At 55.9% G+C, this 60,948-nt stretch overlaps 2 protein-coding genes across 6 annotated transcripts in view; both read left to right on the top strand.

Moving 5' to 3' along the window:
- The first annotated feature begins 556 nt into the window (after positions 1-556).
- Positions 557-31,683, top strand: MGAT3 (beta-1,4-mannosyl-glycoprotein 4-beta-N-acetylglucosaminyltransferase). Of its 4 annotated transcripts, none has more exons than XM_032882965.1 (2): positions 557-675; positions 29,501-31,683. In XM_032882965.1, the coding sequence occupies exons 1-2, from the start codon at positions 599-601 to the stop codon at positions 31,110-31,112; spliced, it is 1,689 nt and encodes a 562-aa protein (XP_032738856.1). In that variant the 5' UTR covers positions 557-598; the 3' UTR covers positions 31,113-31,683. The 4 variants fall into 4 exon arrangements, with proteins under 4 accessions (XP_032738856.1, XP_032738857.1, XP_032738858.1 ...); XM_032882966.1 differs by lacking the exon at positions 557-675 and adding an exon at positions 1,775-1,939; XM_032882967.1 differs by lacking the exon at positions 557-675 and adding an exon at positions 11,726-11,754.
- A 20,383-nt stretch (positions 31,684-52,066) lies between these two features.
- MIEF1 (mitochondrial elongation factor 1) overlaps positions 52,067-60,948 on the top strand; it is a 9,851-nt gene continuing 969 nt past the window's right edge. The window contains exons 1-5 of one of the 2 annotated variants that reach the window (XM_032882963.1): positions 52,067-52,169; positions 57,985-58,135; positions 59,059-59,236; positions 59,449-59,711; positions 60,299-60,948. The exon at positions 60,299-60,948 is cut by the window's right edge and continues 969 nt beyond it. In XM_032882963.1, the coding sequence (XP_032738854.1) occupies positions 57,992-58,135; positions 59,059-59,236; positions 59,449-59,711; positions 60,299-60,948 (1,235 nt within the window). In that variant the 5' untranslated portion in view covers positions 52,067-52,169; positions 57,985-57,991. Of the gene's footprint in view, positions 52,170-52,271; positions 52,389-57,984; positions 58,136-59,058; positions 59,237-59,448; positions 59,712-60,298 lie in introns of those variants that run through there. The other variant, XM_032882962.1, reaches the window with a different exon arrangement.

The raw sequence follows: 60,948 nt of genomic DNA, 5'->3' as shown, positions 1-60,948 counted from the left end.
TGGCAGAATTGAGTAGTTGAGACGTAAACCGTACAGGCAGCAAAGCCTAAAATACTGACTAGCTGGCCCTTACGCAAAATAATTTGCCTACTCTTGGCTTAGAGGGAGTCTCCATGGACAGGAGGGGTGTGGATGAGGCTGGAGAAGAGACAGAGCCAAGCCACCAGGGCCTCCTGCTCTGCGTAGTCACTGAGCTTAAGCTGAGGGCAAGTGGGAGCTACTGAGGAGTCAGGGGGGAGAGTGACCAGCTCAGATCAACGTTGGAGAAGGGTCACTAACTGCTTTTCAAAGATAGATGAAGGTGGGCAGGGGACATCTGGAGCTAGAAGCCCAGCCAGAGGCAGCTCCAAAGGCCTAGCAAAGGCCAATGGGACACCTCCCCCTCCCCCGTTGAGGTCATCTGCGGGGACCTAGCCTTGAGGTGTTTTCTGCCCTTCCCACGCACCTTCGTCTGTAGTTTAGAGCCGTGCTCGCTGTATACCCAGGGTACCCCGCGCACGGGGCGGAAGCGACTGCCTCACCCAGGAGTCCCGGTGCGGAAGGAACTGCCAGAAGGGCGGGAAGCACGTGAAGGCCACCTCGAGCCCAAAGCAGGACCATGAAGAGCCAGGGTATACAGTGGTGGGCACTCGGAGAGCCGCTGGTGGCCCGATGGCAGGAGAGGAGGCTCAAGAGGTAGGCAGGGCGTGGACCTTGGGGCCTTGAGTGCCTGCTTAATTGTGTGGGGGAAGGGAGGCCTACGCCCAGGAGCCCCAGGGGTAGAGTCACGGAGCCGGGCCTGGGGACAGCGCTCGCTCCGTGGCTCCGGCATACGTGTACAGGGACCAGTCCAGGAGAGGGTCGGAAGGATACAGGCAGACAAAGGCCCGTGGACCCCTGGTCGGTATACATGGGCCACCCAGGCAGACACACAGACCTGTGTAGACTCGGTCTAAGGCCTAACGCTGTGCACGCACCACAACGGAAGAGCAGGCCTCTGCAGCCCATCCGAGATGGTGTACACATAAGCAGAGCTCCCCGGAGTCATGCCCGCACACGGGCTCTAGAGGCCCCTCCGCACGGTCACAGATCTGTGCACACAATCACGGTCCAGGTCCACGGAGGAAGGGCCACGGATCCACGCGCACACCGTAACGCAGATGTGCACGCCCAGGCACTCCCGGGAACTGTAGGTCACCCAGTCCCATATGCACACTGCAAAACACAGACGCACACATCCGCGCACGCACAGAACCGGACACGCAGACCCGTGCGCACACGAGACAGACACGCTCTCTGACCCGCCCCGCCTCCCATCGCACACACAACCGCCCAGGACGCACCGGGCCGTGGGCCGGCGCACGCACGGTCACAGGCAGGGGCGCGCGCGCACACACACGCACACACACACACACACACACACACATACACACACACTTGATCGCACGCGCGGGAGGCGCAGAGCGGCGGCGGCGGCGGGAGACTGCGGCCCGAGGCGCCCCGGCCCAGCCCGGCGAGGCGAGCGGAGCGCGGCCGGAGGCGGAGGGGAGGGGGCTCCGGTGGGGGCGGGGCGGGGGCCGGAGCCGCCGAGCCGGGCGGGAGCGGGCACCTCTGCGCGCCGCGCTCGGGCCTCGCCTCCGCACCCCCTACCCGCGCTCCTCCCGGGGGGCCCTCCCCCGCGCCCGTCCGCTCGCCGGCCCCCAGCCGCGGCCCCGGGGTGCAGCCAGGCGGCCGCGCCGGGCCCGCGGGACAGGGTGGAGGTGGGGGCGGGGGGCGGGGATCGGGGCTGGGCTGGGGCCGCGACGCCCGCGATGCCGGGCGCCCGCCGCAGCCGCCGCCGGAGCCCGGGATGGGGCGAGAGGCTGCGGCGGACGCCAGCATCTCCCCGCCGGGGGCCCCGGGGGCCGCGGAGCCGCCGCCGCCGCTGCTGCCGCCGCTGCTGAGACCCAGCGGGCGATGGGTGAGTTGACCCTGGCGTCCTGGGGACCCGCGCCGCAGCCCCGCCATCCCCGCACTCCCGGCCCCCCGCCTCCATCTCCGCGCCGCCGCCTCCGCGCTCGCGGCACCCCCCAGTCACGGCTCCCACGGCCCCCTCCCTGAGCGTGACCCTAGGGGCGGGGGCGGGAGCAACGGGCCGGGGGGCTGGAGGGGGGGCCCGAGATAGGGGGCGGGATGCCGGGCAGGCTACTAGGCTCCGGCTCCCCCTCCCCCAACCCGGCTGCTTCGCGGAGCTTTCCCCGGCCCCGGAGGGCAAAGCCTCATCTCTCTGATCCCCTCCCCCGGCCTGGGCGGGGGGCGTCCCAGAGGCGCCGGGCTCGAGCAGCGCTTTGTGCGCCGTGCCCCCCCCCCCAAACCTCCCGCGCCACACGGGGCTGGGGGCGGGAGGCCTCAGCGTCCGCCTCCCCCACCCCCAGACCCTGGGCTGCGGCGGCTGAGGCCGAGGCGCGGTCCCGGAGCAGGGCGGGTGCGGGGGCTGGGACTGGCTGCTCGTGGCGACCAGGCTGAGTGGGGAGAGCACCCCCGGTTCTTTTGTCGGGCGGGGGGGGGGGCTCCCGCTCTTTGCACGGCACTGCCCAGGGCGGGGGAGGGAACCTGGCTGGGGGAGGGCGCTATAAATATCTGCAAATAGTGAGTTCTGGAACCGGGGGTGGGGAGGGGAGCGCGCTTGGGTGTAAGTGGGAATGGCGGTGCCAGAGCCAGGGTGCAATGAGAAGCAGAGAATCAGAGATGGGTCTCGGCCAGCCCTGGTGGCCTGAGGTCAGGTGACTCTCCCAGCTCTGGAAGACTCCCTAGAAGGGATGTCGGCAGGAATACTACCCTAGAGAGATCCCTCCGTGGCCCCCCAGCACTGGCACTGCCCCCATTCCGATGGTACTCCTCCTGGCTCCTGGGACCCCCATCCAGAGCTGCGGATGGGGAGTTGTGGGATCCCGGTGCCCCATCTCCCAGAGCAGTGACTAAAGACCCAGGCAGGGGTGTCTCCGAGGGCTAAGGAGAGAGGCACAGGGTCCTCTGAAAGTTTGAAAGAGGTGCTGCGAGCCCAAGGAGGAGAGAGAACTTGCTGGAAGAGTTGGCTTGCTCAGGAGAGGAGGGAAGGGCACTTGAGGTAGAGGGAATGGCAGAAGCAGGCTCTGAGCTGTGAGTGCCTGGTATGTGTGGAGAGTTGGAAGGGGCTGGAGGGGGCTTCGGGTCAAGCAGGGCCAGGAAGGAGACCCAGGTGGGGGGTGAGACTTCGGGCCCTCCCAGGGAGCTGGTACTAGCTCCTGAGGATGGTGGGGACCGGCTGGGGCTGGGAGTGCTGCCATCTGGCTGGGCACCCCCTCTGGAGTCTGCCCTGTGCCCCTGTTGCGGTCAGGGCTGCCTGACCCACATCTGGGATCCCTCTTACTGTGGTGGCTGCACCACCACGAGCAAGTCTGCTTTCTGAGGCTCAGTTTCCATATCTGTCAAATGGGGAGAGTCTGCCACAGGGTCGCGGAGAGGTCTGGATGAGATGACGGGTTTAGGGTGCCCGGCACCTGAGAAATAGTCGGGAAATCTCTGTCTGCTGTGTCAGGATGATTACCTAGAACACTGATGTCACCTGGTGGGCCAGGCTCCCTTCACTGGCTCACCTCATCCCAGTGTTATGAGGCTCATGTGGGGCTGGAGGTGACTGGGGAAAGCCAAGAGCTGGGGGAGTTACATGTCCAGGTCCTCACGTTATTCTGGGAGAAGAAAGGAGCAGTGGGCAGTGGTTGGGGCGGGGTGGTCTGCATTGACAGCCTGTTTGTCCCCACGGGCACCTTAGCCATGGCATCCAGCAGACCCTGCTGTGTTCCCCAAGGCCAAAGCCTCTTTGTTCTCTGTGCTGCAGCCCTTCTGCTAGCCGGCTCTAGCCCTGCACGGGGGACCAGGGCTCCCTTCTAGAAGGTTCTCCAGACATTGAGACCAGCAAACACAGTGACCTCCTGTGAGGGGCACTGTCGTGGGCAGCCAGGTGGAGACCTTAGCCCCAGGAGAATGGACTCTAGTTGAGCAGCAAATATTCTTGGGTGTCCATGATCTTGCCTAGCCCTGTGCTGGCTGCTTAGGGGCAGAGGGAGGATGACAGTAACTGCACTGTGGGACGGTCAGGTGCAGCAGTTAAAAGCACGGATTTCAGATCCAGTGGTCCAGGTTCAAATCTCAACTCTGTCGCTTCTTACTGGGCAACTGGGGACTAGTGAACTTGGCCTCTGGGCCTTAGTTTCCTTGCCTCTAAAATGGGAATGATGCGTAGTATTGCTGTTTGAACTGCTTGGTTCTGTTTCTAGTGAGCATTCATGCCCCCTCTTTCAGAATAAGTCTCCTGGTTCACCCCTGCCTCCTTGGAGACGACGCAGCCTGCCTCACTACTAGATCAGGGGTCTGCACCGCTGTTGTCTTCCTTTGCTGTCTGTGAGTCCGTGTAGGCAGAGGCCTGCCTTTCCTTGTCCATTGCTGGGGCCAGGGGACAGTGGTGTGCTGGCAGCGAGTCTCTGAGAGAAGAAGGTCCTTGATGAACACTGATGGCAGGTTTCTGTGGTGTCAGTCTTCCAGCGAGGCCACTTTGAAGCTGTACCAAAAGCTTACTCATGTCACAGTGGGTGCTGGTACATGTCAGCTTCAGCACCCAGGCATTCAGTGGGTGCTTAATAAATGACAGTTGAATGAGGAGACTGTTGGTCAGGTAGACTTGGGGAGCTGCTGGGCCATAATTTAGCTGGGAGGAGAGGAGGACGTTGGATAGGATGAGGCAGGAGCATAAGTTCAAATAAGTGAGATGCAGGGCAGGGGGATGGAGGGCTGGCGCCTCCCTTCCTGGGAGCCTCCACTCCTCTGACCCTGTCTCACTCTTTCTCTAGCCGTCCCTTGACCTTGGCCTGGTTTGGGCTGTCTGCACAGAATGACCCAGCTAGATCCCAAGTTTCAGCCTGGCCGAGCTCTGAGATATGGTCCAGATAGGCCACAAATGTCCAGTTCTATTCCCTTGCTTATGCTTTTTCCTCTGCCTGAATGTCTGTTTCCCCCACCTCTTCCAATGTCCCCTGAAACACTGTCACCCTTCAAAAGCTTTCTCCGTGGTGTCAGCCCTCCCCAGATCAGTCCCTTCTTCCCCTTCTGCCGTCACCCCCAGCCTTACAGCCCCTCTCAGGCACGCTGCCTGCCCATCAGAATACCAGTACCTCTCATTTATTGCATCTTTACTGCAGCCCATGACGGAGGTACCGTGATCATCCCCTTTGCCAGTGGGGATACTGAGGCACAGGGTCTTGTTAGGGATGATCCATCCTCTCCATCCGAGCTGAGCATCCGTTGTGCAGGGAAACTCCTTGCTGCGGGCTGGCGGAGAACCACATCTGTCTTGCTCATGTGTGTGCTATTTCGTGTCGGGCTAGGCTGTGAATTCCGAGTGGTATAGGAGCTCGAATGAATGAATGATTAAGTGAATTAAGGATTGTCAGCCCCAGGGAGTGCCCCTGTTCTTCTCCCCATCCTTCCTTCCTTCGTCGTCCCCATTAGGGGAGACCAGCCCTCAGGAGGGCGGTCTCAGACCACAGAGGGATGGTCCCAGGGACCTCCTTATCCACAACGCTTGGAAGGGGAAGTGAGGCCCTGGGTGGGGCCGGAAGTAGGCGCGGTGGAAGGCTAGCAGACCATCCTGCTGTGGTCTAGAACAGGGGCACATGGGGACCCCATGGCCCTGCCGGGAATTCAGGAAGTGAACAGGGTCCCAAAATAGTTTTTCTTACACCGCCTCAAGTGGAAAGTACCCTGTGGGCTCACTTTATTTTCATCTTTTCTGTACAAATAAAATTGGAACAATGGGAGTCATTCACGGACCTTATCACTCCGTTGTTTTACGAATTTAGAACTTATTTGGCTCAAGACTATGGTTCCCACTGAAGTAGGTATCCCCAGGGAGGGCCAGGGTGAGGGCCAGGACAGGAGGCCAGAGCCCTGCTGCCACTGGGACCGCCTCCGGGTCTGCCTCCCAGCTGCCCTCTCCAGGCAGGCTGGGAACTTCCCAGAAGGAGCAGCACAGATGGGGGTCTGAGCAAGGGAGGGCCTCCAGAGGCAGGCTCCAGGATTCTGGTTGACAGAGACCCATGATGGATGACTTCCCAGGCTGTTCCACCCCACCTTGACCTCTGAGTCATGATCATTTGCTGCTATTTCTCGAGCACTTACTATGTGCTGGGCATGGGGCCAAGCCCTTTGCATTCTCCCAGCGACGCCTCCTAACTTCCCTCGAAGTAGGTACTATTATTATCCCCATTTGGCAGTTTGAGGGTGCCTGGGGCCCGGGGCTCAGGGCCAGGCCAGGGCAGGGCTGGGATCGTATCCAGCCTGTAGGACCCCAGCCCCTGATGGGGCCCCGAGTCTAGGCCCCTCATTCACTCCTCTGAGAATGGCTTCTGCAGTGACTTCTAGCCTAGACCCCCTGGCCCTCAACCTGGATCCTGGGACCCTGCCCCGCCCCCCAACCTGTGTTCTCTACCTCTGCTCTCTTCTACCCTGACCCAACTCCGCACCCACCACACTGACCCCCAACACCCTTTTTTCCAGACACCTACTGCTGCCGTTTCCTTCTGGAAACGGGTCCCAGCTGGCCGTGGACCCCACGTAGCTTGCTTAACACCCTGGAGAAATCACTCATGGCCCCACTCTGGCTACCCCGGGCCTGGCACACAGCCTGGGTGAATCATGGTGGGGAGTGACGGTGGCCAGGGGAGGGGGAGCAGGGAGAGCTGCCGATGGCTGGGCAGAGCTGGGCTTCCAGGCTGGGCTGCACAGGCAGCTGTGTCGCTGGGGGCTGGCCCCTTGCCTGACATGGAAAAGGCATTTGATACATATTTCTTAAGTATTTGTTGAATGGTGATAGTGAGAGAGGCGGGTGCAGGCCCCTTCCGGAAGCTGCACAGATTGGTGGGTTTGGGAGAAAGACTGAGGGCGGGGGCGCCTTCCCAACCATCTCCTTGGGCTGTGATCATGAGTGGTTGGGGTTTGGGGCTCATTGACGGCTCGAACGGGAGTGAGATGCTGGTGCTTTCTGGCATGATTTCATTGCAGTTATCACAGGAGCCGTGGGCCGTGGGGCTCAAGTAATCCTCATTGCATTCTAGGGAAACTGAGGCCTAGACAGGGCGGGCAGCTTGCTGGGCTCATGGCCGGGAGGTGGTTCTGCCGTTCGGAGCCTTGGCCCTTGGCTGGAAGAAGCAGTGACTGTGCCGCTCTCTGTACTGTCCAAAGCACCCAGCACGTCATCCCAGTTGGTTCCAGCAGGAGTCGGAGGCTTAGCGCTAGGTTTTCAACTGTACCCATATCCGGGAGTCAGAAAACCTGCCCCCAGGGGCCTTCTGCGTCTCTAAGGGGTAGTGGTGGGAAGAGAGCCCTGCTCCCGGCCAGCGGCAGAGAGAAACAAACAGGTGAGTTGGGGGCTCTGGCACAGAGTAGGTGCTCAGGAGCCCTTTGGGTCAGAGGAAGCGGAGCCAAGCCTTTGGTCCCATCTGGTGCTTGGAACAGCCCACCACGGGCTTCAGTCTTTGAGCCGAGACCCACAGAGCGTGGTTGACTGGCTCAAGGTCACACTTGTCACACCCAAGGTGAAGAGCAGAATGTTGAGGTTCCACCAGGGGTGGGAGGTCTGGGAGCTGGGCAGGTGGAGTCTGGCTGTGCAGGAGGAACTGGCCTCAAAGGGCCCGCAGGCAAACCCCTCACAGGGGTGTCGAGGGCAGCCACTGGGGCCCTGGCATGTCACTGCTTTCAGAAATGTTTGGAGCCACACCTGGGTATGGGCAGTGGCCCTGTACCTGCCGCTGGGGGACAGGTAATGGCATCTGTAGTGCCTCCGCCTCCAGGCACTGGCCCACGCATGCAGACTGGAAATCCAGGTGCTGGCTTTCATGGCCTTTGCAGACGCTGTCCCTCCGGAAGGGCTCTCCCCCCCTTCTCCTGGCAGGTGCTGGCTCATCCTTGAGACTAACCCCCTGCCACACCAGGAAGCCTTGCTTGACCCCCCACCTCAAGGCCGAGGCTGAGCCTCACTGCCTGGACTTCCCTCTGTCTGCTCCACGGGATGCCGAGAAGCCCGAGGGCTGGGCAGGTCTGCCAAGGGCCTGGTTCCAGTGCAGGCGTCAGAGACGCCCATGGAGTAGACAGAGAAAGAAGGTGCAGAGCTCAGGGGACTGTCAATTCAGCCCAGACAGGGGACCAGGCTGGGGAACCTTGAGGCCATGTAGCCAGCCAAACACGCCCATTTCACAGAGGGAACATTGGAGGCCCTGAGGTGCTTGGGGCTGACCTGGAATACCACGGAGAGCGGCTAAGAGTCACTTTGTGGCTCGTAAGAGGAGAGCCCGGGGCTGTGTGGCGGCATCCCATCCCCTCTCCTTTCCCAAGCTGCAGCGTCTCTCTACAGGTTCCAGGTCAGGTCTTGCAGGGGGACTGCTGGGAAGAAGCCCAGGAGAGCACAGTCCCCAGGGGCTTAGGTCTGCACTCGGCCCTCCCATGTGGAGGGCAAAGCTCCTTAGAGAAAATGCTTGGTGTCTAAAAGCTGGCGGGAAATCCACATGGATGGTTCATTCCAGCAAAAAGATGTGCAGAAAAAAAAGTCTGGGAGAACTTAGGCCAAGGGGATAGCTCAGGGGATGGTGGGACAGTGGCCGATAGAGTCCTGTTGCTTTCGCTGTGATTTTCCAATTCTCTAGGACGCGTGCGACAGCTTTATCATCAGAAAGAAACGCAGCTATAATCTAAAGGAGAGCAGTCTAAGAAAAGGTGCCCTGAGAACAGCCCAGTTCCCCATTTGTTTGACTGTGGGGTCACTACCCGTGAGTGGCTTCCAGGGGGACCAGTGGGAGCTGCCTGGCCCCAGGCCCATCCCCGGAACAGGTGCATCTGTGGCTGACAGCTTGTGTTTCTCTGATCCTTGCAAATGGGGTCAGTGAGAGTCCTGGCGTGGGGCTGCTGGCATGTGGCACCCCGAAAATCCTGTTCAAACCTCTGACCTTCCTGCGGTGCCTCAGGGCCCTGGCCTTCCCACCTCCATCGGGAAAGCCTGCTCACCACCCCCCCACCAGGTGCTGCCACCCGCCTCTCCCAGCCAGAGATGGCCCCGGGGCTGTTTGCGTCACCTCCGTCCCAGGTGCCCAGTGGGGGTGTTGACAACTGTTGGCCGGAGTCCTTACTGTCTCCTGCCCGGAAGTGCCTTTCCAGGGGTCCTCCTGCAACAGTCAAGTTCTGCTTAGTGGAAATGGTATTTGTTCTCACAGCCTAGCCCTGATCCTGGGTGAGGATGCAGTCTCGGTCTCCCCCAGGCCCCCCTGCTCCTGTGCTTGGTACAGAGCTCTCATTCATTCCTTCGGCTGCTGTCCAGCAAGTGCCCCGGCCCAGGCTAGGTGCCGGGGGCACGGATCTGCAGACTTCGGGGTGTGACCGTGTGTGTGTGTCTTTGTGCGTGGGTTTTGTGCACGTCCCCTGCCCCTCCCCACAGTAAGAGCAGCTCCCTCGTTCATGATCTCTCATCCTGGCCGCCCTGCTAATTTATTCAGCAATGAAGTAGACCCGCTAAGGAGGTTCCAGGCCCTGACCCCAAAGAAACGTGACCCAAAGTCTCTGTCCTTGGGAAGTGCCATCTTGGGGGCCATTGCAGTGTGGACTGGTGAGGGCCCAGGCCAGCACTAGGGGTGGTCGGAAGCGTCGTCCTGGAGAGACGGGAAGGCACAATGGGGAAGGGCATTCCCGCCCGCCTGCGGGCGTGCAGTCCGATCCCCGCAGCCCTGGGATCCTGGGCCTGGGAGCACCGTGCTGGCCCTCCTTGCTGCTCTCATGGCTCTAAAGCAGGCCTAAGGGGCAACAGAGCTGGAGCACATGCTCCGGGGCTGTGAGTCCTCCTGCAGGGTGGCTGGGAGGGAATACAGGGCCCTGGAAAGGAAGCACATTGACTAGAAGATAAAAGACAGAGCCCGCTGACAGGCAGGAGGACCTGGGCTGCAGAACTTTCTGAAGGAGAACCTGGGGACAAGACCCTAGAATATAGCATCGAGAAAGCACCCCTCGATTCAGCCCAGAGAAGCTGGGTCATGGAGCTCAGACGGAGCAGCAGACCTAGAATGCGGCCCTGCCCACGGGTGTCAGCAGGCAGCTGGAGGATCCAATCCCCCAGTGGTCAGTGGGGAAACTGAGGTGGTCCAGGGATCAGGAGGTTCTGGAGCCTGGGGGAGCATCGGTGCACATGCTCGTGGACTCTGCTGAGCTGGGTCCTCCCCTCAGCTTGCTGCTGCCTGACCTCGGGCAAGTCCTGTCTCTTCTCCAAGCCTCAGTTTCCCCATCTGTGAGATGGCTGTGTGACAGTGAGATGAGATGGAACACGTCACTTGGGAAGGGGGTGCTGCTCTTGGTGCACAGGCTCTCCTGGGTGGTTCATGGCATGGTGTGGCTGAGGCCAGGACCCTGGCCACCTGCCTCCTGGAATCACCTGTCCCTTATGGCGATGGTCTGCTCATGGCCATTGTTCCTTGTCCTTCCCCACACTCAGTGGGACCTTTGGGAACTTGCTGCCTTTCTTGGGATGGTCTCTGGATCTAGCAGGTGGGAAGGACTGAGTGATTAAAGGAGCAAGAACAGATTGGTGGCTCCATATTAAGGAGCAGACGCCTGGTGCCTGCAGCCCTGCATGGTGTCCCCTACCATTTGGTGGGGGCCTCCTGAGTGTCCCCGGTGGATACGGTCAGGCCCTGACCCGAGGGAGCTGTGGCCCCTCCTAGGCAGGGATGGGCTGAGATTAATTGGGGAGGAAAAAGAGAAAAGGCTTATTGTTCCAGTTTCATGGGGGCTCCCCAGGGGGCTCCCCAGGTGTCCAGAACAGCAGAGTGAACCAGCTGTGCACCTGCTCCGGGCCCGCCACTACCGCAGGAGGGGGCTTGGGCTGCTCGGGTTCCCGAGCGCTGGAGCTGTGGGCCCTGGGCCAGGAGCAGCCACGTCACCTCCCCTGATCCCTAAAAGGACCCTGCAGGCGGGTGTGACCAGCCTCCCCTTTCATGCCTCTGTGCCAGTAGGGTCCCAGAGCCGTGGGGGGCAGAGCTGGGGTTCCAACCCGTTCTTCTACTCCGCAGCAGCTCGTCGAGCCCCTACTGCATGCGAGGCAGGGCGCTAGGCGCTAAGCTCCCCAGGGTGAACCGCAGTCACTTCGTTTTTCACCTTCTTCCTTCCTGTGTCTCCTCTGGCCTGTCAGCCATGGTGTTGCTCTGGGGTCCTTTCCCGTGTCCCCCTTTTCCTCCATCGCCCTCCTGTGGCAGGGGACCCTGTCCCATTCATGTAGATGAGCCACATCCGGGTATGCCATGCCCAGGCTGATCTGGACTTTTCCAAGCCCCAGCCCAGGGCTCAGAGCCCAGTAGCACCAACTGCAGGTGCGGTGTGTGGGTTTGGGGGGAGGGTCATGTATTCATCTAGCAAGCCAAGGTCAGCACCTCCTTTGCATCAGGCGGGGAGCTGAGGCCCCAGGGGAGCCCGACTGCCCCGTCCAGTGTGGGGTGAGGAGCCCTGGGGGCAGGCCAGGGGCCTCTGGGGGAAGTGCGGCTCCATAGAGCCCACCTGGAGACAGAAAGTGAAAGATTACCCAGGAACTCCTTGGAGCCTCCTACAGGATCTGGACTTTATCCCCAGCGTAGGAGTTCCCAGCTGGGAGGGGGCAGCATTGGATGTGGCTTTTGCTTGGTTCATGGGGACCAGCCGGGGGGGGCCCCTGGGAAGACCGCTGCTCTTGTGCAGGTGAGTGCTGGCCGTGGTGCAGCCAGCGTGGGACAGTGGCACCAGGGGACAGGTGGGATGGAGAATGTTGGGGCATGGAATAGACGTGCCTGGTGATGGATGTGTGGAGTCCGCAAGGGGGAGGATGGAGGATGGCTCCTGGGCTCCTGGGCTGGGCAGCTGGGTGGACGGTCCCATCGTGTCGAGGCCCAGGAGGAGGAATGTTGGGAATGCCGTAAATCGTCCCGGTGTCCCTGGGTGCCATGCTCAGGTCACAGGTGATCAGCTCCAGTTGTTGGGACAACTGTTTGAGTGAGTTCTTTGTGCCTGGTTTTGCAGCCAGGGGTCCCAGGCAGGATGGGAGCCAGCTCTAAGCCCAGGCTGCTGCCCCCTGCCCTCGGCCGGGCCCCGATTCTAAGGGATCTCCTTCTCTCTGTCCTTTAACCCCACGGCACCGTAGCTTCGCATCCCTCACCTGTGCCCTGTACCCAGGGGGAGGCCGCCCTGGGAGCACCTCCACTCCTGCCTGGGTACACGGACTGACCTCTGCATGGGCACCCCTCCCCGGCTGTGCAGGGGCATCCTCCCCCCACCCCCCAAGGTGCAGCTCATGGAACAGAGCCTGTCTACACTGTGGCTTGAATCTGTGGCCCTCCCGGCCCCGCAGAGAAGGCCGCATGAAGACAGGCAAGGCATAGGGCGCATCCTCCCCTCCCTTCCCCCACCCGCGGGCCTTGGGGCTGGAGACGGAGCTGAAGCTGCGCACTGAAGTGGCCCTTTGTACATTGTCCCCCTGGAGGCTGGGGGAGCCTGGTGGCAGGGTTGAGCGAGGTGGAGCGTGAAGAGGGTGGTGCTTTCTCGGCCTGGGAGCAGGACGGAGCACCCCGCTAGGTCTGGGTATGCACTGGCCTGACCTGCTGCCCCAGGCCTCCCAAACTAGATGATACTTGTCGCTCAGAGTCTGTCATCACTTGCCTTGAGAGTTCGGTCGTCACGCACAGCGGTTTCTGGAGCGCCTGCTCTGGGTCAGGCTTTGTCCTGGCGGGTGGGGAGCCGCGGAGACGGGTGACTGAGGCTCAGCGTGACCCTGCTGTCCTGTGCTGACGTTCTGAGCACTGCGGTGTGGGTGGGGGAGACAGACCACTAACGTGTAAACAAGGAGACAGCTAGCTTCCGCCGTGGTTGTGGGGGAGCAGATGACCCGGGGAGGGGACAGCTGCTCTAGCCGCCGGGGCAGGAAGGCCCCTCTGAGCAGGCAGCCGCATTCCAGACAGACAAGACAGGCCCTGAGGATGAAAGGTGGGCACTGTGGCCAGAGCCCAGTGGATGAGGGAGGTGAGGGCAGCAAAGATCCAGGGACCAGAGTGGCAGGGCCTTTGGGCCCAGAGAGGAGTTTGGGTTTCATTCTGAGCCAGACTGGGGGGTGGATTGGGCTGCGCATAGGGTCTTGTGGGAGGCTGTTGAGCTGGGGGTTGGGGGTTGGTGGTCATGTGGCTTGATGGGGACTTTGTAGTGACAGAATTTGCAGAGCCTAATGCCAAAGGAAAAGGTAGTGCCCCTTGTTCAAAGGAAGAATGTCAAGACAGAAAGAGGAAAAAAAAACAGGAAAGAGGCCAGTGGGGAGGAGGAGGAAGCCGCGTGCGGTTGGGTCCTGGGCGCGATTTGGAAGGAGGCACGGACAGGCCCCGCCAGGCACGTGGCTAGGCTTTCTGGAGCAGCAGGGGATGAACTTTATAGCTCAGGAGTGGTCTGTGTCGAGGCTTCTTGGATGTGACCCTGTTCAGTCCTCATGGGGTGAGGGGCTGGGATGGTCCGGAAGTGCAGATGGTGACTCTGAAGCCCAGGGATAGGAAGTGACCCAGAAAGCCCTCAGCCCAGCCGCAGGCCTTGCTTTCCTCAAGGTGCTCCGTTCCACAGCTGTGACAGCTGCCTCTGCCCCGCCCCCTGGGCTTGTCTCCTCTCACTTCCTGCTCTGCTCCTGTTCGGAGTGGGACCGATGGTTTATTTGGAAGTACAGGAATCTCTGGGGAGCCGCAGGGGGCTCCATGGGGGGGTGGTGTATGAGCGATAAGCCTGCATGGGGTCTGGGTCAGTTAATTTTGTGGAAGGACTGGTGGCATATTTTATGAGTTAGAAGAAGCTAGGTTTTTCTCTTTCCTCTCCATTGGCTGCACTGTTAAGATTAATAATCTGCCCGGTTGATGGTCACGGGCTCCTGCTGCCCCTCCTGCTTCCTCGGCCCCATCTGGCTGGACCCTGCCTGCCTCTTTCTCCTTCCTTCACCCAGCCCTGTCCGCCTCCCAGCCATAGACCCCAGTGTGCACCCCTGCAGAGATGAGGGGGGGTGGGAGATCCCCCCCATGCCCTTAGGAAGTCCTTTGATCCCTGCTCCCTGGGCCTTCAGCAGCCCTACTGGCTGGGGTCCATCCCACCTGACCAATGCAGACACTTAGGCATTCGCGCCGTCACTGCACTGACTTTCATTGTCCTGTACCAGGAATAGGACCCAGGGGCTCACAGCCTGTAGGGCAGGCTGACTGGCCACTGGGATGTTTCTGTCCAGGCTGGGGTGGAGGGCAGCTCCCCAGGGGAGGCAAGGGCTAAGCTGAATGCGAGAGAGGAGTCCCCCAGAGACCCCACATGCATCCCCCAACCCAGCAGTACAGATGCTGGAAGTTCTGCCCCCCGTCCCCCTTCTCTGCCAGGGTCTGATTTACGTCTTCACCCTCTAAAAAAGATGCTCAGAGAGGGTAATCCTCACCACAAGGAATGAACGTGTTCGTTGCTTGTGGTGGACTGGGGCATGGAGCCAGGCAGTGCAGTAACTGCTTGGGGGGGGTGGTCTCTTCTGGGCCCCCAATTTCTCATCTGTGGCCAGCCACCCAGACTGCAGCCTCTGCTCCCACCACTGCAGAAAACCCCCCGCCAACACCCCCCCTTTCCCGGGCTGTTGAGTATGGAGCCCACTTGCAGTGAACAGCGCAGGGTCTCTGAGGGGCAGTCAGGATTCAGGCTCCTCTCGGGGCCCGCCAAGCCCCCAGTTTGTGTGAGACACCGGGTCCCGTTCCGTCCCACCTTTTTCCGCCGGTACCGCACTCCTCCGTTTCCCATCCGCAACCCACCAAAAATGCCCCGTGGTCCCTTTGGGAGTCCGGGAACAGTTCAGGGTGACCTCCCACCCAGTGAGGGAAGAGGCCCCAAGAGGAGAAGGGCACATGGTTTACCGAGCGCCAGGCACTGACAGGCCCCTGAGGCGGAAACTGCGGGGACACGCACACCCACATCACCAGCACCTGCCACCGGGACCCTCACCTGGAGACTGCACACGCGTGCACACCCACATCACCAGCATCCGGCTTCAGGCCCCTCACTTGGAAACTGCACACACACGCACACCCACATTCCCAGCACCAGGCCTCGGGGAGCAGCTTCTGCAGGATGGGGCTGCCCTCGCCGTGTTCCTTGTTTCTACCTGGGGCAGATGAGGAGACCGAGGAGACCGCAGCCCCTGGGAGGTGAGGTGACTCAGCCAGGTAGAGGTGGGGCCCAGGACCCCAGCAGGTGAAAGGCCAGAGCTGGCGCCGGGCCAGGCTGCCTGTGTAGCCAGGTGACTGCCACCGGTTGTCGGCCTGGGGGTGCATGAGACAGTCATCAAGTCCTGAAGGCCAGACACAGGGCTGCTGCAGCTGGGAGGGGACGCTGTGGGTGCTACTGCAGGGACCCAGGGCAGGTACTAGGTCAGGTGAGGGGAAGGGGGGCCTGTGGAGGTCCAGGCATGGAAGAGGCACGGTGGAGGGGGAGGGAGCAGGAGGCCCTAGGATTGGGTCAGGCACCACTTACAAGATGATCCAGGCGGGCTACTCAGATCCCCTGAACTGTTTCCTTATCCATAACAATGAAGGGGGCCAACATGGGGCTGGAATTAGAGAAGGGGGCCGAGGCAGTTAGCACCCTGCCAGAGGGCTGCTGTGGGTCCGGCCTCTGGCATGCCCTCCTCATTCACCCATGTGGACAGGCTGACCAGGGGCAGCTGTGGGTGGGGGCGTTTGGCGTCTCTAGGCCATGCAGCTGGGCCCACCTGGCTGGAGGCCAGGGTCAGGCTGACAGCAAGTACGCAGAACCCCCTGGGCGGTGGGTGCAGTTGGCATGGGACCCTGCCTTGCTCAGCTCAGAGTTCGGGGGCAGTGGGGCCAGGGAAGAGAGAATGCGCCCACGGGGGGCAACACAGGCACTAGCCAGGTTCCCTGGTGGACTGCCTGCCCCCCAGAGCCTCGCCAGAGAGGGTTCCTGACTTCTTAGAGCACCAGACCCTGAACCTTCAGGGTTCTGAGATTCCACACTGGCCCCCATCCAGGGTGATCTGTGCCCACTGGTGTCCGGGGGGGAGGGACTCTGGGGTTCCTGTGGCCTTTCAGGAATCCAGGGCTTTGTGAAACGTGGTTTCGCCTCACCTCCCTGTCGTCTGGCCTCACAGAGAGCTGCCCTGGTGGTGGTGGGGGGGGGGCGTGGCTTACACCATTACAGGTGGAGGGGAGCCTCAGGTAGGGGGTCTGGGCCATGCAGCCCTCCTGGGCACAGAGCTCTGGTGACTGGTCACCTGCTGGAACCAGGGAGGTGGTGACCCACAAATAGCAAGGCGGCGGGCTCCTGCTGGGGGCCAGGGTGACAATGGGCAGGGCCCTTGCCCTGGGCAAGGCTGAAGGCAGCACCCCAGAGCTTGATCCCGAAGGAGGACCCCTAGGAGCGGTGAGTGCGTGTCAGTGCCAGGCAGGCCCTTCAGCAACCTCAGGCCATCTCCACCACCCGATGGCTGGGAGGGAAAGTGGAGTTAGGCACACAAGACAGCCTCTGGCAGCCGGGCCATTCAGTAAGTGCCCGGTGCCGTGAAGAAGGTGATGATGATGGAGGAGCCGCCTTCTGGGAGGAATGTTCCAGACCCACGGCTCCCCAGACTGGTCCAGCCCTGCCTGTCCAGTTAGAGTGTTTAGCTGCGTCCAGATTACTGCCTCAGGAGGGCAGCCACTGAGATGGGGGCCCAGGCTTCTGCCCAAGCAGCCCCTGAGGTGTGGGTTGTCCTTGCCAGCCCCGCTAGGCTCCGCAGGCCTTTCACAGACTCAGACGCTCCTACCACCCTCCTACTTGGCTGTCCCTACACTGGGGGTTTCCTCCTCTGGGAGGTGGCTCCGTCTCGGGTCTCAGCAGAAATGTCCTCTCTTCGGGATACCCTGACACGTGGCGTCCTCTGTTGGCCCATTTTCTTGTTTGTCCTCTGTCCCTCCCCTGGACTGAGCTCTCGCGGGGGCGGGGGGGGCCCATCTACGCCTCTTGTTCCCTGCTGCACCCCCAGCTCCAAACCAGGACTGATCCTGCTCTCTCTCTCCACCCTAGGCAGAGCTGAAGCACCGCTGCCTGTGAGCCTCACATCCCCCTCCCAGGCCCAGCCCCCAGCAGGGCAGCTCTGCCTCTTGATTCTGACTACGGGTCCCTGCTGATGGGGACACAGGCATATCCTGGGCCTGAAATTCCACCTTAGTGCCCATCCCTTTGGCTTGTCGCAGACATTCATAGAATGTCTGAGCCCAGCCTCATGCTGGGTGCCGGGAACACAGGGTCAGCCTGACTCGGAGAATCGCAGTGTGGGAATGGAATGATGGGGCCGGGGACAAGGCCAGTCGCTGCGGAGGTTTCCTGTGACAGGGCAGAAGCAGGGGCTGGAGGAGATGCGATCTCTGGCTCAGTGGCTGCTGTCACGCTTGGGTGGCCGCCACCCACTCCTCCCACCTGTGCCCAGGTGGCCCGGCACCCCTGCTGGGACGCGTCCACATTCCCTCTCTGGACCACTGCAGGGACACAGGCCAGAGCCGTGGCCCGCCCCTGGCATGGCATCCCCCCAAGCCCCGCTGTGTGTGTGAGGCCATCAGAGCCTTGGCGGCCCTTCCTTAATGCACGTCCACCTCCGCCCCGCTGGGTTTTTGGATCTTTTTTCAGTATAGAAATTTTTCCACAAACAAAATCTTAGGAGAAACTCTACTGTATGAAATCGAAAAGCTGAGAGCACCTCTTTTTGATTGTTTGTGGGGGGCTGACCCAGGCTTCGCGACCTCTCCCCGTCGTCATCTGTCTGGTCCCAGGAGCATCCTGGGGATTCCCCAGAACTTGGTTTGGGGACACCTGTTCTGAGTTCGCACAGTGCCCTTTCCATGGTGCGTTGGTCTGTCTGCATCTTCCCCTCTTTCCCTCCCCAGAGCCGCCCACCAGAGCCCCCGCTTCCTCCGCAGATGCCTCAGTGTCTCTCCTGTGGCCGACATTTGTCCTGCCCCTCAGCAGATCCTGTTTGATTCCTGCCGGGTGGTCAGGTCGTTACTCTTCCAGGCAGCGTAACAGACCCTTTAAACACATGAGATCCTCGCTGCAGCTCTGGGACCTAAACACCTGCCTCCACCTTGTTTCCTCCCGCTGCCTCTGCACACGGAGGCCCAGGCGCCTGCCCCCTCAGGTCGTGTCCAGCACCCCCCAGCACCGCCAACCCCACCCCCCATCCCTGGCTTGGGCTCAGCTCCTCTGTGGCTCTGCTCCTCCCTTTCCTCCTTCCCAGACTCTCCCCACATCCCACCTCCAGCCCACCTCTAGCCCCTGAGGCTGGGTCCCTCCAGCCACTCCCTCCCTCTGTCACCCAGTGTTTAAGGAGCCTCTGCACCACAGCTCACCGCTGCTCCCCACCCAGGCCCTAGGTCCCAGGCTGGATGCCCCAGGCCGCCACCTCGCCTCCCGTACCACTGCTGTCTGGATGAGCACCGTCCCCTCTGCTCCCGCTGTCTCCTCCCGAGCCCAGCCCCACTTTTCCTGCAGCTCCCTGCCCCCTCCTCCCCAGTCCTGTCTAAACCCACGTGTTCCAGTTCAGTAGCAGCTAGCACGTGTGCCTATTAAACTAAAATGTATAATTTTTTTTTTAAGATTTCATTTATTTATTTGACAGACGGAGATCACAAGTAGGCAGAGAGGCAGGCAGAGGGAGAGAGGAGGAAGCAGGCTCCCTTGCCAAGCAGAGAGCCCGATGCGGGGCTCGATCCCAGGACCCTGAGATTATGACCTGAGCCGAAGGCAGGGGCTTTAACCCACTGAGCCACTCAGGCCCTCCCTAAACTAAAATTGAAATCAAGTGAAATGTAAATTAGTTGCTTCGTCTCCCAGTCAATTTTAAGGGCTCAGTAACCACATGGGGCTAGCGGCTGGGGTGCTGGACAGCGCAGCCAGAGTGTGCTGCTGCGGGGGCTCTGGACGCTGCTCCTGGCCACCCTCGGGCACGGGCTGATGGTGTTGTTGTACTCAGAGCCTGCAGGGTCTGGGGCTCAAGCCCGTGCTACCCCCTCCCCCAGCCCCCGAAGTGGAGTCCGCATGGGTGTGCACAGGTGAGCAGAGTAATGCTCGGAGCTTCGGTTTCCTCATCTGTAAAGTGAGGATCGTAGGTCCCCAGTCCAAGGACGGCTGGGAGGGTCAAGTGTATGTAAAACAGATGCTGCCAGCTGGTGCATAGCTGAGCTCGTGGTGAGCGGCGGCCGTGACGTTAACGTGAATAATGCAAGGTAGGGGCCCATCTCAGGAGGCAGGGGTCACAACGGCAGTGAGCCTCAGTGCAGGACAGTGGGAGCTGCTGCAGGCTTCAGGGCACACCCGCCCCACTGGCTGAGGTCTGAGCAGGACCAATCTGTTCAGCCTCCAGCACTGTCCACTGGGACATTCTGAGCTGGTGGCAGTGTTCTATGTCTTCACTACCTGTGGGCTTCTGGGGACCAGACACTGATGTCCTCAGTGGGCCCATGACCAGTGGGGAAAGAGGAGGAGGCCCCAGCGAGCCGAGGGCAGGTCCCAGCCTTGGGAACCAACTTTCTCAGGCACATGCTAACCGCTCTGTGGGCAAGTTCTCAGGTGACTGGCAGGCGGCTGGCAGCTGGCGACTGGCGGGGGCTGGCATCAGGCAGAGTGGGGAGGGGTTTGGAGGAAGGAGAGTGGGCCAGGGCACATGAGTTGGTTGGTGAGGGGGTGGGGTTCGCCATGGAAAGAGCTCCAGAGCATGGGCATTGGGCTGAAGCTTTAGCCAGCCCTCTGCCTTGCAGCTAAGCCAGCAGAAGGAGTAGGGCCCAGATCCTAGTGCCCAAGGCAATGGCGTGGGCACCCCATCTGGCTGGTCCAAGAGCTGGCTCCCAGTGTAGCTGTGCCTCTCCTTTGGGCCTTGGTGTCCTTTATCTGTGGATGGGAGCAGCAGCAGCTCCCATCTGCCCCACGGTGAACAGGGTTTGCCAGGATTTCGCAGTTCCTGGGCAGCTGGGGTTCTTGGCCAGGGCTGGCCCTTTGGGCCGACTTCTCTCTGGGAAGTGCTGGGGAGTAGAAGTTCTGGGGACTGGGGGTCAGGGTACAGCAGATCTCCCTCAGCCAAGCTGTTCGTGTTTAGCCTGGGGCAGAACCCCTAAATTCAGAGGCCCGTTGGGCCTCATGTCTGCCGGTCGCCAGGTGCAGGGTGCTTGGGGAATCTCGGTTTGCATCTGCTTCATTACCCCAAGCCCTGTGTGGCTGAGTGAGTAGCTTAACCTCGAAGCGTCCATGTCCTCATTTACAAGATGGAGACTCACATACCTTCCTCTGGGGAGGCCCCAGGAATGGGCCCCTGATTTCTCCAGCTGGTGCAGGTGCAGCACCTGGCACACTGCGTGTTCTTGGGGAATGTCTACCAGGAGCCTGGACGATACGCTGGCAGTGGGATGACCCCCGCATATGGCTTGACCCTTATGGAGCTCTGCCTGATGGACAGCAGCTGAGGGAAATGATGAGAGCTAAAGACATAAACATAGCATCGTTGTTTGTCTTGCATCTTTCCGGAACTCGGGAATTTGTCAGACTCTGTAGCTGCCGCCTCTGCCGGTCTCTCCGTGTGGGATCGTGGATCCTCACATGAGAAGGACTCTGACCTAGCCTCAGAGTCTTCTGATTCCTCAGGCGCTGACTTGTTCTGCCTGACCCCAAGAGGGGACCTGGAAGCAGTAGCAGAAGCTCCAGGGAGGCTGATGTAGGTCAACAGAAGGAAGAATTTCTACCAGCCCAGCGTGCTTGGAATGGGTGGCCCTAAGATTTGGTCAGCAGAGGCCAGATGGGCACTTGGCAGGGGCACCAGCCTGGGGTGAGGATTTGGACAATGCTCTTACTCTGTGGCCTTTCAGACCCCAGGAAAGGAGTCTGGACCCTCTGTGGGCCTCCAGATTCCCTGGGCTCTGAAAGCCAGATGAGTCACTGAGAATGCCCCATAGGGTGATGGGGGCCAGTCAGTAGTAAGCAGCCTTCCAATTGGCTCAGTCCTTTAACAAAGCTGGCCAGGAGCAAGGCCTGGCATGTTCAGTCATGTCGTCTGCATTTGGTTGCCTGGCAGGAAGGGCAAATGGAAAGAAACAGGAATTTTTAGAGCATCTGCCAAGTGCTGGGCTCCATTCAGGATGCTTTGAAACCGTGGCTCATCCATCTCTCCCACAGTACTGCAAGGGAGAGAGCGTATCTTCCTTTTGCATCTAAGACTGAGGCTCAGAGAGGCTAAGTAATTTGCCTGAGGGCACACAGTAGATTACAGGTCTGAGCTTCAAACCAAATCTTCCTGATTTCCAGTGACAGTGAAGGCCAGTGTTCATTGAGCACCTACTGTGTGCGTAGGCACAGTTACTGGTCCTTTGTGTGGATTAATTCATTTGTTATATCTCCATTTTACAGAGAAGGTACTGAGGCTGAGAAAGGTAGGATAGCTTGCCAATGTCAGAGGCAGTGTTCAGAACTGACACTGCAGCTACTGTGCCTTCCCTGTGTGATGGGCAGAGTCTTTGGGTCACATAGGGTAAGACTAGAATGGGGTAGAGATGAGCACAGGGAGGCAGACTTCAGCTCAAAAATCAAGATCCCCTTTCAAGCAGATGAACTAGTTGGTGGAGAGAGAGGTGGAGGGGGGTGCATTCAGAGGTGCCCCTAGGCTGGGGTTTGTAGATGGACCATTTCCTGCCCAAGAGTGGAGATAAGGTGAGCTGTGCACCTCCAGGATTTCCCCCAAGGCATTTTCAGAGCATTCTGAGCACCTGCTAGGTGTCACACCCCTTTGCTGCTGGACACAGACCACAGCTGATCCCTTCTCTCTCTCAGTGGAGGAGTTGAGTGCCCCATGGCTGTTAAAGAACTGAGGACACCAGGGATCAGGTGTCATGAGGCAGGCTAGGAAGGGGGCCAGAGTATGGTGGGCAGGGAAAGTGGCCATTAGGACATGAGCCACTGAACCATGGAGGAGGCTGGCAGGGGGCAGTGAGAGGCTGGTGGAGGGTATTCCCAGGGCTGAGCTAGGACCCTGGTTAGCGCAGGATAGCTCAGGACCATGGAGAGCTCCACGGGAGCCAGCCGTCTCTCTGATGACAGCTGTCAGGGTGTGTCTGAGGCTACTGCCATCCACGAGACTACTGCCAGCCTGGCCAGGCCCACAGTCATAACCTGTGATCTCCAGGGACCACCTGTCCTCTCTGGCCAAGAGCCGCACCCCTGGACTCAGCCTGTGCCCTGACCCTGAGATCATGGATGGGTTGTGGGGTTCGGGCTCATCTGCTTTCCTCCCTCACCCAATCAGCCTTCTAAGTAGAGCCCAAAGGAAGACTGCACCAGCAGGAGAAGGAAGAAGTAGGAAGAGGGAGGGAAGGAGGGGCACCTTCGAGGGTGTGGTGACAGCCACAAGTCAGCACAAGAAGAGGAGGCCCAGGGTGGGCTGATCCTGCCACCATCCTGGGTCAGGTTCCGCCGTAGCCTTCCCCATCCCTGATTATCTGCTACCAGGAAGCACCAAGCCCATCCCTCCCAAACTTCATGTAGGAGACCCAGGCCCCTGGGATGGTTATAACTCACGGAGTATGTGTGAGGGGTTGGGACAGGCTCCTAGAGGCCCTGAAATTTCTCCCTCCTTTCCCTGGCACCCCCAGAAGCAGGGTGGCCTGCCCCAGCCCCTCCACCATCAGGCTCAGGTTCTGCCTAGGCCTCACTTGATGAGTCCCCACCGTGCTCCTTGCTCCTCTGAGATAGGACAGCACCCACCACCACCAAGGCCCTGGCTTTGCCAGGAGCTCACCTCCAAGCCTTTACTCCTACCACACCCCCACCCGAAGGTTCTCTGCCAGGCTGGGATCTAGCAATAAGAGTAAGAAGAGTTAAAATTTATTTTGTAGTCACCTATGCACCAGGCACTTTACATGGATTTTATTAAACCCTTGTTTTATAGATGAAGAAAAGGAGGAAAGTTGTGAACTTGTCCGAGGTTACACAGGTAGGAGATGGCAGAGCCAGGATTTGTGGTCTCATTCCAGAGTCTGTGTGCGCAGCAGTGATGGTGAGCACACGGAGGAGGCCCACGGCAAAGCGGGGTGCTTTTGTGGAGCACCTGCTGTGTACAGCTCCCTGCGGCAGGGAGCTGGTAGTCCAGCTGGGAAGACAGGGGTCAGGGGACGTGAGCTTAGCATGGCGAGTTCACAAGTAGGGTGGAGGCAGGCTCCCTGTGGAGCAGAGAGCCCGATGTAGGGCTCGATCCCAGGACTCTGGGATCATGACCTGAGCTGAAGGCAGAGGCTTAACCCACCGAGCCACCCAGGTGCCCCGAGGCCAAGTATCTTGAGGTCCAGGTTGACAGTGGTGATATAAACCCAGAGGCTGATGGCGGCGGGCTTCAGGAAGGGTGTTGGCAGAGCTCAGTATGGTTCTTCCAGGTCCTAATCCAGGGCAGAAGCCTCTTGGTTTCAAGAGAGGCCAGCCCTGACACAAAGCAGGCACTGGAGAAATAGTGAATTTTACCGAGATGAGTAAGGGCCTAAGTATGGCCTCTGAGCTGCCCAAGGTCATCCTCAGCAGCAGGAGGGACCTGGACAGGGGTTTCGTCCTCAGGGAGCTGCCTGCCTACGCCTTGGAGGGCAGTGGGCGAGCCCATTAGAGACCCTAAGTCCTTCCTCAGCTAGACTTGCTTCTCCAGGCAGGTCCTGGCCACCACACCGGACCTGGGGTCCTGAGTTTGGGCGTGGGTACAGGGGGCTAGCTAATGCATGCTAGCAAGCAGGAGTGGCAGGGAGAGAATGGTGAGCTGGAGAGTGGCCCCCCAAGCCAGCTCCTCCTCCCAGAGCCCACAGGGGCATGCCCGATCCAAAGCATTGCTCACCCCATCTCCATCCATCCTGTGACGCTTCTAGACCAAGCATACTATAGAAAGGACATGAGATTTGGATCCAGAGACCAAAGTCAACAGCCAGGCTCTGCTCTGCCTTTAGCTGCGAGATGACTGGCCACACCCCTCACTCAGCCTCAGTGTTCGCATCTGCTGGGAGGGTTGCCGCCTGAGGGTGAGAGCGAGGACCTGCAGACCCCGCCTGACTCCAAGCCCAGCTCCCCTGTTCACCATTTCCGTGAAGGCTGCTGAGGGGTGGCTCCACCGCAGTCCGAGGCTTCTCTGTCCTTCAGGGTCCTGACTCCTTGCTCACACTTCACGTCCAGGTCTTCAGCAAATCCAACAGAACCTGATCACTTTCCGCACCCCCCCCACCCCACACCGTGGTTCAAGCCTCCCCCGGCACACCTGGACAGTACTGGGTCCTCCTCGCAGCGCTCCCTGTTCCACCCTGCAGGCAACCGCGTACTCGCAACAGAGCAGCCCAAGTGTGTGTGTGTGGACCAAAGTTGGGTCATGTTCCTCCGCTGCTCAGAATCATCCTGAAAGCCACATTTCCTGCCGTGGCCCCAGCCTCTGCGTGATCTGGGCCCACCCTGCCTGTCTCCCTCCTGAGCACTGGCTGTCCCTTCTGCCCAGAACCTTCTTCCCCTGCCCCCTGGTCTTCATCAAGTCTCTGTCTTCTCAGGGAGGCCTGTGCTGAGCACCCTGTTTGCCACTGACCCCCAATCTACCTCCTAGCCCTTCCCCAGCTCTTTTTCTGGAGCACGACTCTTTCTCATGTATGGTATTTCTTGACTCCTTTCTTTCTTTCTTTTTTTTTTTTTTTAAAGATTTTATTTATTTATTTGACAGACAGAGATCACAAGCAGGCACAGAGGCAGGCAGAGAGAGAGGAGGAAGCAGGCTCCCTGCTGAGCAGAGAGCCTGATGCGGGGCTCGATCCCAGGACCCTGGGATCATGACCTGAGCCGAAGGCAGAGGCTTAACCCACTAAGCCACCCAGGCACCCCATTGACTCCTTTATTTCTAGTTGATCGCAGGCTCTGGTCCCGCTCACCGCCGTGTATGCTGTGTGGAGGTGGGGGTCCTCATCTGCCTTGTCTCCTGGGCTACCCAGGCCTAGCACGGTGTCTGGCATACATCGGGCTCTTGATAGGTAGTGCTGTGTGAGTGGATGATAAGGGTCAGCTGACACCCTCTGGGGGTATTGTGTGGGTCAGGTGTGATGGTGGTTGTTCCATCTACTGGTCTGTCTTTACTGGCCGCCGGTAGACTCTCTGTGGGTATTGGGTTGAGCGTGGCAGATGGAAGGGGCTCAGGGCAGGTTTGCCACTGGATGAAAGCTCTCTGGGGACCCCACAGAGTCTGACATTTACTACTTACATGACACTGGGCAAGTTATGTCACCTTTCTGGACTCGGTGTCCCTAGCTGTGAGATGGGGATGACAGCAGTACCCGCTTCGTGTTGAGGATTCAGTGAGGTCTAGTGTGGAATGTGTTCGGGACAGTCATTGGCTTGTAAACATCAGTGACCGTCAGCTTTGTTGTTAACACCTGATGGGTTCTCGAGGAAGCTTTACAGTGGAGGTAGAAAGTCTGCCAGCTGGGCCTAATTGGGCTCCACGGATTTATTTAGCCACAGCTGGGCCACCTGGAGGGCTACATCGCAGCTGTAAGCGGGGAGGGAGGAGCAGACACAGGAACAGAACTGTCCAGGTGGCCTTTCAGAAAAGCCTTGTCATCTTTCTGAGTCTCCATTTTCCCTATCTGTAAAATGGGTGGTTACGTAGCCTCCCGGCGGGGATGGGAGTTGCATGAGACCTCAGGAACCGGTGCCTCACTTGTTCAGTTTCCTACTTAGATGCTGCTCAGTCCAAAAAAAAGTATTTCAAGCACTTACTGAAATATATGAAGATAAGGGATCGGGCCCAGAGGAGTAAGACTGAAGCTGAAAGTGAAGGTGCCCCAGAAAATCTGGTCTGTGAGGCAGTGACTGGCTCCTGGCCAACCACCAGGTGCTTCGGCGTCTTCTAAACAGCCCGAGCAGTGAGGGAGGCGCACACACTTCCGTGATTCTCTGCAGCAAGCCAGGCTGGGGCCTTATCCAAAGCCCGAGTGAAAGGGAGATCCCAGGCACTGGTGAGTCTGTCCTCCGAAGGGCACATCCGGCCAGGTGTAACCAGATCCTGAAAGCCAGCCTGGCCAGGAAGCCAAGGGACAGCTGGGTCAGGGTGACCCCCCATGGGGCTGTGGGGGCCCTTCCCGCACAGCAGGGCCACTGCTGCTGGGGGAGTGAGTGGGAGCGGCAGCCTGGCCCCACCCTCCAAGGTCAGGGCCAGTTCAGCCCCACGGATTGGGGTGTGCTCGGCAGCCTGGCCCCACCCTCCAAGGTCAGGGCCAGTTCAGCCCCACGGATTGGGGTGTGCTCCGTAGAGGCAGGTTCCAGGTGGGAAGAAAGGGGCTGCCAGAAGGATCAGGGTTGCCTTTACTAGGTCCTCGGGGCCCTCTGGTGGGTCAGTCTGGAGGCTTCTGCTGTGCTGACCTCCGTCTGCAGTGTTGCCTGATGCCTGGTCTCTGCCACAGCAAGAAGTCCCGTCTACCCATCTTTATCGGGCTTCTTGCCCCTCCACTCTCCCCGCTGGCCTGGTCTGCCTGGTCTCACTTTGCCAGAGGAGGGCTGGGATCCATTATAGGGAGAGGAGGCCGGAAGACCTACTTGCAAATGTGGCCGAGGAGAGCCCCTCCGTCCTGCCTTCCCAAAAGCCAGTGGAGGCTACTGGTGCCCTCCACCCCGCCTGCCCTGGGACAGCTGACATTAGACCCCACTCCGGATTGTGCTGCCTGACTGCTGGCAGTCAGTTGGAGGGCTGGGCATTCACACTGGAGGAGGTGGGTCCCTTCGGATCTGATAGCCCAAGTACCCTGGCCTCCGGACTTGGTGGCCACTCCACTGTTCCTCACCACCTTACTCAGGACTCCTCACCGACATGAGGCTGGGAAGGGGATGGAACACAGGAGTCCACCCAGGTTCTTGCCCCAGTTTTGTAATATCAAGTGGGTCCCTAAAGCCCTGTAGGTCTTGGTTTCGTCCTCTGTAAAATTAAAAGAGCAGAAAAGGTGGTTCTTAAAATTTGTTCTAGATCAAACATTTCATGATTCTGTGCCTTAGGACCATATAGCTTAAAGAAAATGATGTTGGAATCTTCTAGCCTTGAAAATATGGAAGTTTATTGAGCACCTGCTGCCCACTGGGAACGCTGTACCCATTTCACAGGTGTAGACGCTGAGGTTTAGAATGGCGAGGAGCCTTGGGGCACCTGGGTGGTTCAGTGGGTTAAGCCTCTGCCTTTGGCTCAGGTCATGATCTCAGAGTCCTGGGATTGAGCCCCACGTCGAGCTCTCTGCTCAGCAGGGAGCCTGCTTTCCCCCTCTCTCTGCCTCTCTACTTGTGATCTCTCTCTCTCTCTGTCAAGTAAAAAAGAATGGCGAGGAGCCTTGCTGAGGGTCACAGAAGTTTGAAGCCAAGTGTTCATGTTTCTACTCTCCCCTGCTGTCCTGAGTTAGGAAGTGGAGGGGAGAGTATGGTAGCAAGGCACCCAAACGACCCAAAGAGAAGTCAAGAGAAGCCACAGAAAGGAACATTTGAAGGGAAAAAATGTTCTATGTGGAAGGATATTGCCTCACTCATGGGGATCTATGGAAGGGAAGATGAAAACACCAGATGCCAACGGCCAGGGTCTGTCCTAGTCCCTCCCGAGACTCAATAGATCATCCAACCAAGTCAGTGGTCCTACCTGGGCCAGTGGGTGTAGCCTCCCAGGCCGCCGGCCCATCTGCCTAGGCTCTAGGCAAAACGCGCTGGACGATAGCAGTCAGAAGTGCGTCCTTGCTCCCCATGTTCATTCATGAGATAAACAGCGCATCTGAATGAAGTAGAGACTTTAGTTAATAGTAACGTGGCCATTTCGGTTTTCAAGTTCTGACAAATGTACTATCGTGGTATAAGATATTAACCGTGGGGGAGACGAGGAGTGTAGAAGAACCCTCTGTACCATCTCTGCCACTTTCCCGATACACTACGAATATTCTACAATAGAAAGTTTACTTAAACTGTAAAAAAACAATATACAAAGCTTTCCACTCCACAGCCATAAGCTAATTGATAAATCAAACTGTGTAAGTGAATAGAATGGTTATACTTATGAGTCACTCATGAATAGAGAGTGATTCGTTCAAAAGAATTGTGGATTACGGTGTGGGATTTAAAAGGAAGTGGTGGATTTATTACTACTGATATGAAAATCTCTTTAATCTGTCCTTGATTGAGGAAAACAACTTGATTGTACTTAGTGTCCAATATGATAATATTTATGAAAAATAGGAAATCAAGAACAGAAATATTGCATATGAAACCAGCAACACACCTCAAAGAGATCAAACTGTTTATGCCTGGAGATCAATCTAGAAAGGGATAACGAAGGGGAGCTTTTACTTACTCTTTTATTTATTTATTTATTTTTAAAGACTTTATTTAGGCAGGCAGAGAGAGAGAGGAGGAAGCAGGCTTCCGGCTAAGCAGAGAGCCCGATTCGGGGCTCGATCCCAGGACCCTGGGATCAGGACTTGAGCCAAAGGCAGAGGCTTAACCCACTGAGCCACCCAGGTGCCCCTACTTATTCTTTTAAATATGTCGGAATTAAATGTGTTTCCTTGAGGCCTATGAACTTTTTCAGTGAAAAGGAATTAAAAAGATTTGTTAAGGGCGCTTGGGTGGCTCAGTCAGTTGGGCATCTACCTTTGGCTCAGGTCAGGAACCCCGGGATCTGGGGTCGAGCCCTGCATTGGGCTCCCTGCACAGCGGGGAGTCTGCTTCTCCCTCTGCCTTTCCCCTGCTCAGGAGCTCTCGCTCACTCTCAAATAAATAAAATCTTAAAAAAAAAAAAAAAAAAAAGATTAGTCAACACTTGCACAAAAGAAAGAAAGAAAAGGAGAGAAAAAGAGAGGAAAGCACCGTGGGCAGGGCAGGGAGGGGAACCACACAGGGCGCCTGCAGCCCACTCTGCTCCTCCCTTGGGGCGGGTTCTGGGCTGCAGAGTTGGGCTTTTCCCAGGCTGCATTGTTCCTGGTGCAAAGTCTAGCCATGAAACTGGTCTGGTCAGGGTAAGCAGGCCAGGTGGGGAGGATCAGGCTGCAGATGGCCGGGTGGGTGTGGTGACCTGGTACTGAGGGGAAGGGCTGTGGAACAGGTGGTCCTGAGCGGGGAGGGAAATTTCCTTGATGCCTCACCACCGCAGGGTACTTGGTACAGCAAGTTGGACTCACAGGCTGGCCTCCTGGGGACCAGGAGGTGACTTCCTGAAGGGGCAGCAGGCACCAGCCAGGACATTCACAGACACGGTGACAGCAAAGGCCAGGGAAAAATGTTCTATGTGGAAGGATATTGCCTCACTCATGGGGATCTATGGAAGGGAAGATGGAGAGGGGCCTCAGGCTCTCCTCACCCAGATCTGCAGACCCCTGACCTGTGTGCTTTATCCTTCTTCCTGCAGGATGAAGATGAGACGCTACAAGCTCTTTCTCATGTTCTGTATGGCCGGCCTGTGCCTCATCTCCTTCCTGCACTTCTTTAAGACCCTGTCCTATGTCACCTTCCCCCGAGAACTGGCCTCCCTCAGCCCGAACCTTGTGTCCAGCTTCTTCTGGAACAATGCCCCTGTCACGCCCCAGGCCAGCCCGGAGCCGGGCAGCTCCGACCTGCTGCGAACGCCGCTCTACTCCCACTCGCCCCTGCTCCAGCCGCTGTCCCCAAGCAAGGCCAGCGAGGAACTCCACCGGATGGACTTCGTGCTGCCTGAGGACACCACCGAGTATTTCGTCCGCACCAAGGCGGGAGGCGTCTGCTTCAAACCAGGCACCAAAATGCTGGAGAAGCCCTCCTCGGGGCGGCCCGAGGAGAAGGCCGAGGGGGCCGAGGGGGCCGACGGCTCCTCCGCCCGGGGCCCGGCCCGGCACCTGCTGAGCGCCCGTGAGCGCCCGGGGGCCCGCGGCCCGCGGCGCAAGTGGGTGGAGTGCGTGTGCCTCCCGGGCTGGCACGGGCCGAGCTGCGGCGTGCCCACCGTGGTGCAGTACTCCAACCTGCCCACCAAGGAGCGCCTGGTGCCCCGCGAGGTGCCGCGGCGGGTCATCAACGCCATCAACATCAACCACGAGTTCGACCTGCTGGACGTGCGCTTCCACGAGCTGGGCGACGTGGTGGACGCCTTCGTGGTGTGCGAGTCCAACTTCACGGCCTACGGGGAGCCGCGGCCGCTCAAGTTCCGCGAGATGCTCACCAACGGCACGTTCGAGTACATCCGGCACAAGGTGCTCTACGTCTTCCTGGACCACTTCCCGCTGGGCGGGCGGCAGGACGGCTGGATCGCCGACGACTACCTGCGCACCTTCCTGACGCAGGACGGCGTGTCGCGCCTGCGCAACCTGCGGCCCGACGACGTCTTCATCATCGATGACGCCGACGAGATCCCCGCGCGCGACGGCGTGCTCTTCCTCAAGCTGTACGACGGCTGGACGGAGCCGTTCGCCTTCCACATGCGCAAGTCGCTGTACGGCTTCTTCTGGAAGCAGCCGGGCACCCTGGAGGTGGTGTCGGGCTGCACGGTGGACATGCTGCAGACGGTGTACGGGCTGGACGGCATCCGCCTGCGCCGCCGCCAGTACTACACCATGCCCAACTTCCGGCAGTACGAGAACCGCACGGGCCACATCCTGGTGCAGTGGTCGCTCGGCAGCCCCCTGCACTTCGCCGGCTGGCACTGCTCCTGGTGCTTCACGCCCGAGGGCATCTACTTCAAGCTCGTGTCCGCCCAGAACGGCGACTTCCCCCGCTGGGGCGACTACGAGGACAAGCGGGACCTCAATTACATCCGGGGCCTGATCCGCACCGGGGGCTGGTTCGACGGCACGCAGCAGGAGTACCCGCCGGCCGACCCCAGTGAGCACATGTATGCCCCGAAGTACCTGCTCAGCAACTACGCCCAGTTCCGCTACCTGTTGGACAACCCCTACCAGGAGCCCAGGAGCACGGCGGAAGGTGGGCGGCGGCCCAGGGCTCCCGAGGGAAGGCCCCCCGCCAGGGGCAAATCGGATGTGGTTGAAGGCTAAGGCTGCGTGATCTCAGAGGGACAGGGGCAGGGCGGGGGCTGGCAGCTGCCTCTCCTGATGTTTTCCTGCCTCCCTCTGCCGTCTGGCTGGTCCTTGAGAAGACCGGGAGTGGATAGGTGGAGGAGTCTTCCCTACTCAGGCCCTCGTGAATCGGGGTTGGGCCTGTGAGCTCACAAAACGTCCTTCCCCATCAGGAGAGGGGAGTCCAGCCCTTCGCACTCCCAAGAGCCCTGTGGCCGGGAGGTGCTGGTGGAGCGTGCATGGTGGTTGCTGGGTAGTGAGGGAGGGTGGGCAGGGTGGGGAAGGGAACCTGCAGGAGCTCCCCAGGGCCAGCAGGTGGGAGCTGCAGCCCCAGCCAGGAAGAAACCTACCATTTGGCCTCCGGGGGCTTTGGACCTGCAGCGGAGAAGTGGACGTGCCAGGAGGTCCTGGGGCTCTGTAAATAGATGCTTTTGGCTCCAGGAGGAAAAGGGGACACCAGGGCGGGAGGGGAGGAAAAACAGCAGCCAGCTGGGAAGAACTGCAGTGTTCTTGGGAGAACTGAGCCAGAAGGAGCTGAGAAATCTGCCCCATAGTCTGTCGTCCCCCGCCCCTCCGTGCTTGACAGCACCTGTGGGGTAGGCGGGGTTCTGCAGAAGTGCAGGGAGTCTTTATTTTTGTTCCAAATCTGGCCTTGACATTCCTTCTTTTCTTTTTATGTTGCTGTCTTGTGGCAAGGCGAGGAGTCCAGTTCTCAGGGTGGGATGGGAGCCAGAGGCTAGACCATCAGCCAGCCCAGTAGGTTGGGCCTGGGAGGGGGCGTGGGGAAGGAGATGGTTCCCCATCACCCCTTCCCACTGAAACCCACAACCCCAGCTCCCCACCATCTCTGGTAGGATCACCCTTGCACCCCTCCTTGGGGCTGGCTAGAGTCAGGAAGGCCCACAGGGCTGCCCTGGGCCCAGGAGGGACTTGAAGGTCAGCTGTATGTCATCTCATTCCTCTTTGCCTCTTGAGGACAGGGGATGTATTGGTTAGAGTCTAAGCTGCTCTAATTAAGAGACCCCAGAATACAGTAATTTAAGCAAGACAAGCTTGTTTTTCTAGCTTAACTGTCTAGAGAGCGATGGTCCACATCCAGTAAGGCAGCTCTGCTTTCCTTCATATGCACCTTCCACTTCTGGATAGAATGGTTGCTTCGGTTCCCACCATCACATGTGCATCCCAGCACAGGGGAAGCAGAGAACAGCAAGAGAAGCACATGCCCTTTCCCGTTAAGGGCATGAGCCAGAAATGACTCGGTCACTTCTGATCGCATCTCACTGGCCAGGTCTTAGTGACATGGCCACAAGTAGCTGCAAGGGAAGCTGGGAAAAGTAGCCTTCAGCCACATGCCCAGCCTCAACTTAAGAGTTTTCTTAGTAAAGGAAGGAGGAGAGAATGGAGACAGGAGACAAGGAGCGTCTCTGGCACACAGGGAGGGGGATGGGGAGAGAGTGTAGGAATGACTAACGCAGTCCTAGGATCCTACTCTCTCATTCAGAGCTCCTAAGAGCACCCGCTCCTGCCCCCACTCACTGCAGCCCAGGGTTGGGGGGCAGTTAGAGCCTGTGGTTGTAGGAGTGGTGATACTCCCCACTCCCAAGGCACCCATAGATGTTCACCCAGCGATGCCAGGATGCAGAGCCTGCCTGTGGAACGGTACATGTTTGTGCGTGTGTGTGTGTGTATTTATGGGCATGTGTGCATGCTTGGTGTGTACTTGTACATGTCTGTATTGGGGTGTCCCTGTAAATATAGGCTTCTGTATGGATGTAGGGCAGGGCCCAGGCCTCCGCTTCCCCAGGACCCGGAGCCTGTGGCCACACCTCCTTGCAGCTCCTCCAAAGTGACTTGGGCAGAAAGCCCCTGGGGAGCCGAGAAAGCAAGGCTGAAGGGGGTGTGGGGGTCTGTCTGTCTGTCTGTCTTTCAGTCCAAGGAATGAGAATCCTCCTGACCTGAGGGCTGAACAGCTGAGAGCTCACTACCTCTCCAGCCCATCTTGGTCCCAGCCATATCCTCCCATCCTGTCCCACCCAGCCTCCAGCCTGGACTTGCTCTGGATGTCTTATTGGGCTTTCCTGATGGGCCAAGAGAGAGGGTTGTCTCCTTTGCCACAGCTCTGTCCCAGGAAATGTCTGGTGTGGGCGTGGTCTTCCAGGGAGCAGGCCACTGAGCAACCTCTGGTGGGCAGACAGGAAGCAGGTGGAGGGTGCTCTGTGGCCTCCACTCTCCCTCCGCAAGGGGGTCTGTGGTGTGCCCCGAGGGAACCCCTCCCTTGGAGTCATAGCAGCCCCCCTCCCAGTCCCTCTTGGAGCTGAACAAAGAGGCAAAAGTGGCATAGGCGGTTAGAATGTCCACCAGGGCCTGCCTTCCTAGCCACCTTTGCTCATCTCCTGGACTGGCAGTCTTGGGGGACTCCTGAATCAGGCCTGAGCCCCAGCCCAGGGTGGGTTTCCTCATCCATGCCCCTGGCACCCTCAGCTGCTCTGGGGATGCCCCCTCCCCAGGCTGGCAGGAGTCCCTGGCTTCCAGTTCACCAGCTCCAGGGCAGGGGAAGGATAAGGTGGGGAGCTCAGACCTACCAGGCCCCACCTTCCCTCTCAGACCCAGAACATGTTCATGGTTACTGCCAGGGGGAGACCTGGTCATTGGGCGGAGAGGGCAGCCATCAGAGGGGTGGGTGGGGGCAAGACGTGGGTTTGAAGAGTTTCACTTACACGCACATCATACACTGGGAAATTCGGGGGGCAGGGGAGCCCTGGGCCACTACCCCAGTATGAAAGGAAACCAAACTGTGAATGGGAGTGTGGGCATACTGCTCACCCTGTCACTGTCAGCAGGTGTCTCTCCTTGTGACCTCTAGACTCAGGAGGCTCTGCCCACCCACAGGTCATGTCCTCTTGCAGAGCCAGGTTCATAGGGGCGGACTTGGGAGAGCTTTGGGGCCAAAGGTGGCAGGCGGGGAGGGGAGACGGGACTTCTCCAAGCAGAAGGCAGGGCCCTGGGAAATGTATAATTTAAGGACGCCAATGATAATAGTATTATTTTTTTTGTAAGGGAAAATCAATATGTACATTCTGAAATCATTTTCTCTGTAAATGGTTGGATTTCATTTCACCCTTAAAGGGATGCTTAAAGGAAAAGATAATATTAATAATAAAAGCAGCTACAAAGTCTTAAAGGTGCACATGTGGGGCAAATATGGGGGTACTCTGGGTCAAGGAGGGGTGCAGGGGAGTGATTCTGGTTCTTAAAGACCACCTCGCCGCCAGGGCTGGGCCAGCGGGGTGCGGGGACACGTGGAGTCCCTTCACTGAAGGATGCACCACACATGCGCGCACACGCTACCCCGGGAACATCCCCCACTCCACCCACACCTGGTGGAAACGCTGGACAGCAGAAAGTGCTGGAAGGAGGGCTGCAGAAAGAAGTGGACCCAGGACTGGCGACACCCACCCTCCCAGGTGGGCCAGTAGAGCTTTAGAGCTCTAGATGAAGGCTCTGCTGTCTCTGCCCAGAGGGCCGCCGTCCCCCTAGTTCTGCTCAGGGGATCCAGACAAACACTCCCACCTCAGTGCTCTTTCCCTCTATGCCTGTCACAGGTTCCTTTTTTTCCTCTTAAGATTTTATTTTTTAAGTAATTTCTACAGCCAGTAAGGGGCTCGAACCTACAACCCCAAGAGCAAGAGTCACATGCTCCACCTACTGAACCAGCCGCGCTCCCCCATCAGACGTTCGAAGGTCACATGGCCACTTGCAGGCAGAAGGGGGACTGCACCTGGATCCCCTGCACTAGTCCTGTCGCCAGTCCCTTGGGGCAGGCGAGGGTGGCAATGTCTCTCCTGTAGACTTGTGCTCCGATGGTGCCAGGGACCATGGAAAGTGGGGGCTTCCTGGAGGCTTCCTCTGGACCCGTGGATAATGGTATTGTCCTGGGGGAGGAACCCTCTGGGTATTTTCTAAGGAAAGCCTCAGAGATGGTGGGAGCGAGCACACTTTTAAACCCTGCCTCGGTCCCTGTGGGGTGGCTGGGCAGCCACCCTGTTAGAAGGGGACACCAAGGCTGGAGCTAGGGAAGAGAGCCAGTGTCGGTGGCCGTAGCAGGGGCTAATGTCCCTGAGCACCCACATGACTAAGACGCCTGGACTCCAGCCACACTCCCAAAGCCCGGGAAGTTGCCTGCTGCAGGTGCTCGGGGTAGGTGGGGTGAGGATTGCGGGATTTGCAGGGATTGAAGGATTGCGGGAGAGTGGAGGAGAAGCAGACAACCCACAGAGCCAAAAGAGGGTGATGGTGACCCCCCAGCGTTGAGGTAAGTTTATAACCTCAAATCATGTCCCAGAGTGCATCATCCTCATCGTAGACATTTCCTGACATTAAGTGCCTATGTGGTGCCAAAGTCTAGGCTAAAAGATACCCCTCCCCATTTTTCCCATTGCACAGCTGCGGAGGGAGGCTTGGACACATTAAATAAGGCAGTGAAGGCCATGCTGCCCTTCCTGCATCATGGGGGAGGAGAGGTTAGGAGGCCGGAAGGGGTGTGGACATGCAGAAGGGGGAGAGGATGGTGGTGATGCCCGTCCTCACGTTCAAACACCATCCGAGCTCCTAACCAAGCCAGGCACCGTGCCGGCTCAGGGCACATGGAGCCAGTCCCTGCAATCGGGGGGGGGGGGGGGGGGAGCACAGTCCAAAGGGAACAGCGGCAGGTCAGCACCCCTCAGAGCAGTTAGGTGAGGGCTGGCGTGCAGTTGTCAGAGCCTAGGAAGCTGGCCTTGTGCTGTCTGAGAGCATCGGGCACAAGTGTCTCCCTCACCCAGTCATCCAGCAGGCATGGGAGTAGTGGCAGCCTCTGTGGCCTTGGAGGGGATGCATATTCCCTCTAGATTCAACCTCCTGTCCATAAAATTGGTCCATAGAAAGCTCTAGTGCATCTGGAGGAAAACAAAATACAGTGAAATGCTTTTGCAGCCTGTAAATCCATTGCGTTGGGGAGACAAGAGCAGCAGTGGCCCCTGTGGGCAGCAGCGATCACCGAGGCACTCCTGTGGCTGCTTTCCAGGTTGGGCTTGAGCCCCAAATTCTGAAGGCCCGTCATCCTAGAGCTCACTGGGAGTCCTCACCCAGGCACCCCAAATCATGCAACGTCCACAAATCTGGTTACAGTTCAAAGCAGTGAAAGGCCTTGCCTGGGCCAGCCCCCTGGGCTGCATCCTTGGCCGACTTCCCATACCGTTCTAGTGAATTCCCAGAAGCTCAGTTACAGCAAAAAAAAAAGCACTCTTTTTTTTTTTTAATTTTTAATTTTAATTTTTTTAAAGCTTTTATTTATTTATTTGACAGAGATCACAGGTAGGCAGAGAGGCAGGCAGAGAGAGGAGGAAGCAAGCTCCCCGCTGAGCAGAGAGCCCAATGCGGGGCTCGATACCAGGACCCTGGGATCATGACCTGAGCCGAAGGCAGAGGCTTTAACCCACTGAGCCGCCCAGGTGCCCCAGAAAGTGCACTCCTTTAAGTTACAATAATTGTTTAAGTTTTATGTCTTAGTTTACTCTCCCAAATATTTATTGCTTCTACACAAACCATCCTGAAATTTAATAGATAAAATAGCAATTTATTTGCTGATAGTTCCACAGTTTGATTCGGCCTCCACTGAATGGCTAGGTTCTCCTGCCCAGCTGCACGTGGCCATCCACTGCAAGGACCCGCCCACCTGCTGGGGCCTGACCTGGATATCCGGATGACAAAGGAAAGGATATAGCACAAAAAGAACGAGCCTGTCAGCCAGCCAGTGATTGCACAGGAGAGGAGAGGGACAGTAACACAGACAGGCAGGTGAGACTCTGGGAAGGACCTCCTGTCGCCTCTGAGGTCTCCTGCCAAAAAAAACATAGCTTGAAACTAATCTCAAGGAAGAGTCACATAAACTGAAGTTGAGGGACAATTCGCCCCCAACCTGACTTCTCCCGTGCTCTTGATTTCCCGTAACCCTGTCCTTCTGCAGAAAAAGTCCAACCCTATGTCAGTACCACAAATCACCTTTCAAACACCTATCCTAGACTGCTGACCGCTTCTAGAGACAAATCATCAACAGGGGCACAAGTCATTGCCACCGTGGCCTTGGCATGTGGCCTGGTTGTTCCTCTCATCCCAGCCCACCATCATGTTGTGTCAGCCCAGCCAAGACCAGGAGAGCTTCCCCACCAAGTTCAGCCTAAACATGTCAAGTCTCATGAGCTCAATTGCTTTGGCTGCTGGGGTGGTTTGTTACACAGCCTAATTGTGACTACAAGATGACTAACAGTTTGCTTTCAATTAATGACAGGAAAGCCAACCCAAATGAATAGAGCAGAGAAGAAATTGATTGACTTGCTAACAGGTTAGTTTAGTAACAGTAAAGCCTTCAGGTCCAGCTTGAGGTGGAGCTCAGTGTCACATTGTCATCCGGCTCTCTGCTCAGTTCAGCGCAGCTCCACTTCCGGTCTCATGTTGTCCCTGTTACAAGATAGCCATAATCTTCATGCCTGCAAGATGGCTGCAGCAGCTCCAGACCTCACAGCATCTCATCTTGTGTACTTAGCGCAGAAGAAACAGAGCTCCTCGGGGCACCTGGGTGGCTCAGTGGGTCAAAGCCTCTGCCTTCGGCTCAGGTCATGATCCCAGATCGAGCCCTGCATCGGGCTCTTTGCTCAGCCTGCTTCCCCCTCTCTCTGCCTGCCTCTCTGCCTACTTGTGATCTCTGTCTGTCAAATAAATAAATAAATAAATAAATAAATAAAATCTTTAAAAAAGAAAAAAGAAACCGCTCCTCTCCCGAAAAGTACTGAGTCTGCATCTCAGTGACTTAGATAAAGTCATGCAATCATCTCTGGACCAATTGGTGAGACTAGAGGGGGGGATGGGTAGAATACGCTGATTAGCTTAGATCTTCCAGAGGAAGGAGGATACCCCAAAGAAACGTGGGGTGCAGAAGTCATCATCTATACCTCAAGTGCCCCCATCAGGTCTTTCCCCAGTCCTTGCCCAAATCCTTCCCCGGCATGCTCATCTGCGAGATGAAGATCTTCATGGGACAGGCCTCTGTAGTGGTTGTGAGTGCGCTCAGAACTTGGGAGCAGAGCCCAGAGCATCGGGAGAGCCTCAGAAGTGTGAGCCATCGTCGTCATGACCAAGGCCTCACCCTCCATTCCCTCACGTGGTGTGTCTGACGCAGGGACAGGCATCCCTTCTCTGCACTCCCTCAGCCTCTCTGGCTTCCTCTTCCCCCTTTCTGATGTTCCTTCCTGGTTGCCTTCCTGGGATCCTTTAGCCCCCTGTACCCCTTTAATAAGGGGGCTCCCCAGTTCTTAATCCTGGGCCCACTGCCCTACTCTTCATGATTCTTGCCCAGGTGCCATTGGCTCAGTCTCTCCAGGGAATCCTCCCCGCTGGGCATCCAGCCCATGGATTCAAAAGCTTGTTGGATTAGTCCTCGAGGTGTCAAGGTCACCTGAAACACCATGCGACCAAATGAGTTCAGCTTCCCCCCTACCCCCACCAAGGCTGTTCTCCCTATTCTGTATTCTCCATCCCGCTGATGATACCTCATCTATCCATGCGCCAGCCAGAAATCTGGGTGTCATCCTTGCATTCTCCCAAAGAGTAGCTACCATTTATTTAGTGCATATGGTGTGCTAGAGACCCTGTTAGGTGACCACCCAGGGTCCAAATCCCAGATCCCCACTTGCTAGTCACCTGACCCTGGATGTGTTCCTTAGACTTAAGCCCTCTTTTCAGCATCTGTAAAGCAGAGATGATGACTCCTACCTCCAAGCATCGAGGGGGTTAAACGGTGCATGTAGATCAAAGCATGGAGCTGGGCATGCAGTGGGTACTCAGTAAATGCTGGCTGCTGTGGACATTTGCAGGTGCTCTTATTGGGATCTCTTCCTACCAGAATTTCTTAATCATGCATTTTGGTGGGACCGACACACGTACACAAATGTGCACACTCACAGAGGCACATACCCAGCTCCTGAGGGAGCCCTGAATGGCTACGCCTGTTGGTACAGCCACTGCCTGGTCAGGGCAATTACTTTAGGATGGACAAGTGAACCGATCCAGGTTAGTGATACAGAAGTAAAAATGGCTGGAAGCTCCTGGGAAAGGAGTTCTTTTCTTCCAAGAATGATGGGAAAAGAGCACCCACTACCGGAAATAAGAGGGAGGAGCCTATAGGTTATAGCACTGGCTACTGGGTAGAGTCTCACCCAAAACCCACAGTTGGGACTTCTCAACTACATGAGCCCATAAATTCCCTTTGTGAGAGACACTTTGAGCTGGGTTTTCTGCTACTTAAACCAAAAGCCTTCTAACTCCTCTAAAGAAAACCTTCCTGAGTTAATGCACACTATTCTCTTGGCCCAGAACCTTCTGCCGCCATTTTGTACCTGTTAGGGTCTGTAATCAAAGGAGCGAGACTGATACAAAGCGAAGGTCAAGCAAAGCTTTATTTCGCGCCAAGCATCGAGAATTAAACTGACCGGTCAGGGCCGTCTCTTGCAAAGAGGCGACCCTTCCCAGCCTCACAAACTAACTTTTATAGAGGTAGTTTAGCCGGACTATACACAGGTGGCCAATGAGATTGCAATACACAGAGAAAACTACACAGTCATGCTAAGTCTGCCACACACAGAAAAAAACGGCTAGGTAACACACGGGTGGCCAATTGAATTTCAATTTACCCCAGTAGATATATGCACGCCCCACTGATTGGATGTCTTCACCTGGCCTGACCCGCCCTTGTATCTGGGCTTTGCAAGTAAGTTCCTCTGGGAGGGGCAGGATCAATCTAAGTTTACTGCATAGGGTCAATCTAAGTTCACTACATAAACACAAAATGACTCCCTGTGGCCAACCAGGCCCTTATATTGTACCTAACCCTTCCCAGGAGGCCTTGCTGGGAAGGCCCCCTCCTCTGCCTCCCCACGCCCAGGTTAGGGGCTGGTCTTCTGGGCTCTCGTGATGCCTCCAATGTCTGCAGCGCTGCCCTTGCCACACGGTTTCCGGATCGTCTGTGTTTGTCTCTCACACTTGGGAGCCAACAGTTCCCGGCCCAACTCAAAGGCTATTTATGCAATGAATGCTGCCAGTAAGGAGAGGCACTGGGATTTGAACCCAGGACCATCTCCTATGCTGTCTAATGGCCCCCACTTCCCAAATACCCTGCTCCCTGAATGTCCCACTCTGCCTGGCCACACACTGGGCTGCTGTCTAATACAATCTCCCTGCCCACCTAGGGCAGTAGGGATTCTACAACCAAACTTCGTCCTCTGTAGGGCCTTGCCCACAGGATTAGCTGCCCCCCCACTCCCACCCCCACCTCAGTTACTGGACCAGCCCGGCCAAGATTTGCCCCTCCTGTTGAGTCTCACACTGCCTCAGTCCCCATGGCGTAATGAGAACCTTTGGTGTGCCCCGTTGGGCAGCCTTTCTGAGGACCCAGCATGCCTCACACCAGGCCCGTTTGGATGCTCTGCCTTCTAGAGATCCACATGGGACAAGGCCAGGCCCTCGTCCATGTGACTGCCCATCACATAGTCAAAAATAACTGTCTCCAACCCCTGATGTGCTCTGCCAGTCGGCCCACAGCTGTCCAGGAACAGGACTTCTAGACGGTTTCACCATTTGGTTCTACCAAGAGTGGCCAGGGTCTGGGGAGCAGGTTGGTGGAAAGAAAACACAACATTCTTGAGATTTGTAGGAGGCAGAGAATTTTCTGACTCAGCCAGTCCAGCCTATTGTGACGTCCTGAGGCAGAGGCTCTGAAGGGGGACACTCATTCTATAAAGCTCTCAAAGGGTTCCCTTAAGCACCAGCATTTAAGGCAATCTGATGAGGATGCTTAGAAGCGATTTTGGTTTTGCAAATTAAATTCATCTCTCGGGAAGCTCCCAGGCTAATGCAGTTAGGCGCGTGACCCCACTCTATGACAATTAGTCTTTTTGGTCTGACACCCTCAGTTCCCCATCTCTCCCCCTCCATACCGTGCCACCTCTTGCCGCTACCTACCTTTCAACTCAACCCTGTGCTCACTAAATCACTGCTCACCATGACGTGTCCCAGGGAAGATACAGAAATGAAGACACATTTTCTGCCCTCTTGGAGCTCAAAATCAATTTTGAGTAATTGATTGTGGGTTTCTTGACCTTAGCACGAGTGACAAGGTGGCCAGATAATTCTGTGTTGGGGGGCTGTCTTGCACATCGCAGGGGTTAGAAGCATCCTTGACCCTACTCACTAGATGAATCCACTCCCCCAAGTGTGACAACCAAACATGTCCCCAGATATTGTTAAATGTCCCCAGGAGGATAAAAGCATTCTTGTGGTTAAGGACAACTACAGGAGGTGTATACAACCATTGAGCACCTACTGTATACATGCCAGGCACTTTACATACCTTACTTCATGTAATCTAAATGTAAATCTAAACCTTTTATTTTTTTAAATTTATTTGACAGACAGAGATCACAAGTAGGCAGAGAGGCAGGCAGAGAGAGAGGAAGGGAACCAGGCTCCCTGCTGAGCAGAGAGCCCATGAGGGGCTCAATCCCAGGACCATGACCCCAGGACCATGACCTGAGCCGAAAGCAGAGGCTTTAACCCACTGAGCCACCCAGGCGCCCCTGTAGATCTAAATCTAAATAAGGGGTCTTCCCCCTTACCAGCCTGCAAAATTGTGGGGGTGGGGAGGCTAGGATTGGGGGAGATTAAGGGTGTAAGTAAATTGCTCAAGGGCAGACAGCTCCCAGAGGCAGCCCGGACCAGGGCCTCTGCCACTCTTCTCACGGTGCTGTGCTGCCTTCTAGTGGGGGAGTTAGGAATGGCCAAAACCAGCACGGCAGATTTGAGGCAGCGTAGACAAGTACATGACCCAAAAATGGAAGGATGGATATATCTAATTAGAATCACAGAAAATCGGGGCACCTGGGTGGATCAGTGGGTTAAAGCCTCTGCCTTCGGCTCAGGTCATGATCTCAGGGTCCTGGGATCGAGCCCCGCATCGGGCTCTCTGCTCAGCAGGGAGTCTGCTTCCCCCTCTCTCTCTCTGCCTGCCTCTCTGCCTACGTGTGATCTCTGTCTGTCAAATAAATAAATAAAATCTTAAAAAAAAAGAAAAAAAGAATCACAGAAAATCACAAAGAAAAAAGAAAACCCAAACTAGGAAAAATACACAAGGGCGAAGGCGATGCTAGGGGAACGTGCAAGTGTTGAAGGCCTGCAGAGCAAAGGGGTTCCTGCTCTTCTCCCCTTTTGCAGCCGAAGAGATGAAGGTTCCAGAGCTCGCACAGGAGGGGGCGGAGCCTGGAGGACAAACACCTCTGGAGCATCTGCTGCCAACACTGCGTCTTCCTCACCCGTGTGTCCCCCAGCACTGCCCAGAGGGCAGAGCTCACTAAATCCCACTGAACTGTCCTGATGCAGTGCGCCCATAACAACTCAGCCCTCCTCCGGCGGCTGTCCCCAGACCCCACTTGTGTTAATAGTAGATGCTGACACAACCCCAGTCGGGCCGCAAAGACCCCTGCACTCTAGCAACCGGAGTCGGGGTTCCTCTGTCCCCCTCTGAGTCCCCGAGCACAGAGGCCCACTGTTCTGCATCAGTGGGAGGCTCTGCCAGCCAGTGTCATCAACACCCTTAGAAGTTACTAAGCACAGACCAGGATGGTTCTGCACTATTCCTCCCTGATCTGTTAAGAGGGATCTCAGGCCTGCTTGTTGCTGCGTGTTCTTCGAGCGGGAAGACGGTTCCTCCTCTGCTCATCTGATACGAGAAGGTTGTGAGAATGGCCTTCCCATTAGGGAGCCTTGTTTAGAGAGGGCCCCTCCCCTACTCCAGCCTGTCCCGGGTTGTGGGACTGCAGAGACCCCTGGGGGAGGAAAGGTCTTTTGCCAATCAGCTGAGGATGAGGACATTGGGGGGTCAAGTTCTAAGACTCAAAGGACCAAGAGCATGTACAAACATTACAACTCATCTTCTAAACTGCGCTCAGGGTCATCTGACGCTCTGTGCTTCATCTGGAATAGATCTTAATTACTCTGTTGCCATACACCCCAGACTCTGAACTGGAAATGTAGAAATCATACCTCGCTCTCCCTCTTCTCCCTCTCCCTGGCAAATCCATCCTCAAGGCAGGGCCACTGCCAGCCCATGCAGGCTTCTGTGCAAATTGGGAAAGGCATCCCTTCCCCAAGACATTTGATTTCCACCTGTTGTTAAACTGCTGTCATGTACTGATTTCATTAGAGACAATTCACTGCCTTCCGCCAAAGAAATGTCATAGGAAACCTACAACTCCACAAGGTCTATGATGTGAAAGGCGCCCCTTGGATGTGGTGCCCTTGTGCAGTGTGTAACATGAACCACCACACCCCGCAGCCTTGCCTGTGCCTTGTAGATCTGATCCTATCACCACCCACTCCCAACTTTAAAATAGTCTCTGGCTCCCCATACAGTGCCAGGTCAAAGTTTTGATGTGGCTCCAGGGAGTCTTGCTATCTCTTCATGCTTCCTTGTCCCACCTCCTTGGACTGGGGTAGAAGCCTTACTCAAAGGCCACCCAATCCACCTACAGGCTCAGCAGCCCTATTCATGACCTGGCTTGGTTTGAAGAGGTGAGCTGGGCCAATCAGAGGAAGCAGGTTGGAAAGGGGGCAAATGGCACAGGTGCAGAGAGAAGCAGCCATGATATCAACCTCCAGTAACTGGAGGTTACACACAGGAATTTACACAGGAATTTAGCATATGATATAGATGACACTGGAGGAAAGAAAGATTATTTCATAAATATCTGACAGCCATTGAGAAGAGAGACTACAATCCCTACCTCACTCCTTATCCTAGAGTGAATTCCAGATGCATACACCAAAGATATAAAAATTTTTTTAGAAATACAATTTGGCCAGTCTCTTCTCCCTCTAGGTGTCTGTACAGGTGTGAGTGTGTCTATGTGTGTGTATGCATGTGCACATGTATACCTGCACCCTGGGGCCAGCAGGGAGGGGCTGAACTGGAAAAACTCTCAAGTGTCCAAAAGCTGTGACCTTCACGAGGGCTCCGGTCTTTGCAGACTCAGCAGACCACAGGAGCCCAAGGACCAACGATATGTAAACGACAGAACACCTGTGGATGAGACAATAGGGTTTGGTGGGGATTGGGGTGAACTGGGGAGCTCAAACCCTGTCCAAAGGTGGCGGCTGCTCTTTCACATAAGTAAGGAACCCGGTGCTGCCAGATCCTCAAGTATTTGAGCAAACCTGGAAAGCTGTCTTTTCCACTTACCCGGGTCTTGCAAAGCTCTTTGTGGAGCGAGGAGAACAATTCTTGGTCCAGACCAGCACTTCGGCCTCCAGTTTGCCCCTAGAGATCAGTCATCAGCCTGAGTGCTGCCGCCTCATCTGTGAAGTGGGTACACTGCTCTCCACCCCTCGAAGGACTGTGGGAGGGCTCAGTGCGTATAAATCAAGGACGGAAAGGGACACGACATTCACTAAGCGACTGCTCTGGGCGGGGCACTGTGCTCAGCCTAGCCACCCTTCTCCTGGGTTCTGCAACTCACAGAGGGGCCACCTGTGGGCAGAGGAGGAGCTGGGATCTGGGCTCCAAGCCCATGCATCTGCCAGCCCAGGCCCCCGCTCCTGCACCTGCCAGAGCGGGGGTATTTGGTGAATGGGCTTACATTCCCCATGCCCTGTTCGGCACCCTCTGGCACAGCGTGGGCAGCAAAGCTTTCACAGGCTAATGGGGGAACCTCACGCTTGTCCAGGGATATTAGATTTTAGTCTGGTGAATACAGGATCAATGGCCTCTGATGAGAGCAAACGCCATGAGGAGGGAGGCGGCAGTCCCTGAGAGTGATTTCCAGGTCCCTGACCAGCTCACATCCCGGAGCTTCGCTGAGCTGGCTATAGCCAGCTCTTCCACTACTCTATCCGCCCAGGTGAAAGGGTCTCAGTTTTATAAGGCATCTTGCTGGGCAGAGTAAAGGGGATGAGACTGGTAAGACCCTGGTCACAGGGACTCACACTCTCTGCCTTCTGTTGGGAAGCCTGAGGCTCCCCTGTGTGCCCCTTCCTTTCCCCCCCCCCCCCCCCGCCCGCCCCCTGGGTGAGGAATGTAGGTGATTATGCTCCCTTGAGGGCTCACTCTCTGGGCCTCCCCGCCCTCCTCCAGCTGGAATGCTGGAGCACCCACTCCCACCCCACCCCACCCCACCCCACCCGCTTTTCCTCCCTCCAACTGGCCTCACCTCTCACCCTTTCCCCTCCCAGCAATGTCACTGTTTCCCTTTCTACCTTCCCATTTACTCCTTCACCCCTGCGCTCTCTCTTAAGGGAGATAGTCTGGGACCAGCCCTAACTGGGCGAGGCTGGTCTCAGACTGGCTGGAGTACTGGCCTCCGTGGCTGTGGCGGCATCCTCCTCTTCCCAAGCTTCTAGGACACCCCGTCTTTCTGCCGTGTTCTCTCTGCTTCCTCGGACTTAAGACATCAGCATTCCCAGGTCTCCCCTGTGTCCTCCTCTTCCTCTACATCTGCCCCCAGTGACTTCATCTATCCCCAGAGTGGAGCTCAGATCCTAGTCATGCTGTTTATGGCTATTGGAGGTCCTGGCTCCTTGGATGAAACTGGGGAAGTGACAGTCTTATCCCCACACAGCTGTGCTGAGTGTCAGGCGAGAGTCTCAAGGTGCACTGCGGTGGCCTGGGGACAGATCTCCTGCAGGTCTCAGCCCATCAGTCCACTCCCTGTAAAGAGACCAGTCAGCTCTCTCCCCGACCAAGTCTGAGCCTAGCACGAACTTCCCCCTTGCTGTTGGCTCAGATCAGATTCCTGCCTGAGGCCTGCTGGGCCCTGCCCTCCTCCCCAGTCTTATCTTGGACTCTCCTTCCTGAGTTCTCTGGCTCTCATTCTTTGAACTCTGCCATAGACAGAGAACGCCACCCTTGGGACCACTTCTGCCCCCATACCATCCCCTGAATTCCTTAAGACCTCAGCCATAGTTTTATTTCTCATTACAGATACATCCTTAATACATACCCAGATACACTCTGCTTTACTCTCCCTCCATCTTAGCATGAGTTGATTTCAAGGTCAGATTGCTTAGGTACCTTAATTAATCCCCATTTAAACCAAGACACAGAGCAGTTGAGAACCTTGGTGGAAGTTTCCCAGCTGTCAGGTAGCAGAGCGGGGATTCAAACCCACAACTGACCTCAGACTAATGGTGCCGGCATAACAGCCCAAAGCACACCTTACTGGCTATTACATCCTCCCTGGGAAACCTCAGCATGCTCGCTGTCCAGTATTTATTTATTTGACAGACAGAAATCACAAATAGGCAGAGAGGCAGGCAGAGGGAGGGGGAAGCAGGCTCCCTGCTGAGCAGAGATCCCAATGTGCGGCTCGATCCTGGGACCCTGAGATCGTGACCTGAGCCGAAGGCAGAGGCTTTAACCCACTGAGCCACCCAGGTGCCCCTCGCTGTCCAGCTTTGGGTCTCATCCCTTCACCTCCCTTCCCAGTCGGTGCCCACGAACCCTGCTTCTGCACTGGGTCACAGGATCTTCTGGTTCCCACAGCACCTGTGAAGGTTCCTCTCTGAGCACCTGTCTGTGTACCTGTCAGCCTCTCCTCTTGACCCCAGCCCTCTTGAGGACAGAAACTGCCTGTTTTACTCTACATTACCACCTTTAGTCCCGGCTCACACTAGGTGCTCACTACATGCTGAACGATAGACTGCTTGGGAACAACGGTGTCGATCCTCATGGGTCATTTTTTTGTTCATTTTGTTCTAGTATCCTGCCTTCACCCTCTGGGGCCCAGACCCTTGATCACAGAGGCTTTCCAGGACCAGAGGGCCACAGCTTGAGACTTGCCCGAGTTTCTGACCAGGAACTGGTATCCTGTGTTTCCAAAATTTGTTTGTGGGCCAATATTCCCATGTCCCTATCCATGCATGAGACAGAGAGAGACAGACAGACAGACACACCTCATAATACAAGCCTCCACTTACTCACCCAGTGTCAGGCTCCCGATGACCCCTTGCACACCTTCTCACATTTAATCCTCAACAGCCCAAGGAGACAATCCTTTTTTTTTTTTTAAAGATTTTATTTATTTATGAGAGAGAGAGAGAGAGCGAGCACAGGCAGACAGAATGGCAGGCAGAGGCAGAGGGAGAAGCAGGCTCCCCGCAGAGCAAGGAGCCCGATGTGGGACTCGATCCCAGGACGCTGGGATCATGACCCGAGCCGAAGGCAGCTGCTTAACCAACTGAGCCACCCAGGCGTCCCGGAGACAATCCTTTTATCTCCATCTCCAGCTCACAGATGAGGAAACCAAGGCACACGAAGCTTAAATCACTTGCCCCATGCCCACCCCCACCCCCACTGCCTTGTTCAAATTCAACTGGATTGGACTGGCCTGAGTTAGGAAAATGGTCCCTCTCCCCTAGGCCCTGTCTTTCTGGAAAAGATTCATTCATTCATTCATTCATTCATTCGTTCATTCATTCCATAATGAGAAATCTGCTACTGGTGTGAGTCATTGCTCTGGTGAACAAGGGCTTCCCACTCACCCTCCATACATGACCCCATAAGACACCACAGCCAACATCCACATGTACAACTGGGTTATGTCAAAGCTGCAGTATCCGAGAGATCCCAGAGGGCCCCTTGTCCCATCAACCCGGTGGGGCCCTGACATTTGGATCAGTGCTCCTTGCGAGGGTCTCGGGCCTACAAAGTCACCATGGATGCATGTGGGTGCCAGATGCCTGCCTCACTGCCCTCCCCCATTGTCATGGGAGTGCTGGGAGCAGGAATGAGTGCTGTGAGTCTGGAAGTAAAGAAAAGACCCAGAAGAGTTTAGGGAGAGCTGACCTGAAAGGCAAGCCCCTGGGGAGCCTCTCCCCTTCCCTCCTAAAAATAATATTCTATAGAGCAGGAGGGTCAGGAGGGATATGAAAGGTCACCGGGTCTTCCAGCTGGAAATGTCACCAATTAGATTTGGGTCACAAACTTATTTTTTTATTGAGCAAAGTAGGACAGCCCGGAAGGGTAGAAGGAACACATGTTTTGGGGTAAGACAGACATGAGTTCTACTGTGAGCTTCTCAGTTGCGTAGCTCAGTGTCAGAGAAATGGGCAAACCCCTCTGAGTCTTGGATTTCCCATCCATAAAATGGGGATAAAGATGCCTACCAAGTGGGACCACTGGGATTAGATATAATACAATGTTTGTAAAGCATTCATTCCCAATGTCTGGCACACAAGAGGTGTTTCACAAAGGCACTGTAAGTGCCCTGGGCTGCCACACTGTGAGTGTGAGGGGAGAGAATTGTTGAATTTCATCCTGGTCTCCCTATGCCAAGCTGGCCCCGGGGGATCTAGACCCTAGCCTAAGAGCCTCAGCTCCATACCACCGTTGCTCCTAAGTCTTAAGCTTCCCTGCTTGAGGCCCCCAACTGGACCCTTCCTTTCCCAGAAGCCCTAGGGGTTCACCACCTCTCCAGTGCAGCCGGGCTCTCTAGAACACAGGGTAGTCTCCCCTCATCTGAGTGGAGACCTGAGGTCCCTGGAAAACAGCCTTCTGCTAGCAATTTGGAATGCTTGGAACATGCTCCTAACTAAGCTGGCGGAGGGAGGCAGCAGGGCAGCTGCTCACGCGGAACCCCAAAGCCACAGTGACCCTTCTCTCTCATACACCACATGAGCAGTGGCTCTCCCTCCAAAGACTTCCGGGATCTGACCACCCCTTCCCTCCACTGCCGCCTCCCTGGTTTGAGCCCCTGTCCTCTCCCCCCGGGGGCTTCTGTCACAGCTTTCTGACTGATCTCCCTGCTTTAGCCCTTGATGCCTTCAGTCCTCCTCCAGCCAGACTGATCCTGTGGCAATGGCAGTCAGGGACTCTGCACGAAGATGGACTTGAAAGTGAAGAAAGCGCCTGCTTCTCCTAAAGCAGAAGCCATAGCAAAGGCTTTGAAGGCCAAAAAGGCAGCATTGAATGGTGTTCACGGCCACAAGGAAATGGGAAGTTCCACATGTCACCCATCCATGTAAGACAGCCGCCCCTGCCTGCGGGCCCACCACACTCCCTTCACCGGATCCTCTCACACAGCAGCCGTCCTCCCAGCTGGTCTCACCTCTGGGGTCAGCCCTGGCTAGGAGACAGGACTCCATCTTTCCTTAGCCTGCAACACCTGTGGCAGTGCCTGGCCCATTAGAGACGCCTGACAAGGATTTGTTGCAGAAATCAATGGAATTGGCCAGGAAACTACTGTCTAAGTACCCACCAGTATCTCTAGATGATTTTCAATTCTCCTGAGTCCCAGGCTGAGGTTAGGGGAACTTGGCAAACGGCAGTCCTTAAGTGGTGGAGCTGGAACTGGGAGTCCCCCGGGGTTGGACTCCAAACCTTCCTTGCCTGGCCGCACTGGGCACCATGGAGATGCCGTGGGGAGGGGACGTAAGGATTCCGTAAGACATGGGTCCTGCCCTCAAATCTAGTGAGAGAGAAGCAAATGGATAAATTAAATAACAGCGCTCGGCACATAACTGGTGCCAATAAATACATTTTGCCCTTGAAGGGGCTCCTCCGCCCTCTCCCGCCCACCGCACCGCGGTTCTCCGGGTGGGCAGGCCCCGAACGGCCCCCAGCGAGCCTCTCCTTGGTGACGTCACGCACGGGATGGAACCCGCCTGAGGGGGCGTGGCCCGGTGAGGCTCTAGGCCCCGCCCCGAGAGAGGTCTCTGCGGGGAAGAACGGAAGTCCTCCCGCCTCCGCCCGCCCCCACGCTCTTCAGTCCCTCCCCTCAACTCCGTGCGCAAGGTCGTGTCCCGGAAGTGAAGGGGCCATGTTGGTGGGTGACCCCGGGAGAGGTACCGGGAGAGAGGCGAATTCCGAGGAGTGGTAGCGCGCGCAGTCCGCGGGTGAGTGAGGGGAGGAGCGGGGCCAAGGGCCCGGGGCTCGGTGAGCCTCCGCTCGGGGCCGCGGCCGGCGCCCCCCAACCTGGCCACCGGGTGTCTTGCCCCAGACCGGTCAGGTTTTCCCTTGGGAGGCCGCTCTGTGGCTCCTCCCCAGCCTCCGGAGGCCTCCCGGGGCTCCCGAGCCCGCCTGCCCTAGCCCGGGGTATCCCCATCCCGCCTCGGCCTGGCCCCCCAAGGGTCGGGGCAGGAACTGGGAACCGACCAGGGCACAGTCGCCCAACTGCCGAGCGACCTTGTAGTAACAGCCTTCGCGTGACAGTCGCCTCAAACCTCATAAAGCACTTTTCCTATGGATTTTCTGGATTCATGTCTCCCACTCCGGGGGGCCCTTGGGGCCGAGGGGAGCTCTTCTACAGTTGAGGGAAAAAGGACGGGGACGGTGGCTTGCTCAGGCTCGCGCAGGAAGTTAGTGAGGCCAGACCTGATGGCTGACCGACTTTGGGCCCAAAGTTCAGATCAGATACCTCCTCATTCAGTCTCATGTCTTTATATCTGAAATAGAGGTGATCATTTTTTCCATATAGAGACGTTAATTCTTTCATCCAGCGTATTTTGGGGGGCCCTTATATGTGCTGGGAGAGTTTGTAGAGCACCTGTGCTTTACATGGTAAGGCCCGAGCAAATGGTAACTGTCCTTACAGCGGCAGGCAGAGTTGGGGTCAGGAGTGCAGCCCTCCTTTCCAGTTGTGTGCCTGTGGGCAAGTTACTTCCCTCTGGGAGCTTCAGTTTCCTCCACTTAAAATGGGGATAATGATACCGTTTTGTTGATAGAACAAGGTGTGACATTCTGTGGGATGTGCTTGGAACTCCGGTGGTATGTAGTAATCAGTAAGCGTTCGTTGTCATTGTTGGGAGCCCTGACCACCTCATAGGTTCCTTAATTTAAACGTGGCAATGGATGACAAGGCATTTTATAAATGACAGTCTGTACCTGTGTGAAGATTCATTGTTACTGAAAGGAGATAGTGGCGGTTTTTGTGTAAGTAAATCTAATATTTATTGAGTACTTACAAACCAGGCTAGGCCCCACTAGAAATAAGTAACCCTGATCCAGTATGTGCCAAGCACTATTCTAACGATTTTTTATTTATTTGACACAGAGAGATAGAGATCACAAGTCGGCAGAGAGGCAGGCAGAGAGTGAGAGGGAAGCATGCTCCCTGCTGAGCAGAGAACCTGATGTGGGGCTCGATCCCAGGACCCTGAGATCATGACCTGAGCCGAAGGCAGAGGCTTAACCCCACTGAGCCACCCAGGCACCCCATGCCAAGCACTGTTCTAAACACATTTACATACATTAACTCAATTAATTCTCATACTAACCATGTGGGCAGAATATAGTCGTAATCCTCATTTTGCAAATGGAGAACTGAGGTGAGCACAGAGAGGTTAAGAAACTTGCCCAAGGTAATCCTTTCATGAGTGGTGGTGCCAGGATTCAAGTTTGGCTGAGATCCCTTGCCTTCAGCCACTCTGGACCACCCCTTGGTGGTGAAGTTCTATTATAGATGCTTTCCGTGCATTATCTCATGCAGTTCTCAAAATAACCCAGAGTGGAAGGTAGGTACTCTTTGACATAGTACCATCTCCATTTTACAACTGAGGAAGCTGGTGCTCAAGAGGGTTAAGTACTTTGTCCAAAGTCATATGGCTGGTAAATGGCAGAGCCAGAATTGAAGCCCTAGCCCTTCAGCATAACCTGTACTTTACCAGAAGAGGGGATTGAGAGGCTGGGGTTTACTCCTCGACCTGTTACTAAGTCATAGTGTGACCTTGGCCCAGATTAAGAAGTCCTGAATTTTAGATAGTGTCTGTAACCCCTTCCATCATTAATTCTGATTCTAGGCTTCTATTTTTTCCCTTCTGCTTATAGCTTGACGCCCACCCCCTACCTGTCCCCCATGGCCCCATGGAGCCGAGAGGCGGTGCTCAGTCTCTACCGGGCCCTGCTGCGCCAGGGTCGAGAGCTTCGCTACACTGATCGAGACTTCTACCTTGCCTACATCCGCCGTGAGTTCCGGAAAAATCAGAAGCTAGAGGATCCTGAGGCCCGGGAGAGGCAGCTGGAAAAGGGCCTGGTCTTCCTCCACAGCAAATTGGGGGGGATTATTTAGGATCCCCTCCTTTTCCCTCTCATTCTAATTCCAAGGGAAAGAGGACAAAGGTGTCTTCCGTAGACACTCCTGCTCTTTCCCATCCCTACCTCACAGATGCAGTAAGAAGCCTCAGGTAGGTAGACACTTATCTTTTTTTTTTTTTTTTAATATATTATTTATTTGACAGAGATCACAAGTAGGCAGAGAGGCAGGCAAAGAGAGAGAAGGAAGCAGGCTCCCCACGGAGCAGAGAGCCTGATATGGGGCTCGATCCCAGGACTCTGGAATCATGACCTGAGCTGAAGGCAGAGGCTTTGACCCACTGAGCCACCGGAGCCCCCGACACTTACTCTTACAGGTTTCTTTCTTTCTTCCCTTTTTTTTTTGGATGCAGAGGACCAGGAAAGTCACTTTTCAGTGACCATAGTCACTAGAAATCAATAGAGGAAATACACATGTTAACAGAAGTAGGTTTCTTAATTGAGAAAAAATAGGCTGTGAGTTTCAAGCCCCACTGGAACAGAATTATTACCATGATTTTATTTCATGGAACATTTGACATATGAAAATTTTAGAAAAGATACTGGTTAGAACTATTGGAGCTCAGTTCTAGGCTGGCTCATTCTCCAGTGGGTTCAGTTACCTTGTGGGTCAGATCATACTCCCAGACATAACTGGGTTCTGTTAGTCTAGAAAGTAAGTATAGTGTGTTGACTGCGAAGGACCGTGTCTGGGTTCAAAACCTGGCACGGCTGCTAATAGCTGGGATTTAGGGCAAATCACTAGACTTTTCCAGGCCTCCATTTCCTCATTTGTAAAATGGAGAGAATGGTACCTTTATCCAGTTATTTTGAGAATTAAATGAGACCGTGCACACAGCACTTGGAATGATGCTTAGTAGGAGGTTTGTGAGCCCTGTTTACTCCTGATAGCATGTTACCAAGAAGTCCCCCTCTAACCTAATGAGTATATTTAATTCAACAGCTTTTCCAGATGGCCTTCTATGGTCCTGGCATTCTGGCAGGCTCTGGGATAAAGAGAAATGATATGGTCCATCAAGGACTCGGTCTAAGGTGGAGATCAACAGGAAGTAATTGCAGTGGGAGCAGCTCTGTACTAGAGGGTCATATAAAGAGTTTGGAGATGGGATGAGGACAGGATTCTGCCTGAAGTAGAGTGGTAGGAGGACCATAGGTGGCCATTGAAAGGGGGATGTTTGAGGACTGCCTCAGATGAGAAAGAAAAGCTTGCCAGGCAGATGGGCAGGAATAAGCAAGTACGCCGGTGGAAACGGCATTTGGTAGTCCTGAAACCTGAGTCTGCTGTGGCTCGAAGGGCAGACCTGTACGGCAAGTGGCCAGAGTTGAGGCTGGGCCCAGTCAGCAACAATACTGATTCCCCTATTGAAGAGATGGTGACATCTGAGAGGAGGGGGACCGTCACAGCTTTGGGAAGCAGGGGACGGGCACGGAAGAGGGATTGTGGCCACAAAGACGTTGGTGAGAGATGCTAGAGGCAGCAGATCTGTCCAGATGACACGGAGCGAAGGGAGGGGGTGGGGTGGGGTGGCTGCCCGTAAGTACATGTGCACAGCAGTGGGGCTTGGTGACCAGTTGGCTGAGACTAGAGGAGGAGAAAGGAAAAGGAAGACTAGCTGAGGTGGCAGGCTTGCCAGCTGGGGGAGGATGCTGTGTTTGATGGAGAGGGAAAGTGGGTGGGTGGGGAGCAGGGAGCCTTACATAAGGGCTTTTGGTTCGCCTCAGCCACTTGGGTTGCCTGGCAGACTGGCCTTCAGCGGTGGGAGCCGGGGGAGGGCTGACGCCCATGGGAGCCTTCCTGCACAGGGAGGGGTAGCAGATCTGGCAGGGAACTCATGAGTTACTGATTCTTTGTGTTCTTAATCTAGTTTGACTGTGAGTTGGGTTACAAATCACCATCACCATCTCCTCAAAAAACCAAAAATAACCCCACAGGGTTAATAGGTCAGTGGTCCAATGAACACGTACTATGTATCAAACACTCTTGGCTGTGGGGATGTGGCAATGACTGTGCCAGAATGCCTCCAAGAAGTGTGTTGTCTCCTGGTTAGTAGAGAGGGGATGTGAGTGGGTGGGGCTACAGGCTACTTGGGACTCCTTAAACTTCTCCCCAGCAGCAGGAGCTCCAGGTTCCAATCTTGGCTGCACAGCTTACTGACCCCATAAACTTGGGCCAGTTACTTCCCCTCTGGCTCAGTTTTGTCATCCATAAGTTGGCAAGAACGCTGTGACTGACCTCGTGATGGTGGTATGAGGAGATGTGTAACATGCCCAGCCTGGGGTACACACTTGGTGCATGTTCGCTGGCCTCGCCTGTACTCCTGCCGGGCAGGTTTAAGTCCTGTGATTTTCTCAAGTAAAATAAGTGGGAATTTTCATGGTTCTGGGAACTGCTGGGCCGCCATGACTCGTCCTCCCCACTACATCGGGGTAATGAGTATCGCCATTCCCATTTTTGTGTCTGGGTAGACAGGTTAAAAACTTGCCTGAAGTGGCGGCGGTGCTGAGACTGTCCATCCCCAGCCCTGCCTGCCATGTTGGTGTTCCTCCTCCTCCTCCTCCTCTGTCGTCATCCTTTTTAAAAAAATACTTTGACCCTTTTTTAGTGTGCAGCTCAGCGGTGTTAAGACAATTCATACTGTTGTGTCGCAGAGCTCCGCAACTTTTCCGTCCTGTAGAACTGAAACTCTGTACTCGTGAAACAACAGTGCTCCTTCTTGATCGCACTGAGGAGCCGGGCTCCCCCTCCTTGCCAGGTGGATTTCTGTGTCCAGATCAGCAAGCTAGCGCAGAAGAACCTGAGTGGACGAGGTACAGTGGATAAGCAGTTTGAGCTGGAACAAGTTAGTCTTAATTAATTAATTAATTTATTTTATTTTTTCTAAAGATTTTACTTATTTATTTGACAGACAGAGATCACAAGCAGGCAGAGAGGCAGGCAGAGAGAGAGGGGGAAGCAGGCTCCCTGCTGAGCAGAGAGCCCGACGCGGGGCTCGAGCCCGACGTGGGGCTCGAGCCCGACGCGGGGCTCGATCTCAGGACCCTGAGATCATGACCTGAGCCGAAGGCAGAGGCTTAACCCACTGAGCCACCCAGGCGCCCCACAAGTTAGTTTTAGAACAAGAACTTTTAGGGACATCTGGGTGGGTCATTTGGTTAAGTCTTCACCTTCAGCTCAGGTCATGATCCCAGGGTCCTGGGATTGAGTCCCACGTCAGGCTCCTTGCTCAGTGGGGAGTCTGCTTCTCCCTCCTCTTCTGCCAGTCCCCCGCTTGTGCTCTTGCACACGCGTGTGCACGTGCTATCTCTCTCTCTCTCTCTCTGACAAATAAATAAATCAAATCTATTAAAAAAAAAAAAAAAAGAACGAGAACTTTTATCTCCCTGTTGAAGCTCATGGAAGCACTCTCCTCTCCCGGATCACCAAGTGTTGACATCACCTGGGCCTTGGATGGAGGGAACACTTTGCCCTAGAGGAGGAAAAGCCTTCTCTCAAGCCTACACAACTTAATAGTTTTGGTCTCAAGTGCAGGTTAGCTTCAGTGCGTTTTAGAGGCCATCTTTAGCTCCATCTCTAAAGGAAAAGTGTAACTCCGCATGGTCTGGATTGCTGCCTGCCTTCTGGAAGTTGACCTTTTGTCCTGTTCATAGAAATCATAAAAGACTTAACGATAGCCCGTATCTGTGGAGTACTTTTACTGTTTATAAAGTTCTTGCATATAGTATTTTTGTAGATGTTGTTTCCTCACTACAACCTTATGATTCAGGCCATGCAGGCATAATTATCCCCTTTTCATTGTTGAGAGAGGAAGTAACTTATGGAAGTCACCAGCTAATAAGTCAGGGCTCAAAGACAAATACTTATCCACCAGATTTCCAGCTCAAAAACTCAGCCTCTCTTCTGTTAAGCCACATCACTGCCTTGTTCTTACCGGTCATCACATGGGCTCACATGGGCCCAGGACTTCATGGCCCAGGGAGGCTCTCTTCTGGCTTCTGCTTGCGGGGAGGATGTTTCCTGGTCCTGTTGCCTCACATTCAAGGAGGTGCCTGCATCTGGGGGTTCTCTCTCTTACAAATACATCAATGAAGTTTCTTTTGTTGTTTTAAAAAAATAAAACAGTGGTCGTTTGTTACGTGTGGGGAGCAGTGTAAAGTTCTCACTTACTCAGTGGCCACTGGAGGGAGGATGAGTAGCATTCTCGCCTGACCCCCCCTGTAACATAGTTGAACTCTTGTCCCTGGTCTGTCTTGCTCTTTGTTATGAAATGGGAACCTGTTTCACCTGGCCAAGTCGTCTCCCATTACGTCCCTAAATCGGAAGCTTCTACTGACTGTAAGAGGTAGAGAACAGTGCCACCGAGGTTGTGAACTCTAGTTAGGGAAACATATTTTTGGATTTGACAATGACTCTCCCTTGATAACTTAATTGCTGGAATAAGTAGAGTCAAAAATCTTTCGTTCTTGGGGAGGGGAAGGATAGAGGCAAAGGGCAGTACATGTGAAGCTGGCAGTACGCAGTTGAGATAGTAGGGAAGGTTACTTACACTGGAAAATGCACCCCGGTATCCTGTGTCTCCTCCCATTCTGGGTGTGCTGGGGCCCTGGCTGGTGTACAGCTGGTTTTCTCTGTGTAACTCCTGGTGAGCTGGCCATGGGAGGCCGGGGAGAGCAGCAGTAGTGGGAGCAGTACTCAGATCTGAACCACATGGCCATCCTTTATCTGCGTGCGGCCCAGCGTTCTAAGTTGCTGGGAATCGGGCTTATTTGGGGACGTGGGGAACTTCATCGGGATGACTCCATTGTTGCCGGGGAGCATGTGTGTGTACCCCTTGCTTGAGTGCTGGATGAGAGGCCAGCCTCTTTAGTATGGAGCCCATGAACTCCCTTTTAGATGATCACATCTTTAGTTCATTTTTGAAGTGCGTTTGAGCAGAGGGATTTTTCTCCCAAGTTAACGGCCAGGTTAACGGCATTTATTCTCAATGTCACAGTGCCGGCCTCACATGAGCTTGTAGCCCCCCTGAACACTTTCCTCAAGAAGTGGGTAAATGTAATATGATGTGGGAGAAAAAGCATCGTACTGGGAGCTGGGAGCCCTGAGTTCTGGAGATAGCTCTGCCATTCCCTGTCACTGGGACCTCTGGCAAGTCACCTCCCTATGTGTGGAGTGACGGCATGGGACTGGACGAGCATCTTCTGTCTTAATCTAGTAGATGAGCCCTTCTCACGCCTCACCTTATAGGAGGTAGTAGCCAAAGGATCAAAACATGGTCTACATTATACTGATGGGACGGGAGAGGGTTGAATTGCATGTCGGATACTTCACGCTAATATAAGGAAGGATTAAGGTGCCTCGTTAGCGCAGTAGGTAGCACATCAGTCTCATAATATAAGGAAGGATTAACAGTGAGCTAAGGCTTTCTAGTTCTATCATCTCCGTAGATTGGTGGGGAGGTTTTTTGGCACAATTAGCGCCATCCTTTCTTCCGCCTTGCATGCAGCTACCTCGTGGGACATGATATCTCTGTCTTGACCTTAGAGCCTGCAGTGCTATAGGCAGAAGGATTTGGGTTGCTGGAATTCACAGAACACCCTGTACTTGTTGGGAGCTGGCCTCGAGGCGGAGACGGGGAGGGATGGCTCTCGAGGTCCCAGGCAGTGATGGCTGTGTTCTGCCTTTGTCCTCAGGTGCGCGATGGCAGGCTCTGGTGAGCGCAAAGGCAAGAAGGATGACAATGGCATTGGCACAGCCATTGATTTTGTGCTTTCCAATGCCCGGCTGGTGCTGGGGGTAGGCGGAGCGGCCATGCTGGGCATCGCCACGCTGGCAGTTAAGCGGGTAAGTGCGTGCGGCTGGGGCTGGGGCAGGAGAGGGGGTGAGGCTGCCTCTGCAGAGTGGAGCTGATCTGGAACGAGACTCCAGTCCTGCCCCTGGGCGCGTGAGCTGGTTAGGTGGCATTATAAGGTGAGCCTTTAGGAGAATTCACTAGGTCTGCTTCTGGGACTCTGCCCTAAAGAAATCACTGGCAGTACAAATAAGTCTGTCCCGGTGAGGAAAAAATGGCAAATAACTAAAATATCCTTCCTTAATTACCTTATTTAAAATGGCGACACTCCCACCACATATATGCTTCCTACTTCCCTTTCCTACTTTATCTTTCTTAACATTTATCTCTGTGTGCATACTTCACATTTAACTTGTTAATTAGGTACTACCTGTATCCCTTCACTGGACTGGAAACTTGGTGAGGGCAGGGTTGGGTCTCTTTGGTTTACTGCTTTATTCCACACTTGGAACAATGCCTGGCACACAGTAGCTGCTTGGTATCTAGTACATAAGTGAATCCGTGTTCAACGGTATGGGAGGTTCATAAGGTACCATGTTGTATCGTCAGAAAAAGTATCGTAGTGTTGAACACTGATTCATTTTTAGTGGCATGGGGGAAATGATAAAAGTGATCAGTGAAAAAAGTCCAGTTCCAAAAGTATATGTAGAATCAGATTCTAATTATATAAATGTATGTTTCCAGAAAGAACTAAACCAAAATAGCAACAGTTGCCTCTGTGTTGTGATACTATGGTAGATCAGTTTCTTATTTGTATCATTTAGTATTTCCTAAGATTTTCCACCTGGAGCAAAGTATTCCATAATCTAGGATAAAACAGTCATTGAAAAATAGTAGTTGAACTCCCGAGGGCAGAGCTGCTGGGAAGAAGGGAGATAGGCAGGAAGCTACCTCTGCTGGTCCTCTCCTCTTGCAGATGTATGATCGGGCGATCAGTGCCCCTACCAGCCCCACCCGCCTGAGCCATTCAGGGAAAAGGAGCTGGGAAGAACCCAACTGGATGGGCTCCCCCCGGTTGCTGAATAAGGACATGAAGACAGGCCTGAGCCGGTCCCTGCAGACCCTTCCCACAGACTCCTCGGTCTTTGACACGGGTGAGGAAAAGGCTGTTACCCCTCTGGGACTTCTCTCTGGGCTCCCAGTACTACATCTGCCTTCAGCAAGTGTTTCTCGAGCACATGTGTGCCAGGCTCTGTGCTAGCACTTGCCTTTGGTGCCAGGCCCCTCCTCCTTTCCCGGGGCCGAGGCAGCTGTGGTCTAAGAAGCATGGGAAGAGCTCACATGCCTCTCTCTCTTGCCTTGGCAGATACATTCTGCCCACCCCGGCCCAAGCCATTGGCCAGGAAGGGCCAGGTAGACTTGAAGAAGTCACGACTCCGCATGTCCCTGCAGGAGAAACTTCTTACTTACTACCGGAACCGGGCAGCCATCCCTGCTGGCGAGCAGGCTCGGGCCAAGCAAGCTGCTGTGGACATATGTGCCGAGCTCCGGAGCTTCCTGCGGGCCAAGTTGCCTGACATGCCGCTTCGGGACATGTACCTGAGTGGCAGCCTCTATGATGACCTGCAGGTAACAGGGTGGTTCCCACGAAGGGCAGGGCTGGGTGCCGACCAGGATGCTTCTCGAGAGTGTCGTTGGTACCGAAGATCAGCATCCCAGGCTTGCCAGAAAGACTGAGGTCTTCTGCTTCTGCATTCTGCCCACTGCAGTAGTACTTGTTGGGTCTTCTTAACCCTTTCTTGTTCCTTTTTCTTGTTCTGACAGACATGGTTTTTTGTTTTGTTTAAGATATTATTTATTCATTTAACAGAGAGAGAGCGCGCACGCACAAGTAGGCAGAGTGCAGGCAGAGGGAGAGGGAGAAGTAGGCTCCCTGCTGAGCAGAGCACCCGAGCCCGCTGAGCAGAGGGCTCGATCCCAGGACCCCGGGATCATGACCCGAGCTGAAGGCAGACACAACCGACAGAGCCACTCAGGCGCCCCTGACAGATGTGGGTTTAAATCCTCACTCTGTTTGAATTGGTAATGGCGACATGAACGAATTTGTAGTTTCCTTTATTGTTGGCGGCAAATTAGATGGGGGGACCTGTGTTTCGGGATGTTTGTCTCTCGAGCAGATTAAGTCCCTCAAAAGCTTTTTAATTCTGCCCGAACAGGTGGTGACAGCAGACCACATCCAGCTCATCGTGCCCCTCGTGCTGGAGCAGAACCTGTGGTCGTGTATACCCGGTGAGGACACCATCATGAACGTCCCTGGCTTCTACCTGGTCCGTCGTGAGAACCCGGAGTATTTTCCTCGTGGTAGCAGTTACTGGGACCGCTGTGTAGTAGGCGGCTACCTCTCCCCAAAGACAGTGGCAGACACGTTTGAGAAGGTAGTGGCTGGCTCCATCAACTGGCCAGCCATAGGGTCTCTCTTGGACTATGTGATCCGACCAGCACCACCCCCAGAAGCCCTGACTTTGGAAGTGCAGTATGAGCGTGACAAGCATCTTGTCATTGATTTCCTGCCATCAGTGACCCTTGGCGACACTGTCTTGGTAGCCAGACCACACCGGCTGGCGCAGTACGACAACCTGTGGCGGCTGAGCCTGCGTCCCGCAGAGACGGCACGCCTGCGGGCTTTGGACCAGGCCGACTCGGGCTGCCGATCTCTGTGCCTCAAGATCCTCAAGGCCATATGCAAGTCCACTCCGGCTCTGGGCCACCTCACTGCCAGCCAGCTCACCAACGTCATCCTCCACTTGGCCCAGGAGGAGGCTGACTGGTCTCCAGAGATGTTGGCCGACCGGTTCTTACAGGCCCT

The sequence above is a fragment of the Lontra canadensis genome, unplaced genomic scaffold (assembly GCF_010015895.1).
Source record: "Lontra canadensis isolate GAN:19392208 unplaced genomic scaffold, GSC_riverotter_1.0 scaffold84, whole genome shotgun sequence".
NCBI classification, from domain to species: Eukaryota; Metazoa; Chordata; class Mammalia; order Carnivora; family Mustelidae; genus Lontra; species Lontra canadensis.
The sequence above is the reverse complement of the archived record's forward strand: the minus strand, read 5'-3'. Positions and strand labels throughout refer to the sequence as shown.

Excerpts from the sequence above, each read along its gene's own strand:
- MGAT3 (XM_032882965.1), top strand. The coding sequence starts at position 599 with ATGAAGAGCCAGGGTATACAGTGGTGGGCACTCGGAGAGCCGCTGGTG. Across the intron at positions 676-29,500 it reads CAGGAGAGGAGGCTCAAGAG|GATGAAGATGAGACGCTACA; the intron begins GTAGGCAGGGCG and ends TTCTTCCTGCAG.